We start from the raw sequence: 72,089 nt of genomic DNA, 5'->3' as shown, positions 1-72,089 counted from the left end.
CCTTTGCGAGGAAGATGAAATATCACAGCAGTCATCCTGCTGCAAAGCGGATAACTGAGGCCTTGGCATCCTGGGCGGTGAGAAACGTGGTTCCGGTATCCATCATTACTGCAGAGCCAACTAGAGACTTGTTGGAGGTACTGTGTCCCCGGTACCAAATACCATCTAGGTTCCATTTCTCTAGGCAGGCGATACCGAAAATGTACACAGACCTCAGAAAAAGACTCACCAGTGTCCTAAAAAATGCAGTTGTACCCAATGTCCACTTAACCACGGACATGTGGACAAGTGGAGCAGGGCAGGCTCAGGACTATATGACTGTGACAGCCCACTGGGTAGATGTATGGACTCCCGCCGCAAGAACAGCAGCGGCGGCACCAGTAGCAGCATCTCGCAAACGCCAACTCTTTCCTAGGCAGGCTACGCTTTGTATCACCGCTTTCCAGAATACGCACACAGCTAAAAACCTCTTACGGCAACTGAGGAAGATCATCGCAGAATGGCTTACCCCAATTGGACTCTCCTGTGGATTTGTGGCATCGGACAACGCCAGCAATATTGTGTGTGCATTAAATATGGGCAAATTCCAGCACGTCCCATGTTTTGCACATACCTTGAATTTGGTGGTGCAGAATTATTTAAAAAATGAGAGGGGCGTGCAAGAGATGCTGTCGGTGGCCAGAAGAATTGCGGGACACTTTCGGCGTACAGGCACCACGTACAGAAGACTGGAGCAACACCAAAAACGCCTGAACCTGCCCTGCCATCATCTGAAGCAAGAAGTGGTAACGAGGTGGAATTCAACCCTCTATATGCTTCAGAGGTTGGAGGAGCAGCAAAAGGCCATTCAAGCCTATACAACTGAGCACGATATAGGAGGTGGAATGCACCTGTCTCAAGCGCAGTGGAGAATGATTTCAACGTTGTGCAAGGCTCTGCAACCTATTGAACTTGCCACACGTGAAGTCAGTTCAGACACTGCCAGCCTGAGTCAGGTCATTCCCCTCATCAGGCTTTTGCAGAAGAAGCTGGAGACATTGAAGGAGGAGCTAACACTGAGCGATTCCGCTAGGCATGTGGGACTTGTGGATGGAGCCCTTAATTCGCTTAACAAGGATTCACGGGTGGTCAATCTGTTGAAATCAGAGCACTACATTTTGTCCACCGTGCTCGATCCTAGATTTAAAACCTACCTTGGATCTCTCTTTCCGGCAGACACAAGTCTGCTGGGGTTCAAAGAACTGCTGGTGACAAAATTGTCAAGTCAAGCGGAACGCGACCTGTCAACATCTCCTCCTTCACATTCTCCCGCAACTGGGGGTGCGAGGAAAAGGCTCAGAATTCCGAGCCCACCCGCTGGCGGTGATGCAGGGCAGTCTGGAGCGACTGCTGATGCTGACATCTGGTCCGGACTGAAGGACCTGACAACGATTACGGACATGTCGTCTACTGTCACTGCATATGATTCTCTCCCCATTGAAAGAATGGTGGAGGATTATATGAGTGACCGCATCCAAGTAGGCACGTCAGACAGTCCGTACTTATACTGGCAGGAAAAAGAGGCAATTTGGAGGCCCTTGCACAAACTGGCTTTATTCTACCTAAGTTGCCCTCCCACAAGTGTGTACTCCGAAAGTGTTTAGTGCCGCCGCTCACCTTGTCAGCAATCGGCGTACGAGGTTACATCCAGAAAATGTGGAGAAGATGATGTTCATTAAAATGAATTATAATCAATTCCTCCGTGGAGACATTGACCAGCAGCAATTGCCTCCACAAAGTACACAGGGAGCTGAGATGGTGGATTCCAGTGGGGACGAATTGATAATCTGTGAGGAGGGGGATGTACACGGTGATATATCGGAGGATGATGATGAGGTGGACATCTTGCCTCTGTAGAGCCAGTTTGTGCAAGGAGAGATTAATTGCTTCTTTTTTGGTGGGGGTCCAAACCAACCCGTCATTTCAGTCACAGTCGTGTGGCAGACCCTGTCACTGAAATGATGGGTTGGTTAAAGTGTGCATGTCCTGTTTATACAACATAAGGGTGGGTGGGAGGGCCCAAGGACAATTCCATCTTGCACCTCTTTTTTCTTTCATTTTTCTTTGCGTCATGTGCTGTTTGGGGAGTCGTTTTTGGAAGGGCCATCCTGCGTGACACTGCAGTGCCACTCCTAGATGGGCCAGGTGTTTGTGTCGGCCACTTGGGTCGCTTATCTTAGTCACACAGCTACCTCATTGCGCCTCTTTTTTTCTTTGCGTCATGTGCTGTTTGGGGGGTGTTTTTTGGAAGGGCCATCCTGCGTGACACTGCAGTGCCACTCCTAGATGGGCCAGGTGTTTGTGTCGGCCACTTGGGTCGCTTATCTTAGTCACACAGCTACCTCATTGCGCCTCTTTTTTTCTTTGCATCACGTGCTGTTTGGGGGGTGTTTTTTGGAAGGGCCATCCTGCGTGACACTGCAGTGCCACTCCTAGATGGGCCAGGTGTTTGTGTCGGCCACTTGGGTCGCTTATCTTAGTCACACAGCTACCTCATTGCGCCTCTTTTTTTCTTTGCATCATGTGCTGTTTGGGGGGTGTTTTTTGGAAGGGCCATCCTGCGTGATACTGCAGTGCCACTCCTAGATGGGCCAGTTGTTTGTGTCGGCCACTAGGGTCGCTTATCTTAGTCACACAGCTACCTCATTGCGCCTCTTTTTTTTCTTCTTTGCGTCATGTGCTGTTTGGGGAGTAGTTTTTTGAAGGGCCATCCTGCGTGACACTGCAGTGCCACTCCTAGATGGGCCAGGTGTTTGTGTCGGCCACTTGGGTCGCTGAGCTTAGTCATCCAGCGACCTCTGTGCAAATTTTAGGACTAAAAATAATATTGTGAGGTGTGAGGTGTTCAGAATAGACTGAAAATGAGTGGAAATTATGGTTATTGAGGTTAATAATACTTTGGGATCAAAATGACCCCCAAATTCTATGATTTAAGCTGTTTTTTAGGGTTTTTTGAAAAAAACACCCGAATCCAAAACACACCCGAATCCGACAAAAAAAATTCGGTGAGGTTTTGCCAAAACGCGTTCGAACCCAAAACACGGCCGCGGAACCGAACCCAAAACCAAAACACAAAACCCGAAAAATTTCCGGTGCTCATCACTACTAATCGCATATGTTAGTACAAATAAGATTTTAAACCTACCAGTAAATCTATTTCTCCTAGTCTGTAGAGGATGCTGGGGACTCCGTAAGGACCATGGGGTATAGACGGGCTCCACAGGAGATAGGGCACCTAAAAAGAACTTTTAGTATGGGTGTGCACTGGCTCCTCCCTCTATGCCCCTCCTCCAGACCTCAGTTAGAGAACTGTGCCCAGAGGAGATGGACAATACAAGGCAGGATTTAGAAATCCAAGGGCAAGATTCATACCAGCCCACACCAATCATACCATGTAACCTGGATCCTACAAAACCAGTTAACCGTATGAACAATAACAGTAACGGTCCAAGACCGATTCCAACTGTAACAGAACCCTTATGTAAGCAACAACTATATACAAGTCTTGCAGAGTTTCCGCACTGGGACGGGCGCCCAGCATCCTCTACGGACTAGGAGAAATAGATTTACCGGTAGGTTTAAAATCTTATTTTCTCTTACGTCTTAGAGGATGCTGGGGACTCCGGAAGGACCATGGGGTTTATACCAAAGCATCCAATCGGGCGGGAGAGTGCGTATGACTCTGCAGCACCGACTGAGCAAACGCTAGGTCCTCATCAGCCAGGGTATCAAACTTGTAGAATTTAGCAAAAGTGTGTGACCCCGACCAAGTCGCCGCTCGGCAAAGCTGCAATGCCGAGACGCCTCGGGCAGCCGCCCAAGAAGAACCCACCTTCCTAGTGGAATGGGCCTTAACCGAATTTGGTATCGGCAACCCAGCCGTAGAATGAGCCTGCTGAATCATATTACAGATCCAGCGAGCAATAGTCTGCTTCGAAGCAGGTACGCCAATCTTATTAGCAGCATACAGGACAAACAGAGCCTCTGTTTTCCTAATTCTAGCCGTCCTGGCTACATAAATCTTTAAGGCCCTGACTAAGTCCAGGGATCTGGAATCCTCCAGGTCACTTGTAGCCACAGGCACCACAATAGGTTGTTTCATATGGAATGAAGAAACCACTTTAGGCAAAAATTGCGGACGTGTCCTCAATTCAGCTCGATCCACATGAAAAATCAAGTAGGGGCTCTTGTGTGACAATTCTGACACTCGCCTTGCTGATGCTAAGGCCAACAACATGACCACCTTCCAGGTAAGAAATTTCAACTCAACCTTGTTAAGCGGTTCAAACCAGTGTGATTTTAGGAACTGCAACACCACGTTCAGGTCCCATGGTGCCACTGGAGGCACAAAAGGGGGCTGGATGTGCAGCACTCCCTTTACAAACGTCTGGACTTCTGGAAGAGAAGCCAATTCCTTCTGAAAGAAAATCGAGAGGGACGAAATCTGTACCTTAACAGAGCCTAATTTCAGGCCCATATCCACTCCTGTCTGTAGGAAGTGGAGAAAACGACCCAGATGAAAATCTTCCGTAGGTGCATTCTTGGTCTCACACCAAGACACATACTTTCGCCAGATACGGTGATAGTGCTTTACCGTCACCTCCTTCCTAGCCTTTATTAAAGTAGGGATGACCTCTTCCGGAATCCCCTTTTTCGCTAGGATTCGGCGTTCAACCGCCATGCCGTCAAACGTAACCGCGGTAAGTCTTGAAATACACAGGGCCCCTGTTGCAACAGGTCTTCCCTCAGAGGAAGAGGCCAGAGATCTCCTGTGAGCATCTCTTGTAGATCCGAGTACCAGGCCCTTCGAGGCCAGTCTGGGACAACGAGTATCGTCTGTACTCTTCTTCGTCTTATGATCCTCAACACTTTTGTGATGAAAGGAAGAGGAGGAAACACGTAGACCGATTTGAACACCCACGGTGTTACCAGAGCGTCTACTGCTACTGCCTGAGGGTCCCGAGACCTGGCACAATACCTCCGAAGCTTCTTGTTGAGACGTGACGCCATCATGTCTATTTGAGGAGTTCCCCAAAGACTCGTTACGTCTGCAAAGACTTCTTGATGAAGTCCCCACTCTCCTGGATGGAGATCGTGTCTGCTGAAGAAGTCTGCTTCCCAGTTGTCCACTCCCGGAATGAAGACAGCCGACAGAGCGCTCACGTGATTTTCCGCCCAGCGAAGAATCCTGGTGGCTTCCGTCATCGCGACTCTGCTTCTTGTCCCGCCTTGGCGGTTCACATGAGCCACTGCTGTGACATTGTCTGATTGAATCAGAACCGGTAGGTTTCGAAGAAGACTCTCCGCTTGTCGAAGGCCGTTGTAAATGGCCCTGAGTTCCAACACATTGATGTGTAGACAGGACTCCTGGTCTGACCACAGTCCCTGAAAATTTCTTCCCTGTGTGACTGCTCCCCATCATCGGAGGCTCGCGTCCGTGGTAACCAGGATCCAATCCTGAATTCCGAACCTGCGACCCTCCAGCAGGTGAGTACTTTGCAACCACCACAGGAGAGACACCCTGGCCCCTGGGGACAGAGTTATTTTCCGATGTAAGTGCAGATGGGACCCGGACCACTTGTCCAGAAGGTCCCATTGAAAAGTCCTTGCATGGAACCTTCCAAAGGGAATGGCCTCGTAGGCCGCCACCATTTTTCCCAGAACTCGAGTGCATTGGTGAACTGACACCCTTTTCGTTTTTAGCAGGTCTCTGACCATGTTCTGGATGTCCTGGGCTTTCTCCAGTGGGAGAAAGACCTTCATTTGTTCCGTATCCAGTATCATACCTAGGAACGTTAGTCGAGTTGTCTGAATCAACTGTGACTTCGGTAGATTTAGAATCCAACCGTGTTGCTGGAGCACTCTCAGAGAGAGCGCCACACTGCTCAGCAATTTCTCTCTGGATCTCGCTTTTATTAGGAGATCGTCCAAGTATGGGATAATTGTGACTCCATGCTTGCGCAGGACCACCATCAATTCCGCCATTATCTTGGTGAAAATCCTTGGGGCCGTGGAAAGCCCAAACAGCAACGTCTGAAATTGGTAATGACAATCCTGTACAACTAATCTCAGGTATTCCTGATGGGGGGAATATATGGGGACATGAAGTAACGCATCTTTTATGTCCAGAGACACCATAAACTCCCCCTCCTCCATATTGGTTATTATCGCTCTGAGTGATTCCATTTTGAATTTGAATCTTTTTATGTACAGGTTTAGGGATTTCAGATTCAAAATAGGTCTGACCGAACCGTCCGGTTTCGGGACCACAAATAGGGTTGAGTAGTAACCTCTTCCCTGCTGGTTCAGGGGAACCCTGATTATTACTTGCTGTAGACACAGCGTTTGAATTGCAGCTAAGACTACATCCCGTTCCGATGTGGAAGCTGGTAGGGCCGATTTGAAAAATCGGCGCGGGGGCACCTCCTCGAATTCCAGTTGGTAACCCTGGGAAACTATTTCCAACACCGAAGGATTCAGGCCTGAGCTGACCCAGGCCTGGCTGAAAAGTCGAAGACGTGCCCCCACCGGTGCGGACTCCCTCAGGGGAGCCCCAGCGTCATGCTGTGGGCTTTGGAGTAGCCGGGGAGGACTTTTGTTCCTGGGCACCTGCCGAAGCAGGTGCTCTTTTGCCTCTGCCCTTACCTCTGGCGAGGAAAGAGGATCCCCGACCTCTTCTGGGCTTGTGCGACCGAAAGGACTGCATCTGATAGGGTGGTACTTTCTTTTGCTGTTGGGGAATAAATGGTAAAAAGTTTGATTTACCTGCTGTAGCTGTGGAAACCAGGTCCGTCAGCCCATCCTCAAATAATACATCTCCCTTATAGGGTAGAACTTCCATATGTTTTTTGAAATCTGCATCACCCGTCCATTGGCGAGTCCATAAGGATCTTCTCGCAGAGATAGACATGGCATTGGCCCTAGAAGCCAGCAAACCAATGTCCCTTTGAGCATCCCTCATAAATAAGACTGCGTCTTTAATATGGGCTAGAGTTAAGAATATAGTATCCTTATCCATCTTATCAAAATCAGCTGTCAGCCCAAGCTTAAATCGCGCTACACACCCATGCCGACGCAATTGTCAGTCTAAGGACTGCTCCAGTATGAGAATAAATACACTTTAAGGTAGTCTCTTGCCTGCGATCTGCAGGGTCCCTAAGGGCAGCTGTGTCAGGAGACGGTAGCGCCACTTTCTTGGACAAGCCCGTCAGGGCCTTGTCCACAGTGGGAGGTGATTCCCAACGCTCCCTGTCCTGTTTAGGGGAGGGGTATGCCATATAAATTCTTTTGGGTATCTGCGGTCTCTTTTCCGGAGTCTCCCAAGCTTTTTGAAAGAAATCATTTAGTTCATGAGATGTGGGAAAATGTATAATCTGTTTCTTTCCCTTAAACATGTGCACCCTTGTGTCGGGGACCGAGGGTTCATCCGCAATATGCAACACATCCCTTATTGCCACAATCATACCCTGAATGCTTTTTGTCACCCTAGGGTGCAATTTCACTTCGTCATAGTCGACACTGGAATCAGAGTCCGTGTCGGTAGTAGTGTCTTGTGTTAAGGGACGCTTTTGAGACCCCGACGGGCCCTGTGAGTCGGTCCAATCCGAGGATTGACCCCCTGATGTCCCCCCTAATTCAGCCTTATCAAGCCTCTTATGTAAGGATGCCACACTTGCATTCAACATATGCCACATGTCCATCCATTCCTGAGTCGGCACAACCGACGGGGACACACCACTCATTTGCTCCACCTCCTCCTTGGAAAAGCCTTCCACTTCAGACAAGTCGACACCACGTACCGACACCCCACACACACAGGGATAAGGGGACAAAACCCCAACCAGGCCTTTAGGAGAGACAGAGAGAGAGTATGCCAGCACACACCCAGCGCTTAATAACACTGGAAAAATATGACCAGATCGCGCTTTTATATATAAAATGACCAGATTCCCACTCACTGCGCTCAAAATGCCCCCCTCCTCTTTTTTCCAGCCTGAATGTTCAGCAGGGGAGAGACCAGGGAGCCAGCGTTTTCCTCATGCAGCTTCTGTGGAGAAAATGGCGCTGGTTAATGCTGGGGATCAAGCTCCGCCCACCCGACGGCGGGCTTCGGTCCCGGTGATTTTTTTAATAGAAAATGGCGGGGGATCGTAGAATTACTGCCCAGCAGCCTAATCTACCTTGTCAGTGCCCAAATGTGAGGTTTATTGCTGCCCAGGGCGCCCCCCCCTGCGCCCTGCACCCTTCAGTGCTGCTCTGTGTGTGTGAATGGGAGCAATGGCGCGCAGCTTACCGCTGCGCGCCTTACCTCATGAAGATCTGATGTCTTCTGCCGCCTATGATGTCTTCTGCCTTCTCATACTCACCCGGCTTCTATCTTCGGCATCTGTGAGGAGGACGGCGGCGCGGCTCCGGGACGAACCCCAGGTGAGACCTGTGTTCCGACTCCCTCTGGAGCTAATGGTGTCCAGTAGCCTTAGAAACAGAGCCCAACCGTTAAGCCAGCCCTGCTTCTCTCCCCTCAGTCCCACGATGCAGGGAGCCTGTTGCCAACAGGACTCCCTGAAAATAAAAAAAACATAACAAAATTATTTTTCAACAGAAAACTCTGGAGAGCTCTCTGCAGTGCACCCATTCTCCTCTGGGCACAAGATCTAACTGAGGTCTGGAGGAGGGGCATAGAGGGAGGAGCCAGTGCACACCCATAGTAAAAGTTATTTTTAGGTGCCCTATCTCCTGCGGAGCCCGTCTATACCCCATGGTCCTTACGGAGTCCCCAGCATCCTCTAGGATGTAAGAGAAAAATCGATTAGTATAGGTATGGTAAGTGGCGGGATGTACCGCACGATGTTGGTATATCCTGCACAATAAGAGGTGCTACCATGCTGAGGCTTGAAGTTCAACACAGAAAGTGTTAAACAGTGAATCACTCTGTGGTCTGTCTCCGTTCCAAGCCCTAGAGGCAGCTTTCCTGCTCTAGTGTTTTTCCTCCTAGTGTTAGTTCAGTGCAGGAGGAGGTGCTTAAGGGGTCATTCCGAGTTGATCGCTCACTGTTTTTAGCAGCCGTACAAACGCTAAGCCGCCGCCCTCTGGGAGTGTATCTTAGCTTAGCAGAAGTGCGAACGAAAGGATCGCAGAGCGGCAGCAAAATCATTTTGTGCAGTTTCAGAGTAGCTTCAGACCTACTCCTAGCTTGCGATCACTTCAGAGCATTCAGTTCCGGATTTGACATCACAAACACGCCCTGCGTTCGACCAGCCACGCCTGCGTTTTTCCAGGAACGCCTGCGTTTTTTTCGATCACTCCCTGAAAACGGTCAGTTGACACCCAGAAACACCCATTTCATGTCAATCACTCTGCGGCCAGCAGTGCGATTGGAAAACTTCGCTTGACCTTGTGTAAAACTACTTCGGCCGTTGTGTAAGTATGTCGCGCGTGCGCATTGCGCCGCAAAGGCATGCGCAGAAGTGCCTTTTTTTGCATCATCGCAGCACAGCGAACATTTTCAGCAAGCGATCAACTCGGAATGACCCCCTAAGTGCACAGTCTGAGAGAGTTCTTCCTGGGAAAGACAACTGCACTAACGTGCAGCTTCTGCTCTCCTGTGTGTGTGACCTTTTCTACCCTGCAGCCACACCCTGTGTGTATACAGCCGCATCCTGTGTGTACTGAAAGGTTGTGTTACCGCTGTACTGCTCCACATGTATACTGTGAGATCCTGCTGCTGCAGAACATCTTCTATATACTACAAGCTGTTATCTCTGTTATCTGAATAAACCAATCATCCTGGTTAAGTGCCGTTGTGTGGACTAACATCCCTATCCGACAACGCAACACTCTGCCAACAGAAAGAAGAAAAATTGCATTACACAGCCTAGGCACCAAGCACTGCTAATAATAATAATAATAAAAATAATAAACTCTACAATTTAACATACTGTAATGCAAAACTGAGGTGCTTAGTGTTAGGTACCTCACCATTAGGTGGGTACCTAACACTAAGATATAAGTCCAGGGCACAGAACCCCCCAAGTCAGCACAGGCCAAACGCCTTAAGGCATCACACTAGTGAAATGTTAAAGTGTTAGGGGTCTATTTATTAACATTATTTTTACTAAAATAATGTGAAAAAGGGTGTTTTCACACCCTTTTCACATTATTTTAGTTTCACCTGAATGTATTAAAGGGCATTTGGAGCAGTTTTCATGAAAAACTGCTCCAAACCCTTTAATTCACTTCTTTTTTTTTTTAGTAACCCTCATCGCATTCCCCATACTTATAATGGGAAATGTGATGTGGCCAAATTTACTAAAAAACAAATGTGAAAAAAATACCGCAGTGTGCCCTGTGATAATCTCGCCAGCTCAGGCTGGCGAGTTCACAGGGCAGCACTGCGATGTGCACCCTTTTGCCCAGCTTTCTCTGCCCCTGGTAGAGAAAGCTGAGCGGGGACCCGGCAGAGTGATCAGCTATGTGTGTCCGACGGACACACAAGCTGATCACAGTGTAAAAAACCCCCTCAAAAAACCATTCTCACCTGTCCAAGGAGCCGGTGTCCGCTACTCCGGTGAGCGCTGCCGGGCGCCGGGTCCCCCATATGCTGCAATGTGACCCCGGTGCAGTAAAGTGACGCTGCAAAACGGCAGTGTACTTTACAGCACTGGGGGTCACAGCGCAGGAGAAGGACGCCCGGCAGCCTCCTGAAGCAGCGCAGACCGGCTCCCTGGACAGGTGAGTATATTGATCTTCTGGGATGGGGTCGGCGGCGCGCGGGGGTAGTCACGATGGGGGGGTCGACCCGGCGGCAGCGGCGATGTTGGTGGGCGCGGCGCATGTGCAGCAGGACATCGGGGTATTTTTTATGAAAAATACCCCGATGATGCTGCGAAGAGGCATCGCAGGGACAGAGCTTGACCGCAAGCTCTGTTCCTGCATGCGATAATTGATACATCCCTGCGATGTAATCCATTATCGCAGTGCGAGTTTGGGTGATTTTATCACCTGTCATCCGCATCCTGGATGCGGATGGTGATAAATAGGCCCCTTAGTGTTTGTTAATAACAAGCATAAGCTATGTGTTAACTTTAAGAGGGTTACATGGGTAAGTGGTAATGTTTTTATAGGTGTTACACAGGTAGTAAAATAATAAGGTGCTAAAAAAGGTGCTGAATTAAATATTACAATATGATGCCCCAAGGCAGCCAAGTCACAATAACCCAGGCCAATTTAGCACACCGAAAAGTTTTTTTTAGCTTTGCCAGACAAGGAATGTTACTGTACGTCGGTACACTGTTGCATGATGTCTTCCAAGGCTGATCATGAAGAGTAATGTAGTCCAACAAAATCCCTCATCAAATGTCATGATAGACCAATAATGTACAGCACAGACTACAGCGCGTACAATACATCTATATGCCTGCCAAATACAGTACAGTCCCAATGTACAAAACAACACAAATACACTTATACTGTATATGCCACCACTTGTGTAATGTTTGAAAGGTCAGAGAGACAGAGGGGTGTCTATTTACTAATGGGGATATTCAATTACCCGGACATGCTGTTGGGTGTAATGTATCGCCGGGGGGGCCATCTAATTAGCCCCGATAAGCCGGTGCATGCCGCGGCTTATCAGGGATTTTCTTTCACCTGCCTCCGGCAGGCGAAAGCAAAATCCCCGATAACAGTCCCATTTTCATCCAAAAATGGGGCTACTTCACCCGTAAACACACAGGTTTCACTGAACCTGTGTGTATTAGGTTGAAAAAGCACTTTTTACCGGCAGATTAAATCAAATAGCCCGAATGCAAAACCCGAAGAAACATCTGGGTTTTTACTCCCGATGTCTCATTGGAGGTAACTGAATATCCCCCTAAGCCTTGGATGGAGATAAAGGCCCTCATTCCGAGTTGTTCGCTCGCAAGCTGCTTTTAGCAGCTTTGCACACGCTAAGCCGCCGCCCTCTGGGAGTGAATCTTAGCTTAGCAAAATTGCGAACGAAAGATTCGCAATATTGCGAAAAGACTTCTCTGTGCAGTTTCTGAGTAGCACGAGACTTACTCTTCCAGTGCGATCAGTTCAGTGCTTGTCGTTCCTGGTTTGACGTCACAAACACACCCAGCGTTCGCCCAGACACTCCACCGTTTCTCCAGCCACTCCCGCGTTTTTCCCAGAAACGGTAGCGTTTTTTCACACACTCCCATAAAACGGCCTGTTTCCGCCCAGAAACACCCACTTCCTGTCAATCACACTCCGATCTCCAGAACGAAGAAAAAACCTTGTAATGCCGTGAGTAAAATACCAAACTTCATAGCAAATTTACTTGGCGCAGTCGCAGTGCGAACATTGCGCATGCGCAATTAGCGGAAAATCGCTGCGATGCGAAGAAAATTACTGAGCAAACAACTCGGAATGACCACCAAAGTACCAGCCAATCAGCTCCTAACTGTCATGTCACAGGCTGTGTTTGAAAAATGACAAAGCTGGTGATCTGGTACTTTATCTCCATCCACTTTTATCTCCATCCAAGGCTTAAATAGATCCCTAAGTCTCGGTTCACGGACAGTAGTCTTGCACTAAAATAATTGAATGCATGCTTTATACTACAACTGATTAGCAAAATATCTCACTTTTAATTTTATACAGATGATTGTTCGGAGCTAGGAACTAGCATAGTGCCTGTATTCACTAGATATCCAGTGTCTCGACACTAGGAGGCATGAGGCTCGGGCCAGGACCCCTTGACGTAGCTGGACGCAGAAGACTGGTAAGTCAGTGATGCATGATGGCCCGATGATACTATTCTTCATGTAACCAGTAGGGGGAAAGCAAGATAGACTGTTGTGTTACTGAGATCACCATGACAGGATTGAAGCTCGGATGAGTGGTATCACCTGCAGTTGCGCCGAGAGGGGAGGGAGAGGGTACTAATTACCTGGGTCCAGGTCTGATGGAGGGGCCCAGCAGGTCCCCCCCCTCCCTCCTCTTTACCTGGAAGCAGCAGCTGCAGCTTTTCTCCTCAGCCCAGCACATGCTGCTGTGTGCTGGGCTGTAGTGTGGCTAGGAAGGTTCTTAAAATAAAAAAAATGTGTTTTGTCCCTGTCATTAGGCCACACACCCTGAAAAGTACCTGGGCCCAGCCAGGCTCTCTACTGCCCTGATCACCTGTGTGGAAAAAATAAGATAAGGTGTAGGTACAAGCACAGAAAACAGCTATACAGGATAGCCTGTAAGTGGGCACTTGAAGACAGAAGCTGGTTTCCAAGATATTCAGTGTAGGAACACTGATGCAGGTTAGCAGAATATCCAGTAAAGGGACACTAATGCAGGTTAGCAGGATATCCAGTGTAGGAACACTGGTGCAGGTCAGGGCCGGATCTAAGGGGGGGGGGGGGGCAAAGGGGGCGACCGCCCCCTCTAACACAGTTATAGCCACGCCCACTTTTGAGCAGAAGAGAGCTCTACTGGGAGAGCCTGAGGCAGAACGATGTGCTGCAGCTTATACCACAGCAGCACAGAGGAGCCAGGAGGGCAAGGGTTACAGAGCATTTGCCCCTCACTTGCTGACGTGTGGGTACTAGGGCTAATAAATACAATTACCCCATAGCACAGTCACATGTACATAGAACGATCACAAAGCTCTATCTCAGTCTCACTCAAAAAGTTCAGTCAGAATTGAGAGAGGAGGAGTTAGGATTGCAGATGGGAGGAGTTGGGACTGTAGAGGGAGGAGTCAAGATTAAACAGTAAACCGCCCCCCCCTAAAGAAAAGTCTAGATCCGTCCCTGGTGCAGGTTAGCAGAATATCCAATGTAGGGAATAAAATCTCTGTGAGAATAAATGGACTAGCAATGTAATGCCGGACTTCCTGCTTTAAATAGAGCGCCGTCATTAGTGATTGGTCCCTTCAGTCACATGACTAGGACCTGCTGTACTTTGACAGTTGGAACCTGGATGACATCAGATCACATCTTCTTGATGGCGTCCCTGATCCTTAACCACGGTAACCATCAGAAGAGGATGCCAGCCATGTGTAGAAGAGTGCTGGGCTCTGAGGTGCGGCACTCTAGGCAATCTGCAGGACCAAAGGGTACACTGCTGGACCCAGTAACAGGACCCCGCAATCCGCTTCTAGGGGAAAGCCGCGGCTGCGACTGGATCACAGCCTCCCGCGGCATAGCGCATCATGGAGCAAATGCTGCAAGGAAGTAGCAGGACACACCTGTAATAAAGGCACGGTATTTCAAACATAATGATATGTTGCATGGTTTAGTTTTATTTTCATACAACGGATGACATTTTTAAAACTTATAAAATCCTAAAACATGGATTGAAAAAAACTAATTTCAATTTTTTAGATCGTAAAAATCCGCGGGGCTAGTAATAAAATACCAGCCAATCAGTTACTGACTGACATGTTACAGGCAGTTTATCACTCTCCAAGGTTTAGGGTCTAATTCATTAAGGATTGCAATTGCAAAGCTGTTTGCAGCAGCTTTGCAATTGCAATCCTTAGCAATGCAAATGCAGGAGGTGCATATTCATCTGCTACCGCGGGCTGAGTATAAGCTGCCCATACACCTAAAGCATTGTCAGATCTGGCTGGTTGGAATGAAAACCTGGTAATGGATGAGAGCAAATGACAACCATTCGCTCTCATCCATTACCAAGTTTTCATTCCAACCAGCCAGATCTGACAATAAATCTTTAGGTGTATTGTCAGCTTAAGCCTAATGCTGGCCATACATTAGTACGACCAGCATAAGATCCGATTCCACAGCTGATTTCCCTTCAATCCCCCTGGGAGCCCTGGAACACAATTTTTTATTTTTACATACGATAAGGCATACGACCTATCTGCCTCACCTTAATGTTGGCCATACACTAGTGCAATATCGGATATGAATGTATGATTTTGGAGCTTTGTATGATGCATTGTGTGCACATTGTATGTGTTTCCTGTATGGTTACGATGCGTTGCGCATCCCCATGGGTCGAACGTCGCATCAAACGATCATACGTGCATCCCATATTATCCATCGTAATCGTATGCACATCGTACGTTGTTTTTTACACATATGATGCATCGTATGATGGAACAATCAATCAGGGTCATTTGAGTGGCATTTCCCAGGACACTCCCACCGGCCATCTTGCTGATGCACCGCCGAGGAGTGCAGGAGACAACATCAGGCCTTGGATCCTGGAAATAGGTAGAAACCTAGCCTCACAAGTCACAGAGCAGACAGAAGTGGACAGAGGTAAAATGGCGCCTGCTTTATATACCCCGTAGTGAGGACCAGCCCACTATGTAACGTTAGCTTACATCTGTCAGATGATTGCATTGCTTTTGTGAGGCGTACGATGGATCACGATACGATCCATCATATGGGGCCATACGATGGGTCTTAAGATCGTATGCATGATCGTATGCACATCGTATGTAAAAAAAAAAAAAAAATTATGTGCAATGGGCTCCAAGTGGGATTGGAGGGAAATCGTAATGAGGAATCGGATTGGATGCTGATCATACCAATGTATGGCCAGCATAAGCACGTGATCACTGAAAAAAATAATAATTTAAAAGGACGCCGATCGTATGCACCATCGTACGATGCGTCATATTTGCATACAATTTCAGCGAATAATATGGCCTGCACATATGATTTGAGGATGCAACATTCGACGCACGGGGCCGCGCATCGTAATCATATGTAAAACACGTACGATGTGCATATGGTGCATCGCACGATGCAGTGAAATCGTATATTCGAATACTAGATTGCTCTAGTCTATGGCCAGCATAAGATTTCTCAGCCTTGCCGTCGCAGGGCAGTTTGCGAGACCAAGGAAACTGTTTGGCCTCGCCACTCCCGGAAAACAGGGGTGACACGCCGGCCGCCCCCATCCCTCCCTGTGAACGCCTCTGCCTGTCAATCAAACAGAGGCATTCACATTCCTGCGCTGAGATCGCAGCACCCGTTCTGCACATGTGTAGGACCTAACCATTGGGGTAAATGCAGTAAGGATCGCATCAGCGATCCTTACTAAATCACCCCCTTAGTACATAGACCCCAGAGTACCAGCCAATCAGTTCCTGACTGTCATTTTCAATCAGTCTGTAACATGGCAGTTAGGAGCTGATACTTTATCTATCTCTTCCAAGCTTAGTAAATAGAGCCCTAAATCACTAATATTCTGTGAAGCTTAAACTATGCTGAATACAATTTCTCATCTCTATTATGGCGGTAGCTGTGTTCATAAATACATGGGCCCTCATTCCGAGTTGTTCGCTCGGTATTTTTCATCGCATCGCAGTGAAAATCCGCTTAGTACGCATGCGCAATGTTCGCACTGCGACTGCGCCAAGTAACTTTACTATGATGAAAGTATTTTTACTCACGGCTTTTTCTTCGCTCCGGCGATCGTAATGTGATTGACAGGAAATGGGTGTTACTGGGCGGAAACACGGCGTTTCAGGGGCGTGTGGCTGAAAACGCTACCGTTTCCGGAAAAAACGCAGGAGTGGCCGGGGAAACGGTGGGAGTGCCTGGGCGAACGCTGGGTGTGTTTGTGACGTCAACCAGGAACGACAAGCACTGAACTGATCGCACAGGCAGAGTAAGTCTGGAGCTACTCTGAAACTGCTAAGTAGTTAGTAATCGCAATATTGCGAATACATCGGTCGCAATTTTAAGAAACTAAGATTCACTCCCAGTAGGCGGCGGCTTAGCGTGTGTAACTCTGCTAAATTCGCCTTGCGACCGATCAACTCGGAATGAGGGCCATAGTCTAGACAGGTAAAGCACTGCTCTATATAAATAGCTGCTATTAAATAAAGGATATGAAAGTGCTTGCCTTTTAGAGAGTTAGGTTTTAAATGAAACAAATCTTCTAACCAGCATTCTAAATAAACATGACAGTGACAGAAAAGCGTCTCATTTTATTACATTACAAATTATTTATAAATAATTCATGAGAGAATCTATAAAATAACAAGTGCCACTTTTTCTTATTACAAGAAATATATACGTACAATAACAGTGTAGCAGGCTGTCCACTTATTACACCTGTTTTCATTTATTAATAGAACCCCCCAAATTTGGCAGACATCTGGAAAACTTTCAGCAGAAGGAAACTTAGGAGGTAATTCAGACCTGAGCACTGTTGTGCGTTTTCGCACAGCGTTTGATCAGATCTGAGTATGCGTATGCACCGTAATGCACCGGTGCGTCGCACAACAGCACCGGGCATCATGCCTGGCGACGGGATGGTGCGAAAAAAGCAATCGCACGGGTGATCGCAAGGTGTTTGACGGGAAGTGGCCGTTTGTGGGTGGCAACGGACCATTTTACAGGAGTGTCCGGAAAAACGCAGGAGGTACCAGGCAATTTCAGGGAGGGTGTCTGACGTCAGCTCCGGCGCCGATCAGCATGAAACAGTCACAGCGGCTGATTAAGTCCTGGGCAGTGCAGAGACTGCACAAACTGATGTTTGTGCAGGTCTCCTACAAAAGCAAACGCACACCTACACACACACTATATACCCTCCACCAGTATGCGGCGATCGCAAAAAACGCACCCTAGCGATCAGGTCTGAATTACCTCCTTATACCGCTTTCAGATCGCAATGCCGGGTCGCACCCAGGATTTGGAAACAGGTCCTTCCCGGGTGCGACTCGGCATTGCACCCTTTCACACTGGCTTTCCGACCCGGCTATAGGGCTGCCATCGGGGGTGGGGACAGAGGCGGCATTGGGGATGGGGACAGAGGAAATCATCTCCACATCGCCTCTGCCTATACTGTGAACGGGCCTCAGGTCGAATTGACTCGGCAACCCGTTCACACTACACCTAACCCAGTAATAGCCTGGGAATAACCCTTCTTTATTCCCAGGTTGAAATACTGAGTCAGGCTTCCCGGGAATTCGGGACTGACCCCTTTCACACCGCACCTCGACCCGGCAATATACCGGGTTATTTGTGTGGTGTGAAATGGGTATAATACTGGCTTGTGTGAATTACTATGGCTAGAATCTCATGAGGAAAACCTGATATGATATCCTAACTGAAGGCTTACATGTAAGCCTATACTGTTTGCAAGATGCGGTGAATCAGAATCCCTGGACCTTCATATACAGCTGATTGGCAGGAGCAACATTTATCATACGCAATGAGTATTATTATTCACGAGTTTTATCACTCATTGATAAATGGGCCCCTACAGTCCATCCGGAAAGTATTCACAGCGCTTCACTTTTTCCACATTTTGTTATGTCACAGCCTTATTCCAAAATGGAATAAATTAATTTTTCCCCTTAAGATTCTACACACAATACCCCATAATGACAATGTGAAAAAAGTTTTTTTTAGATTTTTGCAAATTTATTAAAAATAAAAAACTAAGAAAGCACATGTACATAAGTATTCACAGCCACTGCCATTAAAATTAAAATTGAGCTCATGTGCATCCTGTTTCCACTGATCATCCTTGAGATGTTTCTACAGCTTAATTGGAGTTTACCTGTGGTAAATTCAGTTGATTGGACATGATTTGGAAAGGCACACATCTGACAGTGCATGTCCTCGCACAAACCAAGCATGAAGTCAAAATAATTGTCTGTAGACCTCCGAGACAGGATTGTCTCAAGGCACAAATCTGGGGAAGGTTACAGAAAATTATCTGCTGCTTTGAAGGTCCCAATAAGCACAGTGGCCTCCATCATCTGTAATTGGAAGAAGTTCGGAACCACCAGGACTCTTCCTAGAGCTGGCCGGCCGTCTAAACTGAGCGATCGGATAAGGGCCCTAGTCAGGGAGGTGACCAAGAAACCCATCACTCTGTCAGAGCTTCAGCATTCCTCTGTGGAGAGAGGAGAATCATCCAGAAGGACAACCATCTCTGCAGCAATCCACCAATCAGGCTTGTATGGTAGAATGGCCAGACGGAAGCCACTCCTTAGAAAAAGCACATGGCAGCCCATCTGGAGTTTTCCAAAATGCACCTGAAGGACTCTCAGACCATGAAAAACACAATTCTCTGGTCTGATGAGACAAAGATTTAACTCTTTGGTGTGAATGCCAGGCGTCATGTTTGGAGGAAACCAGGCACCGCTCATCACCAGGCCAATACCATCCCTACAGTGAAGCATGGTGGTGGCAGCACAGGAACTGGGAGAATAATCAGGATAGAAGCAAAGATGAATGCAGGCAATGTTCATCCTGCTCCAGAGCGCTCTTGACCTCAGACTGAGGCGACGGTTCATCTTTCAGCAAAACAAAGAACCTAAGCACACAACCAAGATATCAAAGGAGCGGCATCAGGACATCTCTGTGAATGTCCTTGAGTGGCCCAGCCAGAGACCAGACTTGAATCCGACTGAACATCTCTGGAGAGATCTGAAAATAGCTGTGCACCGACGCTTCCCATCCAACCTGATGGAGCTTGAGAGGTGCTGCAAAGAGGAATGGGTGAAACTGCCCAAAGATAGGTGTGCCAAGCTTGTGGCATCATATTCAAAAAGACTTGAGGCTGTAATTGCTGCCAAATGTGCATGAGCAAAGGCTGTGAATACTTAAGTACATGTGATTTCTTAACTTATTTTTAATAAATTAGCAAATATCTCAAAAACACTTTTTTCACGTTGTCATTATGGGGTATTGTGTGCAACATTTTGAGGGAAAAAATGAATTTATTCCAGTTTGGAATAAGGCTTTAACATAACAAAATGTGGAAAAAGTGAAGCGCTGTGAATACTTTCCGGATGCACTGTAGGGGCCCATTTATCAATGAGTGATAAAACTCGTTGTGAATGATAATACTCATTGCATATGATAAATGTTGCTCCTGCCAATCAGCTCCTGCCATTTTTCAAACACATGACAGTTAGGAGCTGAACACATGACACTTTGGATCTGATTGGGTGGAGCACCATTTATCATATGCAACTAGTTTTATCATTCACAATGAGTTTTATCACTTAATGACATCAACTAGACAAGAGGAGGCGAAACCATCATCTTAGGTGACAAAAAAAACAGTCATTGCCCATAGGCACTGCGAGGGGAGTGGGGGTAGTAGAGATGACTAAGGCCTGGGCTTGTCTAGGGAGCCAAAGCCGGTGAAGGTAGAGAAAAAATTCAACCACACCATACACACAATCTTCAAAAGGACTTGTATTCCAAGTGAGGCGTAGCCAGACCCCCGTGCCTTGTCACGTCCCCTCCAACACCAGGACCTGTGATTTTTTTTTTTAGACTAGAATATCCAGATCTCTTAACTTTTCAGAGCTGTAGATTATCCCAGTGTCCTGCAGACTCAAGAAATGAGGAACCCTAAACTTTACTAGTGGAAATGCACTCACACAAAAGAAGCTTAGGCTTCTATGACTTCTAGAAACACTTTAGCAAGTGCTAATTCGGATACTGCACCTGCACAGTCTGACCATTGTTCTTGATGTCTCAGTGGTGATTAGGATGCCTACAAAAGTCAGTGGTCAATCCAACGCCAGTTCCGGGCCAAAGAGGAAATCGCCCGTGTGTGGCAGAGCGTCCGGGGCCTTCCTAGCATCCAATTCAGCCTTCCATGAACGGAGCCACACTAGGTGTTCAGTTCCTGCTGGCACAAAAAAAAATGCTTCAGCATCGGGGCGGTGTATGGGAGGAGTAGCCCAGTGCAAGTGGGAGGCTCACAAGCTTTGCTGTACAGCACCAGTCCTGGTCTCCACCAGCTATAACCAAGGTTAACCCTGTGGACACCATGGGCCCCAAAGACGAAATATTCATGCAAAATCACGATATATTCATGAGCATTAAAGAAAGCAGCTTTGTAGGTGAATTTGCAATCAGTATCATTGGACTATTTCTTGCTACTCTCAAAATCGTCAGCATAGTCCAATTCTCCATTAGACCTTTTGTCTGCACCTCTAGAATTCCTTTTGCACTTCACAAATCTGAGTGTATAATTTTCTAGAATGTCATAGAAGCATGACAGCTAGTACCTGATTAGTTGCTATGGGCAACACCACTTTTCATTTTTAGAAGCTTTAGTAAAGCTACTCCTAAGTCTAAATATACAAATGATCATGGTATTTTGAAAACCATGGAATTTAATCAATAGAATGTATTGGTGTCTTAGACCCTTATCTCTATGGACTTTATTACTGCCATTCTGACATCTGTACAGTGAGGGTGGTAGGATCATCTGTTGAAGGTCCCGGAAGCTGCCAGTCTTCTTGCTACACTGTTTAGTAAAGAGATCTTTTGATTTATTATTGGCTGAAGGCCGCCATACATCTATGCGGAGATTGCCCGATTCCCTGAGCCGGCCTCAACTGCAGTCTGGATCTGCTGATTGGCAGCCAGAGATGATCCGCGATCAGTCAGGAAATTAAACATTTTAAAAATGCCCGATTTGCAGATCCCGACCAGTTTTGGTTGGGGAGTCAGGATTTCTAAACAGGTTTTAATATTCCTGATTACCCATCGGGGGATCGGGACATTGCCCCAATATATCTCAAATGTATGTAGGACTTTACCTCTTTATTTTGTCTCAGAGCAAATGGTACAGTACAATGTTTCACTATGTTTTGGAGAACCTTCTGCCTACCACCACCATCTAGCGGTTAAATAAAATAATAATGTTAGTAAATAGAGAAGGGTTAAATCAGAGCTTCGAACGCAAAGAAAAGATTAACTCTTAACTAAAACAGCCACAAACGGCCTGCTATGAAGAGTCCAGATGTGGACTCACTAGCAGTTGTTGCAGGTTAAAAACTTCTACACTGTACCTGTAAAAATACTAGTAATTGTACATGGAAGTGAGAAAAAAAAAGTTTATTGTTTATTAATACTTCGTTTAGTTTGTAAGCTCATATGGCAAGGGGCATTTATGTAAAACAATCTCTCGAATTTACAGCATTTTGGGAGAGATTTATTAAAGTGTGGAAAGAGAAAGTACCAACCAATCAGCTCCTAAATGTCATTTTTCAAATATAACCTGTAAAAATGACAGCAGCTGATTGGTTGGTACTTTGGGGGAAATGCACTAAGCCTTGAAAAGTGGTAAATTTCACGGTGATAAAGTACCAGCCAATCAGCTCCTAAATGCCAGGTCACAGACTGGGTTTGAAAAAATAAGAATTTACTCACCGGTAATTCTATTTCTCATAGTCCGTAGTGGATGCTGGGGACTCCGTAAGGACCATGGGGATTAGCGGCTCCGCAGGAGACTGGGCACAACTACAAAGAAAGCTTTTAGACTACTGGTGTGCACTGGCTCCTCCCACTAGGCCCATCCTCCAGACCTCAGTTAGGATACTGTGCCCGGAAGAGCTGACACAATTAGGAAGGATTTTGAATCCCGGGTAAGACTCATACCAGCCACACCAATCACACCGTATAACTCGTGATACAATACCCAGTTAACAGCATGATAACAACTGAGCCTCTCAACAGATAGCTCAACAATAACCCTTTAGTTAAGCAATAACTATATACAAGTATTGCAGACAATCCGCACTTGGGATGGGCGCCCAGCATCCACTACGGACTATGAGAAATAGAATTACCGGTGAGTAAATTCTTATTTTCTCTAACGTCCTAAGTGGATGCTGGGGACTCCGTAAGGACCATGGGGATTATACCAAAGCTCCCAAACGGGCGGGAGAGTGCGGATGACTCTGCAGCACCGAATGAGAGAACTCAAGGTCCTCATCAGCCAGGGTAACACATTTGTAGAATTTAGCAAACGTATTTGCCCCTGACCAAGTAGCAGCTCGGCAAAGTTGAAGAGCCGAGACCCCTCGGGCAGCCGCCCAAGAAGAGCCCACTTTCCTTGTGGAATGGGCTTTTACCGATTTAGGATGCGGCAGTCCAGCCGCAGAATGTGCAAACTGAATCGTACTACAGATCCAGCGAGCAATAGTCTGCTTAGAAGCAGGTGCACCCAACTTGTTGGGCGCATACAGGATAAAAAGCGAGTCAGTCTTCCTGACTCCAGCTGTCCTGGAAACATAAATTTTTAGGGCCCTGACTACATCCAACAACTTGGAAGCCTCCAAGTCATCCGTAGCCGCAGGCACCACGATAGGTTGGTTCAGATGAAAAGCCGATACCACTTTGGGGAGAAACTGGGGACGAGTCCTCAATTCTGCCCTATCCATATGGAAAATCAGATAAGGGCTTTTACATGACAAAGCCGCCAATTCTGAAACCCGCCTGGCCGAAGCCAAGGCCAACAACATGACCACTTTCCACGTGAGATATTTTAAATCCACGGTTTTCAGTGGCTCAAACCAATGTGACTTTAGGAAATCCAACACCACGTTGAGATCCCAAGGTGCCACAGGAGGCACAAAAGGGGGCTGAATATGCAGCACTCCCTTAACAAAAGTCTGAACTTCAGGTAGTGAAGCCAATTGTCTCTGTAAGAAAATCGATAGAGCCGAAATCTGGACCTTAATGGAACCCAATTTAAGGCCCATAGTCACCCCTGACTGTAGGAAGTGCAGGAACCGGCCCAGCTGAAATTCTTCCGTTGGGGCCTTCCTGGCCTCACACCACGCAACATATTTTCGCCATATGCGGTGATAATGGTTCGCGGTTACTTCTTTCCTAGCTTTTATCAGCGTAGGAATGACTTCCTCCGGAATGCCCTTTTCCTTCAGGATCCGGTGTTCAACCGCCATGCCGTCAAACGCAGCCGCGGTAAGTCTTGGAACAGACAGGGCCCCTGCTGCAGCAGGTCCTGTCTGAGCGGTAGAGGCCATGGGTCCTCTGACATCATTTCTTGGAAGTTCCGGATACCACGCTCTTCTTGGCCAATCCGGAACAATGAGAATAGTTCTTACTCCTCTTCTCCTTATTATCCTCAGTACCTCTGGTATGAGAGGAAGAGGAGGGAACACATAAACCGATCGGTACACCCACGGTGTTACCAGAGCGTCCACAGCCATCGCCTGCGGGTCTCTTGACCTGGCGCAATATTTTTCTAGCTTTTTGTTTAGGCGGGACGCCATCATGTCCACCTGTGGTTTTTCCCACTGGTTTACAATCATTTGAAAGACTTCTGGATGAAGTCCCCACTCTCCCGGGTGGAGGTCGTGCCTGCTGAGGAAGTCTGCTTCCCAGTTGTCCACTCCCGGAATGAACACTGCTGACAGTGCTAACACGTGATTTTCCGCCCATCGGAGAATCCTTGTGGCTTCTGCCATCGCCGTCCTGCTTCTCGTGCCGCCCTGTCGATCTACATGGGCGACTGCCGTGATGTTGTCTGACTGGATCAGTACCGGCTGGTTTTGAAGTAGGGGTTTTGCCTGACTTAGGGCATTGTAAATGGCCCTTAGTTCCAGAATATTTATGTGCAGGGAAGTCTCCTGACTTGACCATAGTCCTTGGAAGTTTCTTCCCTGTGTGACTGCTCCCCAGCCTCGAAGGCTGGCATCCGTGGTCACCAGGACCCAGTCCTGTATGCCGAATCTGCGGCCCTCTTGAAGATGAGCACTCTGCAGCCACCACAGCAGAGACACCCTTGTCCTTGGAGACAAGGTTATCAGATGATGCATCTGAAGATGCGATCCGGACCACTTGTCCAACATGTCCCACTGAAAGGTTCTTGCATGAAACCTGCCGAATGGAATCGCTTCGTAGGAAGCTACCATTTTTCCCAGGATCCGCGTGCAGTGATGCACCGACACCTGTTTTGGTTTCAGGAGGCCTCTGACTAGAGATGACAGCTCCTTGGCCTTCTCCTCCGGGAGAAACACTTTTCTCTGTTCTGTGTCCAGAACCATCCCTAGGAACAGCAGGCGTGTCGTAGGGACCAGCTGTGACTTTGGAATGTTTAGAATCCAGCCGTGCTGTTGTAGCACTTCCCGAGATAGTGCTACCCCTACCAATAACTGCTCTCTGGACCTCGCCTTTATCAGGAGATCGTCCAAGTACGGGATAATTAAAACTCCCTTCCTTCGAAGGAGTATCATCATTTCCGCCATTACCTTGGTAAAGACCCTCGGAGCCGTGGAGAGACCGAACGGCAACGTCTGGAATTGGTAATGACAATCTTGTACCACAAACCTGAGGTACTCCTGGTGAGGATGGTAAATGGGGACATGTAGGTAAGCATCCTTGATGTCCAGCGATACCATGTAATCTCCCTCGTCCAGGCTCGCAATAACCGCCCTGAGCGATTCCATCTTGAACTTGAATTTTTTGATATATGTGTTCAAGGATTTAAAATTTAAAATGGGTCTCACCGAACCGTCCGGTTTCGGTACCACAAACATTGTGGAATAGTAACCCCTTCCTTGTTAAAGTAGGGGCACCTTTACTATCACTTGTTGTGAATACAGCTTTTGAATTGCCTGTAACACTGCCTCCCTGCCTGAGGGAGTGGTTGGCAAGGCAGATTTGAGGAAACGGCGGGGGGGGAGACGTCTCGAATTCCAGTTTGTACCCCTGAGATACTATTTGAAGGATCCAGGGATCCACCCGTGAGCGAGCCCACTGCTTGCTGAAATGCTTGAGACGGGCCCCCACCGTACTTGGCTCTGCCTGTGGAGCCCCAGCGTCATGCTGTGGACTTTGAGGAAGCGGGGGAGGACTTTTGCTCCTGAGAACTGGCTGTATGCTGCAGCTTTTTCCCCCTACCTCTGCCTCTGGGCAGAAAGGACGCGCCTTTAACCCGCTTGCCCCTATTGGGCCGAAAGGACTGTACCTGATAATACGGTGCTTTCTTTGGTTGTGAGGGAACATGGGGCAAAAATGTAGACTTCCCAGCTGTTGCTGTGGAAACGAGGTCCGAGAGACCATCCCCGAACAATTCCTCCCCCTTGTAAGGCAGAACTTCCATGTGTCGTTTGGAATCTGCATCACCTGTCCACTGCCGAGTCCATAACCCTCTCCTGGCAGAAATGGACATTGCACTAATTTTGGATGCCAGCCGGCAAATATCCCTCTGTGCATCCCTCATGTATAAAAGTGCGTCTTTTATATGCTCTACGTTCAGCAAAATAGTGTCCCTGTCTAGAGTATCTATATTTTCTGACAGGGAATCTGACCATGCAGCAGCAGCGCTGCACATCCAGGCTGAAGCTATAGCCGGTCTCAGTATCACACCTGTGTGTGTGTATATATAGATTTCAGGATAGCCTCCTGCTTTCTATCAGCCGATTCCTTCAGGGCGGCTGTATCCGGAGACGGTAGTGCCACCTTCTTCGACAAGCGTGTGAGCGCTTTATCCACCCTAGGGGATGTTTCCCAGCGTGACCTATCCTCTGGCGGGAAAGGGTACGCCATTAGTAACCTCTTAGAAATTACCATCTTTTTATCAGGGGAAGCACACGCTTCTTCACACACTTCATTTAACTCTTCAGATGGAGGAAAAGCTACTGGTAGTTTCTCTCCAAACATTATACCCTTTTTTGTGGTACCGGGGGTAACATCAGAAATGTGCAACACATTTTTCATTGCCTCAATCATGTAACGTGTGGCCCTACTGGAAGTTACATTAGTCTCTTCGTCGTCGACACTGGAGTCAGTATCCGTGTCGACATCTGTGTCAACCATCTGAGGTAGCGGGCGTTTCAGAGCCCCTGATGGTTTTTGAGACGCCTGGGCAGGCACAGGCTGAGAAGCCGGCTGTCCCACATTAGGTATGTCGTCAAACCTTTTATGTAAGGAGTCGACACTATCACGTAAATCCTTCCACAGCACCATCCACTCAGGTGTCGACCCCGCAGGGGGTGACATCACATTTACAGGCATCCGCTCCGCCTCCACATAAGCCTCCTCATCAAACATGTCGACACAGCCGTACCGACACACCGCAAACACACAGGGAATGCTCTGACAGAGGACAGGACCCCACAAAGCCCTTTGGGGAGACAGAGAGAGAGTATGCCAGCACACACCAGAGCACTATATAACACTGGGATCCCACTATCAATGAGTGTTTTCCCTATAGCTGCTTTTTTATATATATTACATATATATATATATATCTATACTGCGCCTAAATTTTTTACTCTTCTGTAGTTTTCTCAGACTGCAGGGGAGAGCCAGGGAGCTTCCTTCCAGCGGAACTGTGAGGGAAAAATGGCGCCAGTGTGCTGAGGGAGAAGCCCCACCCCCTTTTCGGCGGACTTTCTCCCGCTTTTTCTGTGATACTGGCAGGGGTAATTTTACATCTATATAGCCTCTGGGACTATATATGATGTATATTTTGCCAGCCAAGGTGTTATCTATTGCCCTCAGGGCGCCCCCCCCCAGCGCCCTGCACCCATCAGTGACCGAAGTATGAGGTATACATGAGGAGCAATGGCGCACAGCTGCAGTGCTGTGCGCTACCTTGGTGAAGACTGAAGTCTTCTGCCGCCGATTTTCCGGACCTTCTTCGTGCTTCTGGCTCTGTAAGGGGGGACGGCGGCGCGGCTCCGGGAACGAACACCAAGGTCGGGTCCTGCGGTCGATCCCTCTGGAGCTAATGGTGTCCAGTAGCCTAAGAAGCCCAAACTACCACCAGTTAGGTAGGTTCGCTTCTTCTCCCCTTAGTCCCTCGCTGCAGTGAGTCTGTTGCCAGCAGATCTCACTGAAAATAAAAAACCTAAATATACTTTCTTTCTAGGTGCTCAGGAGAGCCTCTAGTGTGCATCCAGCTCGGCCGGGCACAAGAATCTAACTGAGGTCTGGAGGAGCGGCTTAGTGGGAGGAGCCAGTGCACACCAGTAGTCTAAAAGCTTTCTTTGTAGTTGTGCCCAGTCTCCTGCAGAGCCGCTAATCCCCATGGTCCTTACGGAGTCCCCAGCATCCACTTAGGACGTTAGAGAAATGACAGTTAGGAGCTGGTTGGCTGGTGCTTCATCAACGTGCAATTTATCACTTTTGAAGGCTTAGTACATCTGGCCCTTTATCTCTCTGCAAGCTTTAATAAATCTCTCAATACTGGCTCCATCAAAACTAAACTAAAGAATAAAATAGAAATAAAAAGGACATCTGTAAAACAAAAAGCATTGGTATTATAATGGGCCACAACGCTAGAACAGACATGCCTTTATTGCTTTACATCTTTAAAGCAGGTGAAAGGACAAGGCATGCAATAGGCCAATACACTGCACACCTCGCATTTAGTCTTAAGTCACTGCATGTGATGGGGACTGGTGACCTTACCCAGCTGCAAATGTCCTGGAAATAGTCTTTAATTGCCGGCAGCTATGAAAGACAGAGAATGGCTATTGTATTCCTCACCTGTTCCATGCAAATGTAGGACTACAAATAGCTTAGGATTTTCATGTAATACTCCTCTGAATTTCTTATCACGCACAGAGAAGTGGATAGTCTAGGTCAATGTTAAATAGTGGCTCTTCAACTTAGTCACTTTTAATTTACATTTTTGCTGCCTATGCGAAGGTGAGAAATGCTCCACAGCAGTTTCTAAATCTTTGTTTTGGAATGCATTGTCTATGTTCAGTGATTTTCTAGAATACGAAATCATCTGTATAAAGATGTTAATGCATATAATATTTCATAACTGTATTACACCACTTTGGATACAAGAATCTTTAGAATAAAAAAAAATGTGAATTATAAAAGGAGGCTTTAGTATTACCTTCATACTCAGAATTAGCCAGGTTTTTAATAAAAAAAAAAAAAAAAAGAAGACAATCCGACCTTTTTATAAAAGGTCAAGTGACGGGATTTATTTTTTGGAAGCCTGAAATAACAACACTTGCCAATACAATCTATCCGACCAAACACCCACCCTGGTGTGGTGACATTAGGCACCCAACTCAATTAAAGGCAAGTGTAAATGGATAAAGCCGTTCGAATAAAAGGAGAGAATACAATACAATACGCAGCAGCGTCACTAAGGATGGTGTCTCCCAGTGTGCCTACTCACCCTGTCACCCCCATATTCCTTGCAGGTGGCTTTGACGCTTGTGAAAAGAGACAAGGCCTTTTATCAGCAACCCCCCGCCCCTTCCCCCTGTGTATGACATTTTGGGGGGTGTGACCCATTCTCTTTATGTTGGGGGCTTGCCAGCGCTCCGGGACCAGCCCCTAGACGCTCTGGGGACAGTGCGGATGACATGAGCATGTGTCATCATTGTCATTGCTTATTGGTGACACCATTTGCAGGTGTGACACCAAAACAGCATTGCAGCTCTGCCATTTTGGCGTCACTCGATGCAGACCACCCCCCTGGTGATACCGCTGCAATATGCGCACATGTACTGTAGCTGCGTGATCCGTTCCGCTGTAAGAAATTTCAGAGGAACTACAGTCTGCCCCTATTTAAACCAGCAATGTTTTAGGATTAATATACAGGAATTTTACCAGCTATAGGTATGTTGTGCCTTTCAAACTCTAACGTATTATGGCAAAAAGTATTAAACAATTTTTGTAGTAACTGTTATATTTTGAATACCCCTATCAAAACAAAATAAAATATATAATATATATCCTACTTTATTCCAATTCTTTTTTTTTTTATTAACCATCAAAATCATACAAAAAGTTTTTTCTTACACGTTTCAGTAGTATAAAAATATAACTAGCTAATATTTAGTGCTGTACAGAATATCTGATTTACAAATAATTTATAGCTTAAATATCCTTCTTTTGTAGTAGACACTTCTGTAACATTCCTGGAGTCACATTTTACGATTCAATCCTTTCACAGCCAATCAAATGTCCTTCCAACAAGCTCAAAGAACTTTTTATTGGGCTCATAGAAATACGTGCGCAGTTTGCCCAGCAGGTAAGAACTTATGTGCGGGTGGGGCCTTCCTTTGGATTCATGTAAGCAGCGTTCCCGCCCACTGTCCCGTAAACAGTAAAAACCTTTTGTCTTATTGAAGTAAAAGTTTGACGCATTTATTTGAGGTGAAAGATTCAGAAACCGCTCAACCTTCTGCATTTCCGGGAAGGGCTCCTTAATTAAATAATCTCCATCAACAATATGAATATTTTGAGGTGGGAAATACTTCAACCAGTTAACCATATAGTTGTAATACAAGCTCTTGTTTATCGCCTTGTAGTCCGTATTAAGTTCTCCGTTTCTTAAAAGCAATTCTTCCACGGCTGGATAAGTCTTATTTTTCTGTTTGTGATTATAATACACTTGGGTGTAATCCGATAAAACTCTCTCAATAGGGTCTCTTAGGATTAGCAATAGCCTGATAGTGCTGTTCATACTGTGAACTCGCTCTGGAACACCACGTGAAGTAAAATACGCTGGTGTTTTCTCCACGGTGAGCTGGTGTGGGTAGGAGAACGGCATCTGGCTTGCATACCACTGTAGACCTTTTCCATACTGATCTTCCCAGTCAAAGAAATGGATTTCACTCTCCGCCGCAGAGATTTCTGAATGGAGGCTAAGCATTTCCAACAGAGCCCTGGTTCCACCTTTACGTACGCCAATGATAATCAAGTGTGGTAGGTGCTGGTGAGTACCATTTGGATGAAGAATGCTCTTAAGTTCATGAACCGGAGGGGGGGTGGTATAGATCTTTTCAAAGGAGGTTGGTCGAGAAGGCACCAGTTGAGGCTGAATGAAAAGAAGAGACGCACCAAGTAGTATGGAGGCCATGACAAACATCTGGAGCTTGGAGTCCGTCGGCAGGACAGTGCTCCGTAGGTCTATTCAAGCATGAATAAGGTGATCCTGCTTCGCCGTGTCAGTATTCCTTACATAGATGCCCTGAAAATAAAAAATATAATCATGTCAATTGATTTATATCTGCATTTGTGAATATTTGTAATTTGCAAGCGAAAACACTGTAGTGCATTCATATAAAACCATCACAAGAGTCTTAATTTACTTCACAAAGGTTTGTCTACAACTAATTAACAATTTATACCTAGAGCAGAGCAGCTAAACTTTATGTAAACTTAAGTAAGCGTCACAGATTGTAAAAGAGAAAACAAACAAAAACTCTAAATTTTAGTTTAATAGTACATGCCATTCAGTCAGAAGTGGTCATATGTCAGAATGCTTTTGCTAAATACTAATGTCATGCAATCGATATAGCAGAGAGGCAGGATGGAGTACGGAGGAGGTATATACTGTAGACTTCCTTTTATAATTTGGTCTTTTATCGTGTTCGGTAAACTGTCAGTTTGCGACTTGATAAGATCTGTTTCACTAGGCTACACCTGTTTTGCGGTTAATTGCTCACTTAAAATCTGCACAGCTGTATCTATAGCTATGACATTAAAGCAGAGTATGGTGTGAATCAGGAAGGTTATATCATGATACCAAAAAAAAAAAAAAAAAAAAAAAAAAAACCAACAACTAGTGCAAGACAACTACACGGTCAAGTCACATTATTATAGCCACCCCCTACATTTGACGTCGGCAGCACATAGCCCATGAAGTACGTCATGCGCTGGTTTGGTGGGTATATAAGGCTGTCTGCACACATATCACTTGTTGCTGTCATCATGGGTAAAAAGGGCGATTTATCAGAGTTGTACAAGGGATGATTATCGAATTTCAGACCAAGAGTCGGTATTTCTGTGAACTGTTTGCGTGCTGTTGTGGTGAAGGTCTACGGTGACGGGACAAATGGCACCATTGCAAATAACAGGCATGGAAACTGGAGTACCACTGATGTGAGAGGTGAATGTTGGCTATGAAGGTGCGTTAGGGCCGACTCCCGCGCTACAGTGGAGCAGCTCACCGTCAAAATGAACCTGGGGGCTCCCAGACGTGTCTAAAATGACAGTTCAGCGAACCCTGCTGCGTATGTGGCTCCAAAGCGGTTACTCTGACTATTAGCTGGTGGTCATAATAATGTGACTCGACCGTGTATATAACACTTGTACACTTGTAGGGGTGTTAGGCTGTAATTGTACATACTTCAATCACGTTCAATTCAATAACTTTTTTAAGTTTTGGTGGTTTGGAATATTGATAGATTGAGCCATTCACTGTGGGATTATATTAAATCAAATCAAGAAAACAGGGTTCTAGTATGAATGGTCAACAATGTTAAGGTCGACAGTCATTAGGTCGACAACTATTGGCCGACACTGACATGGTCGACATGGACAAATAGTCGACACTTGAAAATGGTAGACATGGAACAGGTCGACACATGAAAAGGTCAACATGGATTTTTGAACTGATTTTGGTGTCATTTTTTCCGTAACATGACCAGGAACCACAAGTAGTGTACAGCTGCACTTGGCACAGGTTACTATTTCCATTCGTAGTCCACGTGGATGGTAAAATATGAAAAAGTAAAAAAAAAATTTTTTTAAAGCCATGTCAACCTTTTCATGTGTTGACCTGTCCAGTGTTGACCATTTTCATGTGTCGACCATTTGTCCATGCCGTCAATGTCGACCAATAGTGGTCGACCTAGTGACTGTCGGCCTAAGGGGTATATTCAATTGCGGTCGAATTCCGGCATGAATTCTACAGTTTTTGGATTCGACACAATTCGACAGGCGAAACCCTCCAGCCGGGACCCGAATTCGACATTCAATAAATAACGGATTCGACAGTTCCCCTGTCGAAAAACGGACCAATTGACGAATAGTGGGCGGCCTGGATTCGACTTCATGGACATCACAAAAGTGTTCAATAAATCCTGAAAAAATTGCGTGGGGTCCCCCCTCCTAAGCATAACCAGCCTCGGGCTCTTTGAGCCGGTCCTGGTTGTAAAAATACGGGGGGAAAAAATGGACTGTGGTTCCCCCATATTTAAACAACCAGCACCGGGCTCTGCGCCTGGTCCTGGTGCAAAAAATACGGGACACAAAAGACGTAAGGGTCCCCCGTATTTTTTCCACCAGCACCGGGCTCCACTAGTCAGAGAGATAATGCCACAGCCGGGGAACACTTTTTTATAGCTCCTTGCGGCCGTGGCATTAAATCCCCAACTAGTCACCCCTGGCCGGGGTACCCTGGAGGACTGGGGACCCCCCTCCAGCCACCCAAGGACCAGGGGTGAAGCCCGAGGCTGTCCCCCCCCCCCCCATCCAAGGGGGGCTGATAGCCTTTTGTGACAAAAAAAGAATATTGTTTTTTGTAGCAGAACCACAAGTCCCAGCAAGCCTCCCCCGCAAGCTGGTACTTGGAGAACATTGATGTTTGAACAGATGTTTATAAAAACTGTTTTTTTTTAACTTTAATAAAATAGTTTTGCAAGTTGTAAATAAATGTTCTTAACCTAATTCAATTTAAAAAAAAAAAAAGCAATTTATCATTGTTGTTTTGGAGAAAATATTAGCCAGTTAAAAAACACCTCCTTTGCTGTATCTTGAAATGGATTATTATGCGCTGCATGACAATTAAGAACTGGGAATAGTAAATACACAAAGTGTTTTTCCACTTTAAAAGGAAAAGGATTGGAATGAGAATGAGATTCTACTGGTGGAGAAACACATAAAGCAAACGGAATTAGAGACATCTGAGTTTTAAACACATCTGAAAAGGCAGCAACAATGCATAACATGATGCAAGAACCTACCAAGCCACAGACATCAAGGTCATCCGGAACACTTGCTTTTCGATCAAACTAACAATACACAGAGCGTCAGACAAACTGTTACAGACGAGAAAAATGTAGAACTTTCAGCTGCATCAAAATTCAATGTACAGTGCAGATGCAGGAAACAATAACTTACAATTTACAATTACAGTGACCTCTGCCAAAAGAATCTGTTTCTAAGGTTAAAACACCTACTGTATTGTGTTTTAACCCTAGCGTATTCTAGCCAACCACTGCACTGCCATGTGAAGGCAAAGTAGCTGAGCCAACATGCCGGTAATCAGATCACCAGTTTGTAATTATCAGGCTTTATACATGCGGTGCCACAAGGGGTCAGCAGCGCCCTACCCAGTATTAACTCATTTGTCATTTTAGGTTTTCTTTAAAAGAAAAAGGGGGAAAGTAATATGGTCTGATTGTGCAAAGGGCCGATTTGCCAGGGATCTTTCTGCAGGATTAAAAGCAGCTCAGGTTGTTTTTTTTTTTTTTTTTTTAAAGCAAACAGCTGAAATATCTTCCCCATTTGCCTGCACTTGGCACGTGCCACTTAAGGGTAAAATTACTAAAGGTGGGAGGTTTTTTTTTTTTTTTTAGAACTGGCGATGTTGCTCATAGCAACCAATTAGATTCTACTAAACATTTATCTAGCTGCATCAAGAAGATAGATAGAATCTGGTTTGTTGCTAAGGGCAACATCACCAGTTCTAAAAAGCTCCCATCTTAGTAAATGTGCCCCTTAGAGGTGTGCAGGCATCTGAGAGTGCTCAAGCTGGACATACTGGACATCTAAGTGCACCAGGTCCTAGCTATCGGTCATCTTCCAGTGTATGGTCAGCCTGAAGACCAAATCTCTATCCATTGTAATTTTACATCACTACTCCTCTTACACAAGCCTCTTCATAAGAAGATATTGCGCAATTTTATTACCTCACTTTCTGGCAGCTAGAACGTATCAGCATTCACGCCACCATGCAGAAGAGTTAGGAAACACCCCCCCATCCCCCTCCCATTCTGAAAGTTACTAGACTACTATTCCACTAATAACGTGGTGTGGAATAAAAAGAAAAACTTTAATAATTTTGTAATTTACAGGATTTATTGATAAACTCGTGAATAAAAGTAGTTTTAAATACAGTGAGCATAAAGTAGGCTGGTAATAATAGAGGGGTTTAGTATGAAATACCTACATATCAAAATCTAGATGGTCAAAATACCGACAACAATTGACAGACAGTCAAAATACCACATTTAAAATACCAATAAGGTCAAAATACAGACATTTAAAATGTCGACAGGTCAAAAAGTCAACACGGTTTTTCTATGTCGACATGGACACCGTATAAGTGTACTGTTTCCCCTCGCATGGCTCGCTGAGCTCACCAAGCTTCGGGCACGGTATATTCCCCCCTCCAGGTCCACTGGGATGGTAAAGTATGAACAAGTCGGTTTCAATGAAAAAGTCATGAAAAACTTGTGTCAACTTTTTGACCTGTCGACATTTTAAATGTCAATATTTTGACCTCGTCTGTATTTTAAATGTCAGAATTTCGACCTTGTCAGATTTTGGACCATCGGTCAATGGGTGTCGGTATTTTGACCGTTGGGATTTTGATTGTAGGTAAATTGACCGCATTCCTAATGAAGAGCAGCATCAAATACACACTGAGAGAGGAAGGGGAAAACAGGCCCTACTGGAATGAACATTTGGATGAGGAGTCACAGTGGGACTGTGGTGTTCTTCACAAGTCAAAGGGGTACATTACATTTATGAGGCAGGGGCTTTTGCATGCTGCTGCTTCTCAATTGGTTTGAGCAAAAAATGTAGGGGTCTATTCATGAAGCAGTAAAAAGTGTGGAGAAGTGATCCAGTGGAGAGGTTGCCCATGGAAACCAATCAGCACTGAAGTAACATTTATAATTTGCATACTATACAATTGTACGGAGCAGTTGATTGGTAGCCATGGGCAACTTCTGCACACGCTCACTTCACCACGCTTTTCACTGCTTCATGAATAGACCCCATAAAGTGTCACGAATATGAAGTGCAAACCACCCCACTTAATAATGGTCAATTTCCAGCTCAAACCTGCCAAGAAGCAGCTTCTTTTGGTTTCGTAAATTTATCCCAAAGTTTTAAAATTGCCTGTACGCTAAACAGATGCAAGCACTGGGCCCGATTCAAACGCTGCTTCAATGGTGTTGCAAGCAGGCAATTAACAGTAGGCTGCCCATGCGTTGCCACACGCAATGAGGAATCAGTCACAGAGTGATTAACAGGAAGAGACTTGTTGGAGGAGGTAACGGGGAGTGTCTGCAAAAACACAGGCGTGTTGTAACCGTTTTTGGGGTGTGTCTCAACACTTGCCTGTGATCTTGTATGCATAAAACATAGCGCCAGCATTGCAGCACCTGCGACCATTCTGCATTGCCATGGGTGCACTCAGGGAGTCAATGTTCCTTGCATCTGCATCATGGTTGCGATTGGTCAGTTACTAAGCATGTGGCGACCGTCTGTTCACTTGTTGGCAGCTGCTACACCTGTGATGCCTCACAGTTCAGTCACGGAAAGGAACCCTGCTGCATCTGCATTGCAATCGCATCTGAATCAGGGCCACAATTGCCGTCATGGCTATCAATAGCGGTCACAGACACCAGTGGTAACCTTTGATAAAATGGAAAGAGTATACAGGATGCCAGTGTACGGGTGATCAGGTTTTTCTTGTTAGGAGTTAAAGGTATGGTGAAAAGAGAGAGATTCACTGCACTGCACAAATGTAATTACATAGTATTGAGGTGGAAGACTAATATACTAGTATTATGCAGCAGCATATTATGGAACAAAATTTACATAAAAGCTTACAGTAAGCTTGTCAGAGAAAGGCCTTGACCTAAAGAGCTTACTATCTAATTTGGAAAGTAAATCCTACATTGCTGAACAGAAAGGCAGAAAGCCTTGTTATTCATGCTGTATGTAGTCTACACAAACACATTAGGGCTTATTTAAAGTTATGTGCACATTTTGCCCAGGTGCAGAAGGAATGCAAAACCATACTGGCCAGTTCTCCCATTACACTGCATTTTAGAGCTGGGCTGGGCCATGCCTCCATTATAACTCACGTTGTGCATTTTTCCATTTTCTACTCATCAGCACAAAAGGTGCTGCTGCTTGGCATGTGCGTGACATAACTGAACCTACCTCTGCACTGTGTAATACTTCCACTATACCAATTGGGACCATGTTCCTATCCACCCAACCACACCCACAATTCAGCGTAGCCATGTCCGTACTACAGAAGTCCATGCCCCTTTATGGGTCCAAAGCTCAGGACAGAAAAACAAAAATCAGGACTGCTGCAGAGATAAATAGAACATGATACTCAGTAAATTAATTATACCAAGTTGAACTGATCACAGTTTTCATTATGTATACATTCTTTAGATATATATGCAGGGGCTGGAATCTATAAATAAGACATACGTAACAGTCTATGGGGCGTATGCAATTAGTTCCGATTACATTTTGGAGCTAATGAATTTGCCCTACATGTATTCACTTAGGGCCGTTTTCAGCAGTTTTGAAGGCATTTTAGCCAATGCCTTTTCACCTTCTTTTATTAAGTGAAAAGGAATTGGCGAAAAATGCCTCAAAATCTGCAAAAATGGCCCGCATTTTAGACGGAAAACAAGTGGATTTGCTGATCCACGTGTTTTCTGCCCCTGTCACATTTTTCGCCTAGGCGAAAATATTGCATAGGGCGAATCTCCATTCGCCCTAAAAATAGTGAAAAAGCGCAGTTTTTTCACCTCGGCAAAAAAACTGAGCTAATTGCCTACGCCCCTATACTGGATTTCAGTTCCACTGGACCTCCAGCTCCTCATTAAACGGTCCTGCTCTATATAATCTTCAATAAAAAAATAAATATCTATATCTATATAATTATGATAATGATAAGGTCCACCTATTATGGACTGATTTGTAGCCTAAAATGCCACACTTAACATCGAGGGAGAAAACATTATGGCGGTGCCTCACTGCTAAATAACTGCCCACTCCTTACCGTCATTTACCCTACTCTGTTCCTACAATACATATGGTTGCAACCAATCAAATAACAGCTCACATATATAGCCATACCCCTGGACATATAGCCAAATCATCCATTTGGCAAACTAGGCTTCAGCCTAAGGCCCAGTCAACAATGAGGGGCCCGTATTACCCTAACCCATATTAATGGATTTTTTTTTCTTAACAAGTGTAGGGAATCACGTTTCCCAAACCAATATGTTGCTTAGAACCTAGGGGGTCTTAGTATGCCTCTTACCTGGATACTTCTATATATGTATTTAGCAGTAAGGCGGCAATATATTGGATGTCATCTAGCTTATTGGCAATCCCGGCAGTTATTTCTGGGGCACAGGTAGGGCCTACTGTTGGCACGCTGACATTAGCATAATGCACACAATATGGAATATTACTAATGTCTAGTGCTCAGCTTGTCAGTTTACTGACCAGGGTTATTAGGAACAATCTACCTGGTTATTGGCTCGTCTGCTTTCAATCTATAGTACAGTGATGCCACCTAACTTGCTAGTGATGTCAGCAATTCTTACCAAGCGGAGAAAACCACCATTGTTCAATGTAATCACTAAACATAATTGCAGGTTATAGAATTACATTGAAGTAATGGTGGGTCCCGAGCGAAGGGCACCATAGGGGGAAACGAGACAAAAAGGTCTTACATTTCCCAGAATTATAGGCTACTTCTAAAGGTACAGTCATTGATTGGACAAGTAAATCAATTTCTGTTCTGTTTCCCACAATACACAACTGTAGTTATTTTACAGTACGACCTGATATTTGCTAGATAAAAAGTAGCTTTTAGTTTTGGTTTATTTTTATTTTTAGTCCGCATTGGACGTGTACGGTTCTGTAATGGGAAAGGATTAAACATGCAAAGCATAAGGGAGATTAAAAATATAAAGAGAACAAAGGTCTTTGATATCAAAGAGCCACACATGTAGCATATTACATTTCTGAAACTAATATCCAACAGTAGAGATTACGCACAAGGGTGTAATCACCTCTAAGAGATTCTCGCTTTGTCCGACCTGCTTAGGAAAATTCGACACAGTCATTTCCACCCTTGTTATACATTTCACAGAAAGTATTTTCAAATTACAGACTAACCCACAAGTGATTTATCTGGTGCCTAGTTTGCAGAATACACTTTACAATATTACTTGCTGAACTGTTCCAACTTACGTAAAGCAATCCACTAACTGCCAATAATGAGCTTCCTAGAAACTTGAGATTTGCCTAACCATTTACAGTATCTCTTCTCTAGATCTAATGAACGCACGCTTCTACACAAGCAAGGAGCCAAACAAATTGGAAAGAATGTTGGCAAAAGAAGACCATTGAATTTATTAGCTCAAACACCAAAGAATTGTTTTCCTGTACAAGAAAGGTTATTTGTCTGGGATCTACAGTAAGTATGGGATGCTCCGCAAAGAAGCAATATTACCAGCACTTAGAACAGGTCAATAATAGGCAGACCATCGTAAGTTCATAAGGAAAGATTTAGCAATAAGTGATATTCTTGTTATCACTCGTTACGAATGTTAAATGGTGCTTCTCGCCAATCAGCTCCTAACTGTCATTTTTTCAAACAAATGACAGGAGCTGATTGGCTGAAGCACCATTAACATTCGTAACGAGTGATAACAAGAATATCACTCATTGTTAAATCTGCCACATAGTATTTTAAAGTTTTAAAAGTATAATGAGACTCCCTGGTACCGAAATAGCTATCTTTTTCCACTACTAATTACATGAATAGTTACAGAGTATATATTCTAATAATTGTGTGTGTATTAATTTTATCACACCCTATATAACACACTTACATACAGTATACCATGTGACCATTATAAGAAACGTGGTTATGTCTTTAACGCTACACTATACTTACTATAACAGCATATCTGCACAACTAAATTAGATTACAGCAGAAAGAGGTCCATATCCCAAAGAGTTTACAATCTAATTGTACAGAATAGGAAATAAATATTGTTTCTTACTGTATGGAAATTATTTTTGTTAGGTGCTTATTATATCATTAGTTCTCCTAGGCAGAAATAAATAAGGTACAGTATAATACGGCTATCTGTGTCAGATAAAGATCCCCCTCCACACATATGCGGCTAAGTAGCCGCTGACATGATCTAACAGTTCTCACGCTGATCCGTGCAAGCAGCACTGTGGATTATGTATTCCGCACACATTGGCCAACATCTCTGTCATTAGGAGAATGTTTTGCTGGTTACCCCCTTCTTGTGCCTAGAACACAAAATGCAATAAAAACAGAGGAACCCTGCAGGAATGTCACAGACATTCCAGCTCTCCTGCACAGAAACCAGCCTGGAGCTTTCCATTTCATCTAAAGCAGATTTGTAGGGAACACAATCCAAACCACACTGACAGGTTCCTTACCAGTGTTATATTAGATCAGAAAGCACAAGAACAAATAATGCAAACATAACAGTTAAGAAAATAAGCTGCGAGGCAAAAACAAAACCCAAACAATATACATTATATAAACACACATGTAATAACATATACACATATAATAAATATATATATATATATATATATATATAATAAATATATAATAAATATATATATATATATATATATATATATATATATATATATATATATATATATATATATATATATACACACACACACACACACACACACACATACACTACAATATACCAATCAGGTGACACTTGTCCTGGAACACAACAGCAATAAAAGGTAATCTATCAAGTGAGTGGTGCAGAAACCGTAAAATGGGTTTCTGTAGCCAAGTTGTGGTAAGAAAGTAATTAGAAAATACACTAATAAAAGCAACGTGGGTGTGCCGGGCACAGATTCAATTTGTGGAAGCCTGGAACAACATATGAGGTTGCAATGCTCCAGCTAATTGGCTGGGCCAAAGGTTCACTACACTACAGTATATCAGTTTTACTACCACAGTGTAAACAACATACATTACTCACCTTTACCAAGAAAAAAAAAAAGTTTTGCAGCAGCAGCAAATGACCTGACAGGTATGTGTTCTATGTGAGCGCTGCTGGGGGGAAATCCACAGTAAAAGAATATAAAGAATGCGTGGGATAATGAAGAATGAATGGAGAGGTAAAAGTAAGATGTAAAGTTAGAAGACAGGATGAGGGAGAAGTCCTGGAAGAGCCGCTGTCCAGGCTGCAGACCTCACATTCTCATGCACTGCTCATTATCTCATGCAGGGAGATAACAGCTCTGTCTGTCTGGGGACGGATGGATACACCACCCTCTAGCAGCACATCATAGAACAGCCATGCCTATTTATTGTGCTTTATAAAGTAGATCAAGGTCAATAATTGCAGCCTCAACAGATTCTTCCTCCCGTCAGCCTTTTGCTGCAGCTGTAGGCAGCTGTCTCTAATAATAATAATATATATTATATATACAGTTATCATACCTGCTGAGCCTGGATCGCACAGTGGCAGCAATACACAGAGTAATGCAATGTAGTAATGCAATGAAGAGTAGTGTACAAATTAAGTGATATAAGTAAGAATGCAATGTACTGTACTAATATAATGTAGAGTAATGCAAGGTAGTAATGTACTGGAGAATAATGCAATATACTAATATAATGGAGAGTAATGCAATGTACTAATATAATTGAGAGTAATGCAAGGTAGTAATGTACTGGAGAGTAATGCAATGTAGAGTAATGTAATAGAGAGTAATGCAAGGTAGTAATGTAACGGAGAGTAATGCAATGTAGAGTAATGTAATGGAGAATAATGTAAAGTAGTAATGTACTGGAGAGTAATGTAATTGAGAATAATGCAAGGTTGTAATGTTATGAAGAGTAATACAATGTACTGTAGTAGTGTAATGGAGAGTAATGTAAGGTAGTAATATAATGGAGAGTAATGCACTTTAGTAATGTAATAGGAGAGTAATACAAGGTAGTAATATAATGTAGAGTAATGCAAGGTAGAAATGTAATAGAGAGTAATGCAATTGAGAGTAATGCAGCATAGTAATGTAATGGAGTAATGCAGCGTAGTAATGTAATGGAGAGTAATGCAGCGTAGTATTGTAATAAAGAGTAATGCAAGGCAGCAATGTAATGGATTGGAGAGTAATGCAACACAGTAATGTAATGCAGAGTAATGCAATGAAAAGTAATATAATGAAGAGTAATGCAATGAAAGGTAATATAATGGAGAGTAATGCACTGTAGTAATATAATGGGAGAGTAATACAAGGTAGTAATATAATGGTGAGTAATGCAATGACAGGTAATATAATGGAGAGTAGTGCAGTGAATTGGCACCTCAGCACAGTGACGGCACTATAGGTCCTGTACAGAGCTGTCCTGGGAAAGTTACTTCGTGTACTCACCAGAACAGAGCCGCTGTGCTACGAGGATTCTATACCGGAGCAGGCTCCATGGCTGGGGAAGGTGCCAGTGATCCGGTCGCTGCTGCTGGGAAGAGAAGGAACAGCGTGGGACCTCTCCCTGCTGGCAGTGCCCATCCAGGTACACTAGTAATGTAACAGGCAGCGCTGAGCTGTCGCGCTCTCAGCTCTATAAAGCTCCGCTCCCTGACGTCAGCGCCCCAAGTGGCGCTCCCCTCCTCCTGCCCGGTGTCACCCGTCCTGCCCAGCCCTTTCCTAGGCGTGTCATCTCTCCGTGTGTGTAATTGCTGCTGACGGGGCCGCCCGTTGTGCAATACACGCAGCAGCAGCTGCAGGTGTGCGGGGACACGTGTCTGGTCAGTGGTCACTACACTACTAGGGTGCGACTGAAAAGTCGCGCAGACCTATGTGCCCTGATCAGTCACCGTTCTGTATCTATATCTATGGTGTGAGTGCGTGTGTCTGTGTGTCTGTGTGTGCACCTGGTGGTGAGCTCGCGAGGAGGAGTCACATTACCCTCCCTGTGTGATGTGAGGTCTGTGCCTGCATCTGCTGGGACCTGGGAGAAAGCATGATATGGAGCAGTTACTCCATAGTATCGGTATTCATGGTACTGTGTATCACATAACCTACAGTTTATGTGCAGTGTAAGGGTTCACATCACAAAATAAATCTGAATATTTTTTTTTCCATTTGATGTGTGCATTTATAAGAATCTTCAGTTATTTTATCTTATAGGTAATTTACCATGTTTATGGGGCTGGACACGCTAAAGCTGAATACGTGGGCAAAATAAAAATAAAAAATGCAATTTTTTGAGTTTTGGTTGCATTTCTAATATGTGCCAAGCTCTGGAGTGTGATATATTCTAGTGCGTGGAACCGGTGGGTAATGCCATCTTTATGCAGCGTTACCCAATAGAATACGTAACAGAAAGATTTGAATAAAATACTGTGCGCCAAACTAGGCTGCCTTCTGGTCTCAAACTGGAAAAGGAAAGTGTCACCAAACACTCTGTATGAATGCAGTCAAAAGAACTCCCATTTGAGTCTACAGGCGCTCATAAAGAAAAGAGAAAGACATACATAGTGTACTCCATCTACAACATAACTTTCAATAAGATAAGTCTATATAATCACTCGTACCGCAAGGATAGGTCTACCATTTTAAAGAGTAGACAACTACACTTTTCATGGGGGCTGGATTGCACCAGTCTGGACTCTTCCTGTCAGGATCTCCTTACGAGTTAGGTCCAACCAAAAAGAGAGAACTCTTTTTGGTTGGACCTAACTCGTAAGGAGATCCTGACAGGAAGAGTCCAGACTGGTGCAATCCAGCCCCCATGAAAAGTGTGGTTGTCTACTCTTTAAAATGGTAGACCTATCCTTGCAGTACGAGTGATTATATAGACTTATCTTATTGAAAGTTATGTTGTAGATGGAGTACACTATGTATGTCTTTCTCTTTTCTTTATGAGCGCCTGTAGACTCAAATGGGAATTCTTTTGACTGTTACCCAATAGAAGCCAAAGGGCTTCTTTTGAGTATTTCTCCCTCCCACGCGTGTGAACTGGGTACTAAACCCAGAAATCTTTCTATTGCATCTGGAGAATTGCAATCACATTACTGTGGCTGATAGGTGGCAGGAAGTATCGCAGATGCGATGTTTTGTTCTTTCAGAATTATATAGATGGTATAACTGCCTCACCAGTAGTAGGTTTACCACCTTTCTTCATGACCAGGCAATATCTGGGTTTGTTTAGCATTTTAGTTTACATAAGAATGTAAATTGTGCTCCCTTAACTACAGGGCTGCATGGGCAGTCACCTAGGGGCCCTTACAAATAGCGACATGTGGTTCACTGTGGCATAAATGTGGACTGGTGGTTTCTATATGACATAATGGGGGGAATTCAAATGTTTGAAAAGTCAGTTGGGTGTTTGTTTTTTCCTGTCTATTAGATAGGAAAAAACAGACACCCAACCGACTTTTCAAACATTTGAATTTCCCCCAATGTGTTTGTCTGCCCCCACCCCCTGCTCTGTCCTGGAGCCGCACATGTGTAAGTGGGGATGTAGTTATGTGATCGGCAGCACAATACCGTCCCCTTAGAATTCCAACAGTCGCCACGCCGACTAGCAGGGACTATTCCGATGGGTGACACCCATACAGTGGGAATAGAACCTGCGCTCGCCCGTATGCTGGCCATCTCAATGCCAGGATCCCAGTGTCGGTATGGTGACCGCCGGTCACGCATACCCAACCCGTGTAAGTGACCCGGCATATGCTCTGGGTCGCTGCTGTCCTATCAGTCTGCTGCGTTGCCAGAGCAGGCGCATGGGCAGTGCGAACATTTACTGGAAACACAGTCGCTAGGATCGCAGAGGGGCCGTTTATTGCAGGACGGGTACGTTTCTATGAATGGCTACCAAAAACTACTACCTATCGCATCGAATGTACGTGAATAGAACCAATAGAGGGTTTTTTGTAGCTTATTTTTGCTATTTGGTACAAATCATTTTTTTCCCTCCAAAATTCTTTTATTCAGTGAAGCATTTTAAAAAAATGTAAAAAAAAATCATTGATAATTGGAGAAGCCCTCAGATATTTAGCTGTTTGTGCCATGGGTGAGAATACAACACGTGTGCTTTATCACTTGTCTGACAATGATGTAGGGCGCAGGAACTAATGTGCCCACTTATACCAGGTCCTTGCATTTACTTATTATGTTCCTAGAGAGATAAATAAACAAGAAGAATGCTAAGAGGTCATCCAAACACCATATATACATCACCCAGCAGATTCTGAGATGTTTGCACAGCAGTTATTTCACTCAGGCTTCTTGTGAACTGTAACAACAAAAGGATTGTTTTTTCTCGAAGTAGTCTGAAACAGAGACCTCCTGAATAAATAAATATATATATATATATATATATATATATATATATATATACTAGAGATGAGCGCCGGAAATTTTTCGGGTTTTGTGTTTTGGTTTTGGGTTCGGTTCCGCGGCCGTGTTTTGGGTTCGACCGCGTTTTGGCAAAACCTCACCGAATTTTTTTTGTCGGATTCGGGTGTGTTTTGGATTCGGGTGTTTTTTTCAAAAAACCCTAAAAAACAGCTTAAATCATAGAATTTGGGGGTAATTTTGATCCCAAAGTATTATTAACCTCAAAAAACATAATTTACACTCATTTTCAGCCTATTCTGAACACATCACACCTCACAATATTATTTTTAGTCCTAAAATTTGCACCGAGGTCGCTGTGTGAGTAAGATAAGCGACCCTAGTGGCCGACACAAACACCGGGCCCATCTAGGAGTGGCACTGCAGTGTCACGCAGGATGTCCCTTCCAAAAAACCCTCCCCAAACAGCACATGACGCAAAGAAAAAAAGAGGCGCAATGAGGTAGCTGTGTGAGTAAGATTAGCGACCCTAGTGGCCGACACAAACACCGGGCCCATCTAGGAGTGGCACTGCAGTGTCACGCAGGATGTCCCTTCCAAAAAACCCTCCCCAAACAGCACATGACGCAAAGAAAAAAAGAGGCGCAATGAGGTAGCTGACTGTGTGAGAAAGATAAGCGACCCTAGTGGCCGACACAAACACCGGGCCCATCTAGGAGTGGCACTGCAGTGTCACGCAGGATGTCCCTTCCAAAAAACCCTCCCCAAACAGCACATGACGCAAAGAAAAAAAGAGGCGCAATGAGGTAGCTGACTGTGTGAGAAAGATAAGCGACCCTAGTGGCCGACACAAACACCGGGCCCATCTAGGAGTGGCACTGCAGTGTCACGCAGGATGTCCCTTCCAAAAAACCCTCCCCAAACAGCACATGACGCAAAGAAAAAAAGAGGCGCAATGAGGTAGCTGACTGTGTGAGAAAGATAAGCGACCCTAGTGGCCGACACAAACACCGGGCCCATCTAGGAGTGGCACTGCAGTGTCACGCAGGATGTCCCTTCCAAAAAACCCTCCCCAAACAGCACATGACGCAAAGAAAAAAAGAGGCGCAATGAGGTAGCTGTGTGAGAAAGATAAGCGACCCTAGTGGCCGACACAAACACCGGGCCCATCTAGGAGTGGCACTGCAGTGTCACGCAGGATGTCCCTTCCAAAAAACCCTCCCCAAACAGCACATGACGCAAAGAAAAAAAGAGGCGCAATGAGGTAGCTGTGTGAGTAAGATTAGCGACCCTAGTGGCCGACACAAACACCGGGCCCATCTAGGAGTGGCACTGCAGTGTCACGCAGGATGGCCCTTCCAAAAAACCCTCCCCAAACAGCACATGACGCAAAGAAAAAAAGAGGCGCAATGAGGTAGCTGACTGTGTGAGTAAGATTAGCGACCCTAGTGGCCGACACAAACACCGGGCACATCTAGGAGTGGCACTGCAGTGTCACGCAGGATGTCCCTTCCAAAAAACCCTCCCCAAACAGCACATGACGCAAAGAAAAAAAGAGGCGCAATGAGGTAGCTGTGTGAGTAAGATTAGCGACCCTAGTGGCCGACACAAACACCGGGCCCATCTAGGAGTGGCACTGCAGTGTCACGCAGGATGTCCCTTCCAAAAAACCCTCCCCAATCAGCACATGATGCAAAGAAAAAGAAAAGAAAAAAGAGGTGCAAGATGGAATTATCCTTGGGCCCTCCCACCCACCCTTATGTTGTATAAACAAAACAGGACATGCACACTTTAACCAACCCATCATTTCAGTGACAGGGTCTGCCACACGACTGTGACTGATATGACGGGTTGGTTTGGACCCCCCCCAAAAAAGAAGCAATAAATCTCTCCTTGCACAAACTGGCTCTACAGAGGCAAGATGTCCACCTCATCTTCACCCTCCGATATATCACCGTGTACATCCCCCTCCTCACAGATTATCAATTCGTCCCCACTGGAATCCACCATCTCAGCTCCCTGTGTACTTTGTGGAGGCAATTGCTGCTGGTCAATGTCTCCGCGGAGGAATTGATTATAATTCATTTTAATGAACATCATCTTCTCCACATTTTCTGGATGTAACCTCGTACGCCGATTGCTGACAAGGTGAGCGGCGGCACTAAACACTTTTTCGGAGTACACACTTGTGGGAGGGCAACTTAGGTAGAATAAAGCCAGTTTGTGCAAGGGCCTCCAAATTGCCTCTTTTTCCTGCCAGTATAAGTACGGACTGTGTGACGTGCCTACTTGGATGCGGTCACTCATATAATCCTCCACCATTCTATCAATGTTGAGAGAATCATATGCAGTGACAGTAGACGACATGTCCGTAATCGTTGTCAGGTCCTTCAGTCCGGACCAGATGTCAGCATCAGCAGTCGCTCCAGACTGCCCTGCATCACCGCCAGCGGGTGGGCTCGGAATTCGTAGCCTTTTCCTCGCACCCCCAGTTGCGGGAGAATGTGAAGGAGGAGATGTTGACAGGTCGCGTTCCGCTTGACTTGACAATTTTGTCACCAGCAGGTCTTTCAACCCCAGCAGACCTGTGTCTGCCGGAAAGAGAGATCCAAGGTAGGCTTTAAATCTAGGATCGAGCACGGTGGCCAAAATGTAGTGCTCTGATTTCAACAGATTGACCACCCGTGAATCCTTGTTAAGCGAATTAAGGGCTGCATCCACAAGTCCCACATGCCTAGCGGAATCGCTCCGTGTTAGCTCCTTCTTCAATGCCTCCAGCTTCTTCTGCAAAAGCCTGATGAGGGGAATGACCTGACTCAGGCTGGCAGTGTCTGAACTGACTTCACGTGTGGCAAGTTCAAAGGGCATCAGAACCTTGCACAACGTTGAAATCATTCTCCACTGCACTTGAGACAGGTGCATTCCATCTCCTATATCGTGCTCAATTGTATAGGCTTGAATGGCCTTTTGCTGCTCCTCCAACCTCTGAAGCATATAGAGGGTTGAATTCCACCTCGTTACCACTTCTTGCTTCAGATGATGGCAGGGCAGGTTCAGTAGTTTTTGGTGGTGCTCCAGTCTTCTGTACGTGGTGCCTGTACGCCGAAAGTGTCCCGCAATTTTTCTGGCCACCGACAGCATCTCTTGCACGCCCCTGTCGTTTTTTAAAAAATTCTGCACCACCAAATTCAAGGTATGTGCAAAACATGGGACGTGCTGGAATTTGCCCATATTTAATGCACACACAATATTGCTGGCGTTGTCCGATGCCACAAATCCACAGGAGAGTCCAATTGGGGTAAGCCATTCCGCGATGATCTTCCTCAGTTGCCGTAAGAGGTTTTCAGCTGTGTGCGTATTCTGGAAAGCGGTGATACAAAGCGTAGCCTGCCTAGGAAAGAGTTGGCGTTTGCGAGATGCTGCTACTGGTGCCGCCGCTGCTGTTCTTGCGGCGGGAGTCCATACATCTACCCAGTGGGCTGTCACAGTCATATAGTCCTGACCCTGCCCTGCTCCACTTGTCCACATGTCCGTGGTTAAGTGGACATTGGGTACAACTGCATTTTTTAGGACACTGGTGAGTCTTTTTCTGACGTCCGTGTACATTCTCGGTATCGCCTGCCTAGAGAAGTGGAACCTAGATGGTATTTGGTAACGGGGGCACACTGCCTCAATAAATTGTCTAGTTCCCTGTGAACTAACGGCGGATACCGGACGCACGTCTAACACCAACATAGTTGTCAAGGACTCAGTTATCCGCTTTGCAGTAGGATGACTGCTGTGATATTTCATCTTCCTCGCAAAGGACTGTTGAACAGTCAATTGCTTACTGGAAGTAGTACAAGTGGGCTTACGACTTCCCCTCTGGGATGACCATCGACTCCCAGCGGCAACAACAGCAGCGCCAGCAGCAGTAGGCGTTACACGCAAGGATGCATCGGAGGAATCCCAGGCAGGAGAGGACTCGTCAGACTTGCCAGTGACATGGCCTGCAGGACTATTGGCATTCCTGGGGAAGGAGGAAATTGACACTGAGGGAGTTGGTGGGGTGGTTTGCGTGAGCTTGGTTACAAGAGGAAGGGATTTACTGGTCAGTGGACTGCTTCCGCTGTCACCCAAAGTTTTTGAACTTGTCACTGACTTATTATGAATGCGCTGCAGGTGACGTATAAGGGAGGATGTTCCGAGGTGGTTAACGTCCTTACCCCTACTTATTACAGCTTGACAAAGGGAACACACGGCTTGACACCTGTTGTCCGCATTTCTGGTGAAATACCTCCACACCGAAGAGCTGATTTTTTTGGTATTTTCACCTGGCATGTCAACGGCCATATTCCTCCCACGGACAACAGGTGTCTCCCCGGGTGCCTGACTTAAACAAACCACCTCACCATCAGAATCCTCCTGGTCAATTTCCTCCCCAGCGCCAGCAACACCCATATCCTCCTCATCCTGGTGTACTTCAACACTGACATCTTCAATCTGACTATCAGGAACTGGACTGCGGGTGCTCCTTCCAGCACTTGCAGGGGGCATGCAAATAGTGGAAGGCGCATGCTCTTCACGTCCAGTGTTGGGAAGGTCAGGCATCGCAAACGACACAATTGGACTCTCCTTGTGGATTTGGGATTTCAAAGAACGCACAGTTCTTTGCGGTGCTTTTGCCAGCTTGAGTCTTTTCAGTTTTCTAGCGAGAGGCTGAGTGCTTCCATCCTCATGTGAAGCTGAACCACTAGCCATGAACATAGGCCAGGGCCTCAGCCGTTCCTTGCCACTCCGTGTGGTAAATGGCATATTGGCAAGTTTACGCTTCTCCTCCGACAATTTTATTTTAGGTTTTGGAGTCCTTTTTTTTCTGATATTTGGTGTTTTGGATTTGACATGCTCTGTACTATGACATTGGGCATCGGCCTTGGCAGACGACGTTGCTGGCATTTCATCGTCTCGGCCATGACTAGTGGCAGCAGCTTCAGCACGAGGTGGAAGTGGATCTTGATCTTTCCCTAATTTTGGAACCTCAACTTTTTTGTTCTCCATATTTTATAGGCAGAACTAAAAGGCACCTCAGGTAAACAATGGAGATGGATGGATTGGATACTAGTATACAATTATGGACGGACTGCCACGGTTAGGTGGTATAAAAAAACCACGGTTAGGTGGTATATATTATAATAATAATACAATTATGGATGGACGGACTGCCTGCCGACTGCCGACACAGAGGTAGCCACAGCCGTGAACTACCGCACTGTACACTGGTTGATAAAGAGATAGTAGTATACTCGTAACAACTAGTATGACACTATGACGACGGTATAAAGAATGAAAAAAAAACCACGGTTAGGTGGTATATATTATAATAATAATACAATTATGGATGGACGGACTGCCTGCCGACTGCCGACACAGAGGTAGCCACAGCCGTGAACTACCGCACTGTACACTGGTTGATAAAGAGATAGTAGTATACTCGTAACAACTAGTATGACACTATGACGACGGTATAAAGAATGAAAAAAAAACCACGGTTAGGTGGTATATATTATAATAATAATACAATTATGGATGGACGGACTGCCTGCCGACTGCCGACACAGAGGTAGCCACAGCCGTGAACTACCGCACTGTACACTGGTTGATAAAGAGATAGTAGTATACTCGTAACAACTAGTATGACACTATGACGACGGTATAAAGAATGAAAAAAAAACCACGGTTAGGTGGTATATATTATAATAATAATACAATTATGGATGGACGGACTGCCTGCCGACTGCCGACACAGAGGTAGCCACAGCCGTGAACTACCGCACTGTACACTGGTTGATAAAGAGATAGTAGTATACTCGTAACAACTAGTATGACACTATGACGACGGTATAAAGAATGAAAAAAAAACCACGGTTAGGTGGTATATATTATAATAATAATACAATTATGGATGGACGGACTGCCTGCCGACTGCCGACACAGAGGTAGCCACAGCCGTGAACTACCGCACTGTACACTGGTTGATAAAGAGATAGTAGTATACTCGTAACAACTAGTATGACACTATGACGACGGTATAAAGAAAGAAAAAAAAATACCACGGTTAGGTGGTATATATTATAATAATAATACAATTATGGATGGACGGACTGCCTGCCGACTGCCGACACAGAGGTAGCCACAGCCGTGAACTACCGCACTGTACACTGGTTGATAAAGAGATAGTAGTATACTCGTAACAACTAGTATGACACTATGACGACGGTATAAAGAATGAAAAAAAAACCACGGTTAGGTGGTATATATTATAATAATAATACAATTATGGATGGACGGACTGCCTGCCGACTGCCGACACAGAGGTAGCCACAGCCGTGAACTACCGCACTGTACACTGGTTGATAAAGAGATAGTAGTATACTCGTAACAACTAGTATGACACTATGACGACGGTATAAAGAATGAAAAAAAAACCACGGTTAGGTGGTATATATTATAATAATAATACAATTATGGATGGACGGACTGCCTGCCGACTGCCGACACAGAGGTAGCCACAGCCGTGAACTACCGCACTGTACACTGGTTGATAAAGAGATAGTAGTATACTCGTAACAACTAGTATGACACTATGACGGTATAAAGAATGAAAAAAAAACCACGGTTAGGTGGTATATATTATAATAATAATACAATTATGGATGGACGGACTGCCTGCCGACTGCCGACACAGAGGTAGCCACAGCCGTGAACTACCGCACTGTACACTGGTTGATAAAGAGATAGTAGTATACTCGTAACAACTAGTATGACACTATGACGACGGTATAAAGAAAGAAAAAAAAATACCACGGTTAGGTGGTATATATTGTAATACAATTATGGATGGACGGACTGCCTGCCGAGTTCCGACTGCCGACACAGAGGTAGCCACAGCCGTGAACTACCGCACTGTACTGTGTCTGCTGCTAATATAGACTGGTTGATAAAGAGATAGTATACAATACATACAACAATATACTACTATACTGGTGGTCAGGCACTGGTCACCACTAGTCACACTGGCAGTGGCACTCCTGCAGCAAAAGTGTGCACTGTTTAATTTTAAATTAATATAATATTATGTACTCCTGGGGGCTCCTGCTATAACAACCTGCAGTGCTCCCCAGTCTCCCCCACAATTATTATAAGCTTTGCCTTTTATACATTGATGTGCAGCACACTGGGCTGAGCTGAGTGCACACAGACTGAGTCACACTGTGTGACTGGCTGCTGCTGTGTATCGTTTTTTTTCAGGCAGAGAACGGATATAGCAGAGAACGGATATATTATATTAAAATAAATAAAAGTTAACTAACAACAACTGCACTGGTCACTGTGGTAAACTCTGTCTGACTCTGCACAATCTCTCTCTCTCTTCTAATCTAATTTCTAATGGAGAGGACGCCAGCCACGTCCTCTCCCTATCAATCTCAATGCACGTGTGAAAATGGCGGCGACGCGCGGCTCCTTATATAGAATCCGAGTCTCGCGAGAATCCGACAGCGTCATGATGACGTTCGGGCGCGCTCGGGTTAACCGAGCAAGGCGGGAGGATCCGAGTCTGCTCGGACCCGTGAAAAAAACATGAAGTTCGTGCGGGTTCGGTTTCAGAGAAACCGAACCCGCTCATCTCTAATATATACAATATATATATATATATATAATCGTCCGGCACTCCACTGGTTAATAAAACTTTACTTGCTGCAGTGACCTCTTAAGCCATATAGGCTATTTGTAGATGCAGTATATAAGCGGCACTCACCAGACTGAATCTAATTTCTTCACTCTGGTGAGTGCCGCTTATATGCTTATATACTGAATATATATATATATATATATATATATATATATATATAAAGATATTAGGCACTCCAGAATGTTAGAGCATATGCCTGATGCCTTATATATATATATACACAGAATATACCGTTCGGTATTACACAGGAGAAAACTATTAATAATTATTGAAAGTTTCTTAAAACTAGCATATATAAACCGGCAGCAGATGTATAAAATAACTTTTTTTTATGCAGGCCGTTAGGTCTGTATGGTTTGGCAATACAGATGGGCCCTTATATACTGTGGCTTCAGTAGCTCCAAATTCTGGAGCCCCTCTTGGTGTGCCAGGTCCTGGGCAACTCGACTGCGCCGGGCATCTTTGTCCCTCAACATTTTGCAACCTGGCAAATTCCCAGGTGTCAGCTACATGACCCAGGTCGGGAGCGGGGTCGAGGACTCGGGACTTAGTCCAGGGTAGTCTCCTTTTCCACTGATCAAAATCCCTAGTTTTGTGCGTTCACGTGTAAAAAAAACCAGGATTTTTATGTCAGTAGAAAAGAGGAGTAACAGTCCAGGTATTAGTGATATCCATGCTTGAGCACATATGGTTAAATCAAAATAACTGAGGTAGTAATTAATTCACCTGTGCTCAAGTATTGTTATTCTTAAAACCTGGGCCGTTAGTGTGCCTTGAGGAGCGTGGTTCATAACCTCTGCTTTAGTAGAATAAAACAGACCTATAAATCTTAAAATACTATAATGCTAAGAGGCCCTATATAGCTTGGAATGTAATGGAGTTCGAGATCGCCGGACCTGCCGAATGTCGGCCAATCACAGACATTTTTTTAAAGGGGCAATAATTATTATTATTTTTTTTATTGTCTTGAACTGTAAGTGCTGTTTTCTTGTTTTCTCATTTGATTATGTACTGTGTAATGGGCGCTGCAGATCCCTTTTATTGCCATATAAATAAAGGATAATAATAATACTAATTTACAAGGCATGATTTTGCCTTGTAAATGAATGCCCTTTTAAAAAAATGTCCGTGATCTGCTAGCATTCCGCACGTCTGAAGTCCCAGACTCCATTACATCCCGCCCTTAAAGTCCAGTTTCCATATAATCAGAACATTCTGATTAGGTTTTGGGGTAAATGTCTGGAATTGCAATATATAAAGGTAACTATAAAACAATAATAGATCCTGATCGAAAACCCCAGTATCCTGAGGCTCTCAGTAATGACACTTACCTTTCAATGGGTAACGCTGTTTCCGCACTATTATTATTATACTTTATTTATATGGCGCCACAAGGGTTCCGCAGTGCCCAATTACAGAATACATATGCACATAATCAAAACAGGAAAACAGTGGCTCACAGTTGAAGACAATATCGGACAAGTACAGGGTAACTAAGCATAACTACACCAGTAGAAGACACTGAGATAAGTATCAAGGTGGCCGAGAACTGCAGGTTTTGGGCAGCTGAGGATTATTAAAGTAAGAAAAGGATAAGCACATGAGGGAAGAGGGCCCTACTTGTGAGAGCTTACATTCTAAAGGGGAGGGGCAGAAAGACAGGAGTGACACATGGGGTAGACCGAGCGTGGGACAGAGGGTTAGGATGAGATTTGGCAGGGTTTGGTAAAGAAGTGGGTCTTAAGAGCCCGTTTGAAGTTCTGTAGAGAGGTGGAGAGTCTGAGGGGGAGAGGTAAAGAATGCCAGAGAAAGGGAGCAGCACGTGAAAAATCTTGGAGATAGGAGTGGGAGGAAGCAATCAGAAGACAGGAGAGTCTGCGTGCATTAGCAGAGCGAAGAGGACGGGTGGGAGAGTAAAGGGAGATAAGGTCAGAGATGTAAATGGGAGAGGAGTGGGTGAGTGCTTTGTAAGTGAGAGTGAGAAGTTTGAATTGGATTCTGAAAGGGAAGAGAAGCCAGTGAAGGGCTTGTAGGAGAGGGGAGGTGGACGTAGTGCGTTTGGTGAGGAAGATAAGCCGGGCAGCAGCATTGAGGATCATACAGTAAATGATTCAAAGCAATTCAACTGCAAAAAGTCTTCTTGTAAAATCAGCCATAAAAATGCGGAATGGGAGCTCTGCCTGAAGTACAGTCACAATTAAAAAAACAAAACATTCTGCACTCTATTATGTTGGCATGTTCGGTTATGACCCTATGTGCTGGTAACACAGATATCAGGGGTGACTCAATTACATGCAGCAACATTGAGTGTGTACAGCTAAGCATCGCGCACATTGCCTGCAATTGAATTTCCCTCATCCAATTTTTTCACGTGGAGTTTTCATTCACCAGACTGGCATTATAACTCCTAAAGCAGCATGTTTAATTTATAGGAGCCTATTTCTCATAGAATATATGTGGGCACCATTTTTGGTGGGTACATGCAAATATTAAGGATCCCCTGCATGTACAGCTACTACAGCAACATGGAGTGACCACAGCAGAGATCTCCAATAACTGACTCGGCCCCTCTATTTCCGCCAGCACTTTTTACCAAGCTCTGGAATGCTTCTTCACTTGGCGTTAGTGACTGTCATTGGCAACATTACCTACAGAGCTGTCTATGGCAATGGCTGCCTCACATGTGTGATTAGCAGGCCTTGCATGTGCAGTAGTTGCACTAAGGTCCTGAAAGAGAAGTGAAGTGATATTATTAGTGATCACTTCAGGGCCGAAACTAGGATCTTTGACACCTGGGGCAAGACAGTAAGTTGGCGCCCCCCCTCCCCTTCATTGTAAGAGTGTGAGTGAGTGTATATATATATATATATATATATATATATATTGTGCTTGGAAAAACGAGGCGGCACTCAGAGGCTGTCAATCACATAAAGCGTGTAATGATGCAATCATCCTGATGAAGGAGAGGTGGTCCCCGAAACGTTGATTGCACCATTACACGTTTTCTGTGATTGACAGCCTCCAATCATATCGTGGCGGGTGACCTCCCTGGGGAAGGTACCTGAGCAGGACACATCCTGCTGTGGACAGTGTGTGTGTGTGTGTGTGTGTGTGTGTGTGTGTGTGTGTGTGTGTGTGTGTGTGTGTGTGTGTGTGTGTGTGTGTGTGTGTGTGTGTGTGTGTGTGTGTGTGTGTGTGTGTGTGTGTGTGTGTGTGTGTGTGTGTGTGTGTGAACTCCATAAGGGCTGGTAGCTGCTGTAAAGATTTTTATCGAGGGGATGGCTAGAAATTTATTTGGCCTAGGGATAGATAAAAAAGGGAAATAAATACTCATACCTTGAAACATACATAAAATCACACACCTATACACATGCATACTGTCACACACCTGAATATATACATGCATGCATGCATACATTCATTCACTCACTCGCTCATATATATATACACATAGTCACACACCTGTATACATACATATATAGAGTCAAACATATATACATACTTACATATAGTGAGACACAAGCACACATACAGCTATGTAGTCAGTCATACACCTTTTCACATACAGTCACACACATGCACACACTCATAGAGACACACATACTCTGGGCGGGATGTACTAATGTACATCGCCGCCCTGCGCCACGATGCTGATCGCATATGTACTAACATATGCGATCAGTATTGCGGAGGACAGCTCTTCCGATAAGAGCTGTCCTCCGCGATGCGCAGCGGCAGCCTGACTTCCGGGATTCGGCCCCAGGAGTCAGTCTGCGCATGCGCGGGGTGACGGGGGCAGCCGCAGGGCATGCTGGGAGGGATCCGATCGGATCCCTCACACAGCGCCGCGGAGAGAAGCCCATAGGCTTCTATGGACGTAAAGCTGGCGTACCCCGCCGCTGCGCTGTCCTGCCGGCCGGGGGTTAGTACATCAGGAAAATGCGGTAAACAGGGAGTTTACCGCATTTTCCGCTTAGTACATCCCGCCCTCTATATGGTACTGGTAGTCACACACACACAGTGCCCCTTCCCTAACACTCACTACTTAGGCTCTTCTGCTCCTTGTCCTGGATAGTGAGCTCTCCCAATGATGCTGCTGGCTGGCCTGGCACTGTGTGCAGCACAGTGCCGTGTAGCCCCGCCCCCTTTTCGGACCTACGGCTGCCTCTTCTTTTTCAGCTCAGCAGTGCACTATAGTAGTGCACTGCTGCGATGATTAATGGCAGCGGGGGGGAGGCTGGGGAGTCATCTTGTTCCTTGTGCCCTGCAGGCACTACACGTGACCAGAAGAAACTGAAAGTAAACTACAGCTCCCGCAGCAAGGGCTGCTGGGAGCTGTAGTTTATTTTCAGTTTAATCACAGCAATGCGGCTGCGGAAGCTAGTAGAGTGAGAGTCTGGAGCTTGTGCTCCGTCGGCTGACTCTGCTCTAAGGAACCGCAGCGCATAGGGAGGGGGTGTTAGGGGGATTAAACTGATCCTCTCTGCGCCCCCTCCTATCCTGCGCCCAGGTCACATGCCCCCCTAGCCCCCCCCGTAGTTACGGCCGTGATCACTTCATACACATCGTCGGGACAGGCTCTTTTCTTAGGACCTAATTCAGACCTGATCGCAGCAGCAACATTTTTCTCTAATGGGCTCTAATTTCTCCATGGGGGTAATTCAGAGTTGATAGCTCGCTAGCAGTTTTTAGCAGCCGTGCAAACGCTAAGCCGCCTCCCACTGGGAGTGTATTTTAGCTTAGCAGAAGTGCAAACAAAAGGATCGCAGAGCGGCTACAAAATTTTTTGTGCAGTTCCAGAGTAGCTTCAGACCTACTCGGCGCTTGCGATCCCTTCAGACTGTTCAGTTCCTATTTTGACATCACAAACACACCCTGCGTTCGTCCAGCCACGCCTGCATTTTCCCTGGCACGCCTGCGTTTTTCCAAACACTCCCTGAAAACGGTCAGTTGACACCCAGAAACGCCCACTTCATGTCAATCACTCTGCGGCCAGCAGTGCGACTGAAAAGCTTCGGTAGACCCTGTGTGAAACTACATCGTTCGTTGTAATAGTACGTCGCGCGTGTGCATTGCGCCGCATATGCATGCGCAGAAGTGTCTTTTTTTAGCCTCATCGATGCACAGCGAACAAATGCAGCTAGCGATCAACTCGGAATGACCCCGCCATGTACAGTGCAGGTGGGGCAGATGTAACATGTGCAGAGAGAGTTAGATTTGGGTGGGGTGTGTTCAAACTGAAATCTAAATTGCAGTGTAAAAATAAAGCAGCCAGTATTTACCCTGCACAGAAACGAAAATAACCCACCCAAATCTAACTCTCTCTGCACATGTTATATCTGCCTCCCCTGCAGTGCACATAGGCCCTCATTCCGGGTTGATCGCACGTAGCAACTTTTTACTGCTCGTGCGCTCAACGTGACGCCGCCTATGGGGGGTCATTCTGACCCATTCACTCGTTGCTTTTTATCGCAGCCGAGCGAACGGGTTCCCACTGCGCATGTGCCGGCGCCGTAGTGCAAGACGCCGCATGCCAGATGGCCGGAGGCCGTAGAAGGGCTGCAATCGCCTCTGCCTGATTGACAGGCAGAGGCGGTCGCTGGGCGGGAGGGGATGAAACGGCGGCATTTGGCCGCAATTTCGTGGGCGCGGTCTGGCCAATGCAGGCGTGGCTGGACCTTGTGGGGGGTGGGCCGCAGCGGCTGCGTGACGTCACACGCAGCCGCTTCGGGCCAGGGAGCGATGAGTAGCTCCCGGCCAGCACGCTAAAGCTGCGCTGGTCGGGAGCTACTCTTAAAGTGCAAAGGCATCACTGCTGTGCGATGACTTTGCACTTCTGCGGGGGGGCCGGCACTGACATGCGGGGCGGGATAGCCCGGTGCTGGGTGTTCCCCCACATGTCAGTGTGAATGATCATAGCTGTCAGTCTTCTTGCCCGCTGCGATCACTTTTTCTGCTGCCAGTGTCGCCGGGTAACGCGCATGCGCAGTTCCGACCTGTTCACACCGCAGCGACAAACTGCAGCGTGCGAACGGGTCGGAATGACCCCCATAGTTTTGCCCATCAGAGAAAGATGTTGCTGCTGCGATCAGGTCTGAATTAGGTCCTTAGCCTCTGCCCCTGCATGTGTATTATAATACATTCTGGCGATACTTAGATTCTCATTGCCGTGAGTATCCATGATGAGAAATTATATTGATCGAGTCTAGATCCTGATGATTGACCAGAGTACAGTATGCTTCTTAATGTCTGCACAGTTAAAATGCTGTAAGCAGCATGTTATCCACGTCAGGATTCTGGCGTCGGCTTTCTCGTGTCTCCAGAGTCACAGTCGACTGTGGACGCCCAGACATCATCCTGGATTGGTGGAGCTGAGAAGAGAAATTGGGATCCTTACTAGCAAACATAACAGTATTACACAGAAACAAAAACTCTTTCTCTGACGTCCTAGTGGATGCTGGGAACTCCGTAAGGACCATGGGGAATAGCGGCTCCGCAGGAGACTGGGCACAAAAGTAAAGCTTTAGGACTACCTGGTGTGCACTGGCTCCTCCCCCTATGACCCTCCTCCAAGCCTCAGTTAGATTTTTGTGCCCGACCGAGAAGGGTGCACACTAGGGGCTCTCCTGAGCTTCTTAGTGAAAGTTTAGTTTTAGGTTTTTTATTTTCAGTGAGACCTGCTGGCAACAGGCTCACTGCATCGAGGGACTAAGGGGAGAAGAAGCGAACTCACCTGCGTGCAGAGTGGATTGGGCTTCTTAGGCTACTGGACACCATTAGCTCCAGAGGGACCGAACACAGGCCCAGCCTCGGAGTCCGGTCCCAGAGCCGCGCCGCCGGCCCCCTTACAGAGCCAGAAGCAAGAAGAGGTCCGGAAAATCGGCGGCAGAAGACATCCTGTCTTCACCAAGGTAGCGCACAGCACTGCAGCTGTGCGCCATTGCTCCTCAGCACACTTCACACTCCGGTCACTGAAGGTGCAGGGCGCTAGGGGGGGGAGCCCTGAGCAGCAATAAAAACACCTTGGCTGGCGAAAATACATCACATATAACCCCCAGGGATATATGGATGAATTTTAACCCCTGCCAGATTCCACAGAAAAACGGGAGAAAAGGCCGCCGAGAAGGGGGCGGAGCCTATCTCCTCAGCACACTGGCGCCATTTTCTCTCACAGCTCAGTTGGAGGGAAGCTCCCTGGCTCTCCCCTGCAGTTACTACACTACAGAAAGGGGTTAAAAAAGAGAGGGGGGCACTAATTAGGCGCAGTATAACAATACAGCAGCTATAAGGGGAAAAACACTTATATAAGGTTATCCCTGTATATATATAGCGCTCTGGTGTGTGCTGGCATACTCTCCCTCTGTCTCCCCAAAGGGCTAGTGGGGTCCTGTCCTCTATCAGAGCATTCCCTGTGTGTGTGCTGTGTGTCGGTACGTTGTGTCGACATGTATGAGGAGGAAAATGATGTGGAGGCGGAGAAATTGCCTGTAACAGAGATGTCACCCCCTAGGGAGTCGACACCTGAGTGGATGAGCTTATGGAAGGAATATGTGACAGTGTCAGCTCTTTACAAAAGATTGATGACATGAGACAGCCGGCGACTCAGCCTGTGCCAGTCCAGGTGTCTCAAAAGCCATCAGTGGCTCTAAAACGCCCGTTACCGCAGATGGCAGATACAGACGCCGACACGGATACTAACTCCAGTGTCGACGATTAAGAGACGAATGTGACTTCCAGTAGGGCCACACGTTACATGATTGAGGCTATGGAAAATGTTTTTACACATTTCTGATAATACCAGTACCACTAAAAAGGGTATTATGTTGGGTGAGAAAAAACTGCCTGTAGTTTTTCCTGCATCTGAGAAATTAAATGAAGTGTGTGATGAAGCGTGGGTTTCCCCCGATAAAAACTGTTAATTCCTAAAAAGTTATTAGCATCATACCCCTTCCCGCCAGAGGATAGGGCACGTTGGGAAACACCCCCTAGGGTGAATAAAGCGCTCACACGCTTGTCTAAACAGGTGGCACTACCGTCCCCGGATACCGCCGCCCTTAAGGAACCTGCTGATAGAAAGCAGTAAAATGTATATACACTCACACGGGTGTGATACTGCGACCAGCAATCGCCTCAGCCTGGATGTGCATTATCTCCCTAAGGTGGTTTCAGCGTTTCATCTGAACCAACCTATTGTGGTACCTGCGGCTACTAGTGACTTGGAGGACTCCAAGTTGTTGGACGTAGTCAGGGCCCTGAAAATATATGCTTCCAGGACGGCTGGAGTCAAAAAATCTGACTCGCTGTTTATCCTGTATGCACCCAACTTGGATGTGTGTGTGAGGGTGTCTCCGTCGACAACGCCGACACCTGTTGGATATGTGTAATTAAGTGCTAAGGTGAATTTATTGCACAAAAGATTAGAGAACAGACAGGAAATCTACCCATGTACAAAGAGGAAAAGTAGCAGGTGCACAATCTCACACTAGCTCTACCTGTAGTAACCAGAGGCATTTAGCATATTCCTGGCCAGGGCTATGAGCTTACCCACCGCATCAAGGTAGCCTCTCATTGGGTAAGTCCCTAACACTAACTATGGGGGTTCAGGTCCGGGGGGCAGGACACCCCAGAGCCACCCAGCCAGATAACCCCAGGGCATCGCAGGAGTGATAAAATTGTAGGGTTAAAGTGATGGGAGCAGCTGTTGCTGCATGTGTGAATAATGTGAGCAGTAAAAGAAAATTATGTGAAGGTGTTACATATATATAAAACAAACTAAGTGCCATGGAGTAATGAAATAATGTTAAATTGCGATGCCCCAGGGACACCCAGCTACGGCAGGCACAGGGAGCCCCGCACCCCAGAGAATCCCCCCCATTATGGACTGCCATATTAAACAAAATGTAGGAGTCTTACCACAGTGTGCTCATTCCAAATGTAAAGGCTGGAGTGTTTGACTATTTAAAATCAGAGGGGTGGGTGGGGCAGGGTGCTAAATTAGGATGAAGGCGTCTCCTACCTTCAAAAATGTATGAATACATCGGTAACAGAGGGAAAAGGGCCCTAATTTGCACACCTTAATTAGGTAGTGAGGTGCTACTCTGCTTGAGACTTAGTAAAGTGTACAAAGAGGAAAAGTAGCAGGTGCACAATCTCACACTAGCTCTACCTGTAGTAACCAGAGGCATTTAGCATATTCCTGGCCAGGGCTATGAGCTTACCCACCGCATCAAGGTAGCCTCTCATTGGGTAAGTCCCTAACACTAACTCTGGGGGTTCAGGTCCGGGGGGCAGGACACCCCAGAGCCACCCAGCCAGATAACCCCAGGGCATCGCAGGAGTGATAAAATTGTAGGGTTAAAGTGATGGGAGCAGCTGTTGCTGCATGTGTGAATAATGTGAGCAGTAAAAGAAAATTATGTGAAGGTGTTACATATATATAAAACAAACTAAGTGCCATGGAGTAATGAAATAATGTTAAATTGCGATGCCCCAGGGACACCCAGCTACGGCAGGCACAGGGAGCCCCGCACCCCAGAGAATCCCCCCCATTATGGACTGCCATATTAAACAAAATGTAGGAGTCTTACCACAGTGTGCTCATTCCAAATGTAAAGGCTGGAGTGTTTGACTATTTAAAATCAGAGGGGTGGGTGGGGCAGGGTGCTAAATTAGGATGAAGGCGTCTCCTACCTTCAAAAATGTATGAATACATCGGTAACAGAGGGAAAAGGGCCCTAATTTGCACACCTTAATTAGGTAGTGAGGTGCTACTCTGCTTGAGACTTAGTAAAGTGTACAAAGAGGAAAAGTAGCAGGTGCACAATCTCACACTAGCTCTACCTGTAGTAACCAGAGGCATTTAGCATATTCCTGGCCAGGGCTATGAGCTTACCCACCGCATCAAGGTAGCCTCTCATTGGGTAAGTCCCTAACACTAACTCTGGGGGTTCAGGTCCGGGGGGCAGGACACCCCAGAGCCACCCAGCCAGATAACCCCAGGGCATCGCAGGAGTGATAAAATTGTAGGGTTAAAGTGATGGGAGCAGCTGTTGCTGCATGTGTGAATAATGTGAGCAGTAAAAGAAAATTATGTGAAGGTGTTACATATATATAAAACAAACTAAGTGCCATGGAGTAATGAAATAATGTTAAATTGCGATGCCCCAGGGACACCCAGCTACGGCAGGCACAGGGAGCCCCGCACCCCAGAGAATCCCCCCCATTATGGACTGCCATATTAAACAAAATATAGGAGTCTTACCACAGTGTGCTCATTCCAAATGTAAAGGCTGGAGTGTTTGACTATTTAAAATCAGAGGGGTGGGTGGGGCAGGGTGCTAAATTAGGATGAAGGCGTCTCCTACCTTCAAAAATGTATGAATACATCGGTAACAGAGGGAAAAGGGCCCATGTCTGTCACTCTGTCGCAGAGACCTTCAGTGTCTCTCAATGCTCACTATCCAAAATAATAAACACTGATGTCGACACGGAGATTGACTCCAGTGTCGACTACGATAATGCAAAGGTACAGCCAAAATGGCAGAAAAGTATTGTAATAAAAGATGATTTGCATATCACTGATGACTCATCTGTCCCTGACACAAGGGTACACATGTTTAAGGGGAAGAAAGCTGAGGTAAATTTCCCTCCTCTCATGAGGAAAAAGAGCGGGAATCTCCAGACAAGAGACTGCAGTTTCCCACAAAGAATCCTCAGGCAGTATCCTTTCCCCACTAAGGCCAGGATACGATGGGAATCTTCCCCTAGGGTGTCACGTTTGCCCAAAAGGTAACCTGTCGTAACAGCTGTTCTCAGGGATCCTGCAGATAGCGTGCACATTCTGGTACACTACTCAGACCGGCGATTGTGTCGGCATGGGTTTATAGCGCTGGGGCCGCGTGGACAGGTACCTTATCAGCAGAAATTGAGACCCTAGTATGTAGATATATATAGATATATGTATATATAGATATATATATATATATATATATATATATATATTAATGCTGTCTTAAGAGATTTATATATATATATATATATATATATATAAAACATGCCCAAAGAGACATGAGTATACTGGGTCCTAGAGACAAAGCTATGTCGGTTTCTGCTTGACGTGTCCTGTAGAATATGCAATGGACAGATGATGCCGACTTAAGAGGCATATGGAAGGCTGAGGATTGTGTGGAGAAGGGTTCTCGGACCTGGTCTCCACAGCTATAGCTGGTAATTCTGTTGTTTTGCCTTATATTCCTGCACAGCCTAAGAAAGCACGACATTATCAAATGCAGCCTTTAGAACAAAGAAACAAGAAAGTCCGAGGTGCGTCCTTTCTTGTCAGAGGCGGGGGCAGAGGAAAGAAGCTGCACAACACAGCTAGGTCCCAGGAACAGAAGTCCTCCCCGGCCTCTACAATAATCCACTGCATGTCGCTGGGGCTCCACAAGGCGGAGCTAGGCCCGGGGGGGGGGGGGCACGCCTGCGTAAGTTCAGCCACAAGTGGGTTCACTCCCTGTTAGATCCCTGGGCAATAGATATTGTGTCTCAGGGATGCAAGCTGGACTTTGAGAAGATGCCACCTCACCGACGGCCCTGCCGGCTTCCCCCCCACGAGAGGGAAACAGTGTTAACTGCAATTCACAAATTGTATCTTCAGCAGGTGGTGGTCAAGATTCCCCTCCTTCAACGAGGAAAGGGTTACTATTCGACCATGTTTGTAGTACCGAAACCGGACGGTTCGGTCAGACCCATATTGAATTTAAAATCCCTGAACATATACCTGAAAAGGTTCAAGTTCAAGATGGAATCACTCAGAGCGGTCATCGCAAGCCTGGAAGGGGGGGATTTTATGGTGTCTCTGGACATAAATGATGCATACCTTCATGTCCCCATTTATCCACCTCATCAGGCGTACCTCAGATTTGTGGTACAGGATTGTCATTACCCATTCCAGACGTTGCCGTTTGATCTGTTCACGGCACCGAGAATATTTACCAAGGTAATGGCAGAAATGATGGACTTCTGCGAAAGCAAGGAGTCACAATTATCCCATACTGGGACGATCTCCTCATAAAGGCGAGGTCCAGAGAGCAGTTGCTGATCAGCGTAGCACACTCTCGGGAAGTGTTGCAACAGCACGGCTGGATTCTGAATATTCCAAGGTCGCAGCTGATTCCTACGACACGTCTGCCCTTCCTGGGCATGATTCTGGACACAGACCAGAAGAAGGTTTTTCTCCCGGCGGAGAAGGCTCAGGAGCTCGTGACTCTGGTCAGAGGCCTCTTAAAACCAAAACAGGTGTCGGTGCATCAATGCACGCGAGTCCTGGGAAAGATGGTGGCGTCTTACGAAGCCATTCCCTTCGGCAGGTTCCATGCAAGGAACTTTCAGTGGGACCTGTTGGACAAGTGGTCCGGATCGCATCTTCAGATGCATCGGCTGATCACCCTATCCCCCAGGGCCAGGGTGTCTCTTCTGTGGTGGCTGCAGAGTGCTCACCTTCTCGAGGGCCGCAGGTCCGGCATACAGGACTGGGTCCTGGTGACCACGGATGCAAGCCTCCGAGGATGGGGGCAGTCACTCAGGGAAGAAACTTCCAAGGGCTGTGGTCAAGTCAGTAAACTTGTCTACACATCAATATCCTGGAACTAAGGGCCATATACAACGCCCTGAGTCAAGCGGAGCATCTGCTTCGCAACCAACCGGTGCTGATTCAGTCAGACAACATCACCGCAGTGGCTCATGTAAACCGCTAGGGCGGCACAAGAAGCAGGGTGGCGATGGCAGGAGCCACCAGAATTCTTCGCAGGGCGGAGAATCACGTGCAAGCACTGTCAGCAGTGTTCGTTCCGAGAGTGGACAATTGGGAAGCAGACTTCCTCAGCAGGCACGACCTCCACCCGGGAGAGTGGGGACTTCATCAAGAAGTCTTCACACAGATTACAAATCGATGGGAACTGCCACAGGTGGACATGATGGCGTCCCGCCTCAACAAAAAGCTACAAATGTATTGCGCCAGGTCAAGAGACCCTCAGGCGATAGCTGTGGACGCACTGGTGACACCGTGGGTGTTCCAGTCGGTTTATGTGTTTCCTCCTCTTCCTCTCATACCCAAGGTGCTGAGAATCGTAAGAAAAAGAGGAGTGAGAACAATACTCATTGTTCTGGATTGGCCAAGAAGGACTTGGTATCCGGAACTGCAAGAAATGTTCACAGAGGACCCATGGCCTCTGCCTCTCAGACAGGATCTGTTGCAACACTGGCCCTGTCTGTTCCAAGACTTACCGCGGCTGCGTTTGACGGCATGGCGGTTGAACGCCGGATCCTAACAGAAAAAGGCATTCCGGATGAGGTTATTCCTACGCTAATAAAGGCTCGGAAGGACATGACGGCTAAGCATTATCACCGTATATGGCGCAAATATGTTGCTTGGTGTGAGGCCAGGAATGCCCCTACAGAGGAATTTCAGCTGGGCCGTTTCCTTCACTTCCTACAGTCGAGAGTGACTTTGGGCTTAAAATTGGGGTCCATTAAGGTCCAGTTTTCAGCCCTATCCATTTTCTTTCAAAAGGAACTGGCTTCTCTCCCTGAAGTTCAGACGTTTGTAAAGAGAGTGCTGCATATTCAGCCCCTTTTGTGCCACCAGTGGCACCTTTGGATCTTAACGTGGTGTTGAGTTTCCTGAAATCACACTGGTTTGAGCCACTTAAAACCGTGGAGTTCAAATATCTCACGTGGAAGGTGGTCAGGCTATTGGCCTTAGCTCCGGCTAGGCGTGTGTCAGAATTGGCGGCTTTGTCATGTAAAAGCCCCTATCTGATTTTCCATATGGACAGGGCAGAATTACGGACTCGTCCGCAATTTCTGCCAAAGGTGGTGTCATCCTTTCATTTGAACCAACCTATTGTGGTGCCTGCGGCTACTCGTGACTTGGAGGATTCCAAGTTACTAGATGTAGTCAGGGCTTTGAAGATTTATGTAGCCAGAACGGCTGGAGTCAGGAAAACTGACTCGCTGTTTATCCTGTATGCATCCAACAAGCTGGGTGCTCCTGCTTCAAAACAATCTATTGCTCGCTGGATCTGTAACACGATTCAGAAGGCTCATTCTGCGGCTGGATTGCCGCATCCTAAGTCAGTGAAAGCCCACTCCACAAGGAAGGTGGGATCTTCTTGGGCGGCTGCCCGAGGAGTCTCGGCATTACAGCTTTGCCGAGCAGCTACTTGGTCGGGTTCAAACACTTTTGCAAAATTATACAAGTTTGATACCCTGGCTGAGGAGGACCTTGTGTTTGCCCATTCGGTGCTGCAGAGTCATCCGCACTCTCCCGCCCGTTTGGGAGCTTTGATATAATCCCCATGGTCCTTACGGAGTCCCCAGCATCCACTAGGACGTTAGAGAAAATAAGATTTTACTCACCGGTAAATCTATTTCTCGTAGTCCGTAGTGGATGCTGGGCGCCCGTCCCAAGTGCGGACTTCTTCTGCAATGCTTGTATGTAGTTATTGCTTACGTATGGGTTATGTTATAGTTGCATCAGGGTTGATCTGATGCTCTGTTGTTGTTCATACTGTTAACTGGGTAAGTTATCACAAGTTATACGGTGTGATTGGTGTGGCTGGTATGAGTCTTACCCTGGATTCCAAAATCCTTTCCTTGTAATGTCAGCTCTTCCGGGCACAGTTTCCTTAACTGAGGTCTGGAGGAGGGGCATAGAGGGAGGAGCCAGTGCACACCAGTAGTCCTAATTCTTTCTTAGAGTGCCCAGTCTCCTGCGGAGCCCGTCTATTCCCCATGGTCCTTACGGAGTCCCCAGCATCCACTACGGACTACGAGAAATAGATTTACCGGTAAGTAAAATCTTATTTTATGACCCAAAAGTTGTATTGCTCTAATAATGGAAACTCTCTCCCTGATTGCCTCATCTTAAGCACTTGTGTGCGGTTGCAGTAACCTCAGGAAATAATTAATACTTTATCATTTACATATGGTCTTGCTCAATCTTCTTATTTGTTTCAAGTGTTGAAGTTTCCTTGCAAATTCCGCTTACATCACAGTCAATTAGTAAGTCGATCCATTTCTTTAGTTTCCTGGCATACAGTCAGATGTTTTCTACCAGAGTACGAACCTCTCCAAACTTCAAACAGTGGGGTATATTTACTAAGCTCCCGATTTTGACCGAGATGCCGTTTTTTCTTCAAAGTGTCATCTCGGTTAATCTCGGTCATTTACTAAACACTAATCACGGCAGTGATGAGGGCATTCGTAATTTTTTGCTAGTTCAGGTAAAAAATTACGAATGAATACACCATCGGTCAAATTACGCCTGTTTAGATATGAATCTCGGTCATTTACTAAGAAGTGCAAAGCAAAAAAACACAAAACACTGCCGTGAAAAATTACAACTCGTAAAAAAGTCCTAAAAAAAAACAGACCTGCTTTTTTTTTCCGTGATTTGAGATGCATGCAGGGATCCATGAGATCCGTGCATGTATATCAGTGGGAAGGGGTGGGAAAGTGCTTATTTTTGCCAAAAAAATTGCGTGGGGTCCCCCCTCCTAAGCATAACCAGCCTCGGGCTCTTTGAGCCGATCCTGGTTGCAGAAATATGGGGAAAAAAATGACAGGGGTTCCCCCATATTTAAGCAACCAGCATCGGGCTCTGCGCCTGGTCCTGGTCCCAAAAATACGGGGGACAAAAAGAGTAGGGGTCCCCCGTATTTTTAAAACCAGCACCGGGCTCCACTAGCTGGACAGATAATGCCACAGCCGGGGGTCACTTTTATACAGCGCCCTGCGGCCGTGGCATCAAAAATCCAACTAGTCACCCCTGGCCGGGGTACCCTGGGGGAGTGGGAACCCCTTCAATCAAGGGGTCCCCCCCCCCCAGCCACCCAAGGGCCAGGGGTGAAGCCCGAGGCTGTCCCCCCCCCATCCAATGGGCTGCGGATGGGAGGGCTGATAGCCTTTGTTGTAAAATAAAAGATATTGTTTTTAGTAGCAGTACTACAAGTCCCAGCAAGCCTCCCCCGCATGCTGGTACTTGGAGAACCACAAGTACCAGCATGCGGCGGAAAAACGGGCCCGTTGGTACCTGTAGTACTACCACTAAAAAAATACCCAAAAAAACACAAGACACACACACCGTGAAAGTATAATTTTATTACATACATACACACATACATACATACTTACCTTATGTTCTCACGCAGGTCGGTCCTCTTCTCCAGTAGAATCCAAGGGCTACCTGTTGAAGAAATTCTACTCACCAGATCCATGGGTCCAGGCTCCTCGGCAAATCCAGGGTTAATCCACGTACTTGAATAAATAAAAAAAACGGTGTCCCGACCACGAACTGAAAGGGGACCCATGTTTGCACATGGGTCACCTTCCCACGAATGCCAGAAACCCACTTTGACTTCTGTCTAAGTGGGTTTCTTCAGCCAATCAGGGAGTGCCACGTTGTAGCACTCTCCTGATCAGCTGTGTGCTGCTGTCCTCACTGACAGGCGGCACACGGCAGTGTTACAATGTAGCGCCTATGCGCTCCATTGTAACCAATGCTGGGAACTTTCTGCTCAGCGGTGACGTCACTTTAGGTCAACCGCAGGGCAGAAAGTTCCCATCATTGGTTACAATGTAGCGCATAGGCGCTACATTGTAACACTGCCGCGTGCTGCCTGTCAGTGAGGACAGCAGCACACAGCTGATCAGGAGAGTGCTACAACGTGGCACTCCCTGATTGGCTGAAGAAACCCACTTAGACAGAAGTCAAAGTGGGTTTCTGGCATTCGTGGGAAGGTGACCCATGTGCAAACATGGGTCCCCTTTCAGTTCGTGGTCGGGACACCGTTTTTTTTTTATTTATTCAAGTACGTGGATTAACCCTGGATTTGCAGAGGAGCCTGGACCCATGGATCTGGTGAGTAGAATTTCTTCAACAGGTAGCCCTTGGATTCTACTGGAGAAGAGGACCGACCTGCGTGAGAACATAAGGTAAGTATGTATGTATGTGTGTATGTATGTAATAAAATTATACTTTCACGGTGTGTGTGTCTTGTGTTTTTTTGGGTATTTTTTTAGTGGTAGTACTACAGGTACCAGCGGGCCCGTTTTTCCGCCGCATGCTGGTACTTGTGGTTCTCCAAGTACCAGCATGCGGGGGAGGCTTGCTGGGACTTGTAGTACTGCTACTAAAAACAATATCTTTTCATTATCACAAATGGCTATCAGCCTCCCCATCCGCAGCCCATTGGATGGGGGGGGACAGCCTCGGGCTTCACCCCTGGCCCTTGGGTGGCTGGGGGGGGGGGACCCCTTGATTGAAGGGGTCCCCACTCCCCCAGGGTACCCCGGCCAGGGGTGACTAGTTGGATTTTTGATGCCACGGCCGCAGGGCGCTGTATAAAAGTGACCCCCGGCTGTGGCATTATCTGTCCAGCTAGTGGAGCCCGGTGCTGGTTTTAAAAATACGGGGGACCCCTACTCTTTTTGTCCCCCGAATTTTTGGAACCAGGACCAGGCGCAGAGCCCGATGCTGGTTGCTTAAATATGGGGGAACCCCTGTCAATTTTTTCCCCATATTTCTGCAACCAGGATCGGCTCAAAGAGCCCGAGGCTGGTTATGCTTAGGAGGGGGGACCCCACGCATTTTTTTTTGGGATTTTACATTGTTTAATTAAAAAAAAAAAAAATAAGAACCCCAGCACGGATCACACAGATCCGGCCGAGATTGATTGTAAAAAAAAACGGCAGTGTTTTGCTAATCACTGCCGTAAAAATAGGTAAAAAAAAACGAATGACATCGACATCGGAAGCAAAGAAAAATACGAATACGACAGCTTAGTAAATCCATCGTAATCAATTCAAAAAGTTGCAGTTTTACACTGTCGATGTCATTCGTGATTGAACTTTGACCTATTTTCGGAAATTACGAATCTTAGTAAATATACCCCAGTGAGCTAGAGTCAGTCTCCTACATCTCTGCGGCTGCTCTACTAATATACATTCGCCTGTGAGAGGTCAGCACCCATTTACACCTGCTTTGTCATTGGTTCAAAATATGCATGTGAATTCACCGGATCTCTGCGTACAGTCACCACTGAATAGCACGCAATTCTGTCACCCATGACACTCCCACGCCCCACTTATCCTACCTGCAAACACTTTTAGAGATCTATGTACTAAGCCTTGCAGAGAGATAAAGTGGACGCAGATAAAGTACCAAACGATCACCTCGTAACTGTCATTTTTTAAACACAGCCGGAACCATGGCAGTTAGGAGCTGATTGGCTGGTACTTTATCTGTCTCCACTTTGGCCTTCATTCTGAGTTGATCGCTCGCTAGCTACTTTTAGCAGCAGTGCAAACGCATAGTCGCCGCCCACAGGGGAGTGTATTTTCACTTTGCAGGTGTGCGAACGCCTGTGCAGCCGAGAGTTACAAAAACATTTTCTGCAAAACAAGACCAGCCCTGTAGTTAGTTAATCTGTGCAATAATTGCAGCGACGAAGGTCCCGGAAATGACGTCAGATACCCGCCCTGCAAACGCCTGCACACTCATGCGTTTTTCCAAACACTCCCAGAAAACGGTCAGTTGACACCCATAAACTCTCACTTCCTGTCAATCTCCTTGCGATCGGCTGTGCAAATGGAATCATCGCTAGAAGCAGTGCAGAACAACGATGCTCTTTGTACCCGTACGCTGCGCGTGAGCATTGCGGCTTATACGCATGCGTAGTTTTGCCGTTTTTTTTAAATGATCGCTACGCAGCGAACAACTGCAGCTAGCGATCAACTTGGAATGAGGGCCTTAATCTCTCTCCTAGGAGTCTATTCATGAAGCAGTGAAAAGAGTGGAGAAGTGATCCAGTGGAGAAGTTGCCCATGGCAACCAATCAGCTGTTCTGTATAATTTTATAATATGCAAATTATAAATGCTGATTGGACGCCATGGGCAACTTCTACACTGGGTCACTTCTCCACACTTTTCACTGCTTCATGAATAGACCCCAAGGCTTTGTACACAGCTGCAAGTGTAGATCAGGTGGACTAGTGTGCACTCAGCTTGTTTGTCGGGAGAGATGTGCATCTATGCCTTGGGAACCCTTGGATGCAAGCACAGTGTTTTCTCGTACGTCCTAGAGGATATTGGGGTCCATTTAGTACCATGGGGTATAGAGGGGTCCACTAGGAGCCATGGGTACTTTAAGAATTTGATAGTGTGGGCTAGCTCCTCCCTCTATGCCCTTCCTACCAGACTCAGTGTAGAAAATGTGCCCGGAGGAGCCGGTCACGCTGAAGGAAGCTCCTGAAGAGTTTTCTGCATTTATTTTATGTTTGTTATTTTCAGGCAGGGCTGGTTGGCCCCAGCCTGCCTGCTTCGTGGGACTTAGGGGGGGGGGGGGGGGTTAAACGGCCCAACCTCT

General features: G+C 46.1%; 1 protein-coding gene across 1 annotated transcript; it reads right to left on the bottom strand.

Moving 5' to 3' along the window:
• Positions 1-29,500: 29,500 nt before the first annotated feature.
• Positions 29,501-42,429, bottom strand: HS3ST1 (heparan sulfate-glucosamine 3-sulfotransferase 1). The gene is made up of 2 exons (XM_063922999.1): positions 42,006-42,429; positions 29,501-30,735 (listed from the first exon to the last, which is right to left on the bottom strand). The coding sequence occupies exon 2, from the start codon at positions 30,631-30,633 to the stop codon at positions 29,710-29,712; it is 924 nt and encodes a 307-aa protein (XP_063779069.1). The 5' UTR covers positions 30,634-30,735; positions 42,006-42,429; the 3' UTR covers positions 29,501-29,709.
• Positions 42,430-72,089: the final 29,660 nt, after the last annotated feature.

This window comes from Pseudophryne corroboree, chromosome 1 (assembly GCF_028390025.1).
Source record: "Pseudophryne corroboree isolate aPseCor3 chromosome 1, aPseCor3.hap2, whole genome shotgun sequence".
NCBI lineage: Eukaryota > Metazoa > Chordata > Amphibia > Anura > Myobatrachidae > Pseudophryne > Pseudophryne corroboree.
This window is presented reverse-complemented; position numbering and strand designations above follow the sequence as displayed.

What these genes read in the sequence shown, in the direction of transcription:
- HS3ST1 (XM_063922999.1), bottom strand. Translation starts at nt 30,633, where the DNA reads ATGTTTGTCATGGCCTCCATACTACTTGGTGCGTCTCTTCTTTTCATT.